The sequence below is a fragment of the Myiozetetes cayanensis genome, unplaced genomic scaffold (genome assembly GCF_022539395.1).
Source record: "Myiozetetes cayanensis isolate MyiCay16 unplaced genomic scaffold, myiCay2020 scf96, whole genome shotgun sequence".
Lineage (NCBI taxonomy): Eukaryota > Metazoa > Chordata > Aves > Passeriformes > Tyrannidae > Myiozetetes > Myiozetetes cayanensis.
In genome coordinates, this window is record NW_026088252.1 from 1,126 (window position 1) to 73,214 (window position 72,089).

Consider the following 72,089-nt stretch of genomic DNA (forward strand, 5'->3'; position numbering starts at 1 on the left):
CGGTCTTAGCCCGGGAGGGGGTAGGTCCAGCCCTGAGGTCGACATAGAAGAGAGAGAGAAAAAGAAACAGTTCCAGCTGCAACAAATCAGAGTTGTTTTCCTAGAGATAATAGAAAAAGAACTTTCGAGTGCTGCAAAATTATTTGAAAGATCTGTAGCTCTGGAAATGGAGAGACTGCTTCTCCTCCTGAACTGATACAAAGGGGGGAGGGGTATTTCTGTAAATACATAGTACTTTTACCTAATTAGAATTGTTGTATAGTTCTTTAGCTTTTGTCTTGCTAGTAATAAATCCTAATATTATGCTCCCCAATCAGATGTCTTTTGTCTGCATAAACCTTCTCTCAACTTATAGCAATTGTGTGGAGGGTGAGAGAAAATTGGTTCAGAGCAAACCCATGACATTTTTGGTGGAGAATGTGGGCAAAGACTGCCTGGAGAGGCAGTGGCCGAATCAGATCACAACACACTTCCTCACGTCTTTTCCAAGGTCATGCAGGTAAAACCACAGGTTACCTTGTGGTGTGTACCTTCTCTCTCAAGCAGAGGGTCACTTGCTCCTAGTAGCAGAGACTCTGGTCCATACTGGTAGGGCATGGGACATTTCTTCTTTAACTTGCTTGAATCTTTTGAGTCTACCCACTTTCTTAGACAGTCTTTCCACAGCACTGTTCTCCTTCTTTCATTGACACCAATGCCAATGAGTTGGCATATGACAATGGCACGCTCTGTACAAACTTCTACCATATGGATTGTGTACACTGGACCTCATCTGGATCTCGTTATTTGAACCCCTATAAATTACCTCCAGTACAGCTAATTCTCTGAGGTACTGGATACCTTTCTCCGTGGTGTTCTACCTGCTTGGGCGCACTATTAGATCATCCATGAGAGAATACCTTTCCCTCACACTGGACAGGAGTCCAACCTCCAGAGGCTGAGAGTTTCTGTCCTCTTCCCAATCCCCTTGGCAATGCCCATATCCTGGGGTAGGGATCCCAGTTGCTTGGCTTCACTACCATCTAGTTTTATATCGTGGGCCATGATATCCCAGCATCGGAGCATCCAGGTCACCAGGGGCTCACCCAACCGGCAGCTGAAATCTTTTTGCATATCTTGCAGCTCGCCTGGGTATAGGGATTGGGTGATTATCTCTGGCCCTGCCTCTTCCTTCTTTTTTGAGGGTCCTGCTTCCTCTTCATCCCTCACTATGTAAATTGATTTGGTCTTGGATTTTTTCTTCTATATAGGGACAACTGCAGGATTACTATGTAAATACTTGCGTGTGGTAACTTTTTTCCTTTTTCTTCTCCACATAGCAGATATAGAGCACCTGGGGTATGATCTCACCTAAGGTTTAAATTGGACCTCAAAGGAAATTGTTGCCCTGAATGTGGAAGTAACTGCACTACACCTGGGAACCTTACCAGATCTGTTGCTGATGAGCTACCTCCTGTCTCATCACCACATTCACTGTTCTGAGTTTGACTGCATGTGCTGCTTCAACACAAGTGCTGAATCAGCTGCATTGAGAAGAACATTTGACATCAACAGGACTTCATACATCAACTAAGGTGACTTATCAGTGATGCCTTACTACCTGAGTGGTTTAATTCCCTGACAGGAGGACTGGGACATTTACCTTAGAGCATTATATGTTTATTCCTTTTTTCCTATATGCTCCATTAAGTGCCTCTGCAAATTACCCTGTCCTACACTTCTGACCCCAGCGGCAGTGGTCTCTTGAGCGATGGGGTAAAACGTTGGGAGGAAAAGACTGAAAGCAGAAGAATGGCAAGGAGGATGGTAGATTCGCTCAAATGACCTTGCAGCTGGGAATGCCAAGGCCTGGAGAATAACAGTATGGGAAACTCCATATATTTATGCCTACTGCTGTTTATCCTGTCTGTTTTGAGAAGTAGAATTTCTTTGTAGAGATAACGTAGGTGTTTGGAGAGACTTGGAGGCATTCTTACAGACATGCTTGAGCTCCCTGTTTTGGGAGAGAGAAGATCAAAACTCAGAGATCATAAAAAACACAGAGATCACATCATGTTGGTAAACTACACGTGCACAGGCCCTTGATAAATCAGTGCAAACAGCAGGCCTGCTGCCCACTAGCATGGCCTGAGCCTAATGGTGCCTGTGTTCCTGTTTGTGTGTCTCTGCCCAGGTGTTGCTTCGGGATCCTGTGGTTAGCAAGGTAATGAAATAAATTTACTCTTTGCATTTCATCTGTGGTCTTGTGGTTGTTCCGGTTGCCTGTCTGTGTCAACTCATACAACAAGCAACAAATCAAGGAGGGCATCTTTCGTAAGTCGGCTTTCTTTGTACCTGTACCATGAAGTTGTCATCCAGGTGTTTTAGGAATCTTCTGAACCTGTTTGTACCAACTGTGTGGCATTGTCAGTTAACATCTGGCAAGTTGAAGTCCCCCATAAGGATGTCACACACATCTTGTGTGACATCAAGCATATTACTGAAGTTCTGTTTTCCTCCACTATTTGAGAAATGAGGATAACAGCCACATATGAGGCTAAACAATTATTAACGATTTGATGCATTTTAGGAGTCAGACATAGAAAACTTAGTTTTCATTTCAATCCACCATGAGATGGACATTTCAAAAAAGACACAGACTTAAGCTAACAGGAGATGGGAGCAGTAAGTGCATAATCATATTGCTCAGTACAGAGCAGTAGTTCAGATATCTGATCTGTCTCAGAAGAAATATTTAGACCTCATTTTCTAAACTTATCGGTCTGGCAAAACTTCTGTCTTGTAACAGAGATAATAGCCTTCAACTCACACTTTTTTTTTCTTTTTTATTGTAATAAGGCATATATAAATAGATACTAGCACTTGCTTTTGCACTATTTATGCTAAACACAATAATCATTATGCTGTTGCCTAAATGGCTGTGGGGAAAAAAGACTCCAAGCCAAATTAGGTAAGAGATAAGGATATAAAAGTTTTAATGAGCCCCCAGGCTTTCTGGAATACCCTCAGCGCGTGCACTCCCGAAATACAGATGTCCACAGTTTTTATAATGATTTTCACCCAATCCCGTCCAGCTACCACCCAGGTTCTGCCCCCGCCACGCCTCTTGGGAATTGGGTCTGGGGGTGTTTTGGGACCCCGTCTTCTTCATCTTCATCTTCCTCAGAGCACGTAATGTCCTTGGAGGCCTTCCAGAATTTTAGACCTGAAGGTTGTTGGGTCTACAGCTGTATCCTGTTCCATAGGGTTAGGGTGTTCTTCTACAATTCTACCTTGAAAAAGAGACTAAACAGGCTATGGAATTTAGGGAATTGATATGGGAATGGGTAACAGGGGTTTGAGCTGGTGTGTTAAGGGTAAAGGGATAATATGCTGCTACTCTAAAATCTACATTTACTACATAACTACTTCTAAGGTCTACAAAAATAAAAAAAATCAAAACATCAAAACTCCAAGGTATCAATGCTGTAAGGCATAGAATGAATTCTCATTTTGTCCCACTACTGTAGAGAGTCACTGCATTAAATGTGATAGGCAGAAGCTGAGGTAATACCCTTGGCACTGCAGCTGATGCAGCTTTATTGCAATTCTTAGGTTTTGATGAGGTTTATCATTCCCCATTTCACAGTGGAGCCAGATACATTAAATACCCCTCTTCCATTGTTTATGAAAAACGGCTGCTGCCCTGAAAGAATTAATAAACCAACTATATTCATTTATAATGGTCAGAACACAAAAAGTCCCTGTTTTACAAATTATCAAAGACTGGAAGAGCATTCTGGTGAGGTATCACTATGTTTGCGCTACTCATTTTCTTCCCCAGTGTGATGGTTCGAACTTGGCTCCCTGCCAAATGCCCAAACTCCAGTAGCAGCCTCCCCCTCCCTTCCCCCTTCCTTCTTCCCCTAGAGTAAATGAAAAAACTATGTAAATTGAAGAACTCGAAAATCCAACTAGTTCTATAAAAAATATATATATTTGATGTATATTACAGTTAAGATGCTATGTACACAGCAAAAAGGAATCCAAACACCGCCCGAACGGATAGGGAAAGGGGAAAAGGAACAAAAGGAGATGAAGGGACACCGAGCAGATATACGTAATCAAACTTGAGAACTAGTAAAATAACTAGTAAAACAAATCTCACCACGTCCCTTAGAAAGAAGTAGGATTTGCACACACGGCCAGCACTCTGCTATCCTCCACGTGGCAGGCCAGCGGTCACTGCAGGCCTCAGCCTTAGATAAGCGAGACCAATGCAAGGACCCACTGTTCCTGTACTCCACTGGAAGAGAAGAGAGAGAAGGCCTCTCCTCCCTTCTTATTTATACCCCGATTTACGTAAAAATCGTATGGAATACTGGGAACACTGCCTCTTCCTTGGTTACAAACTGGTAACCAAGGAAGGCCTAGATTAAAACCACCACACCCAGCCAACTGCTTTTGACCAGTGTTAGAGCAAGAATAAGGGGTAAGATAAGCATTTGGTCTGTGGATTCTTAGGTTATTAACAGTGTGCAATTTGACATCATTGAGCAATGCATTACAAGTTTCTATATATTTATTATTTATCCAACCATGTTTACCTTCACTACAGAATTACCATTTCCTGGTAAAACTGACCTGCTTTTGGGTGTTGTACTGTTGCTTTAGGCCCAGATTTTACATATCCCCTCTTTTCAAGAGCAAAGACTAATCCTCCATCTCCAATCACAATTTCTTCAACATCTAAGCACTCTAGAATACCATGAAGAAAGCAGGAAGAAAGGTTAATAATTACAGTTCTTCAGTTTTGTGGGCTTTCTTTGTTGCCATTTTCCTGTATTTGCAAAACAGATATAATTATTTGTGGACTACCAGAAAAATCTTTGCCATAATAATAAAAAGTGATCTATTTCCTTCTTGAAATTCATCTAACAACATAAGGCTTTAATATATGCATAAATATTACATGAGACTTTTCATTAGTCAGTTTATTGCATTCCAGAGATATAGTCCCCAGAACTAGAAGTCAGTGGTCCAATTCCGTTCCCAAGAAAGTAAAACAGTATCAAATTCTCCTGTAAAATATATGTGAAACTGTTTTAAATTAACACTAATATCACTGACCTCTTTATTAGCTCATTTGCTCTTTAGCTGCAAATGCTGTCTTGACAGAGCCTCAGCACAAGTAGATTGTGACACAAGATGGCATAACAAGCATCAAAAAAGTAAGCATGTAACATTTTCCTAGCAAATAAGACACATCTCAAAACGCCTCCATTTTCTGATAGACTTTTCACTGCCCTGGGTTTCCTTACCTAGATTTACAAAATGAAAGAAAATCCTACTTGTTTTGCGCAACCCAGAAATGTTGTAAGATGCCAAATTACAAACCTTACAGCACCCTGTGATTAACCTTGCTTCTGCCTTGAACTCCATGCTAACACAAGGAAAGTGATAAATATTTTGTTTGTAAAATGAAAAACATGAGTACAAAATATATTGATTGCATCTAAAATATATTTTTATTACTTTCATTGCCTCATAAGATTGTTCAAATTTTTTAAAAAGTACCTTGCTAATACACTAAATAGCACTAAATTCTGCCAGTAGATTGCAACCATAATTCTATTTGACTTTAAAAAGTGGATGAATGCAGACCCATTACATTAACAAAGGTAGTGGGTACAGAAAAGAAAGATTAAAAAAATCAAGGGTAAGACTGAAATTGCTGTCCATATTTTTCTTTTCCTGATGGCATACTAATAATAATAATGGCCAGTCTTCGCGAGCGAAGATCCGGGGAAGGTCTTTACACCTTCCAGCCTGCGCATTGGATTTTTTAGGTGAGACACAGTGTGTGCGGAACTGAGCCCACCCTTTAATCCTAAGGTTCATCTGCCGGGGCCAAGCGAGCTTGGACGGTGGCAGCGAGGTCCTCAGGATGTAGATGGATTGCCTTTACAGGGCTAACGAGCTCCATCTGCCCGGGGAGTGTCCCTGACCGGGAATCGAACCCGGGCCTCGGCGGTGACAGCGCCGCTCCCTTAACCACTAGACCACCAGGGGCTCCCTGTAGTGTTTTAGTATATGAAATTTAAGAGAGTAGGGAAAAAAACCCTTATTGACATAGAATTGAGAGTAATTTTTTGTGTTGAAAGGAAGGGTTTTTTAACAATTAGCCTCCAATCTTTAGTGGATTATCTTTCTTGATAATTTCAATCCAGGAAAGACAGACACTTATGACGTCTCAGCACTTCCCTTTAAGCAGGATGAGAGTATGCCTTTCCAACAAGGAGGACTGTGCCAACTATGCCAGTTCCGGTACTAAGCATAGCAGTGTAAGGCTACTAGGAGGCTACAAAGTCTGGATGAGAGGGTCGGCATCTTTGGCTTTGGCACTGACATGGCAGCAAGTTGATGGGACTTCTTTGCACAGTGCAGATATATGAACTTGGCCAAGTGTTGGCTTGCAGATGTCTGTATCACATTCAATTGCACATCGTAGATTTACCAAATATTGACTTGATTAACTGTCATGGTTTTGCTCTGCGTCAATTTTTCTCACCCCTCCCCACAATTACTATAAATTGAGAGAAGGTTTATGCAGACAAAAGAGACCTGATTTGGGAAAATAATATTAAGATTTATTACTAGCAAGATAAAAAACTAAAGAACTATATCTACAATAATTCTAATTAGGTAAAAGTACTATGTATTTACAGAAATACCCCTCCCCCCTTTTGTATCAGTTCAAGGAGGAGAAGCAGTCTCATTCTCCATTTCCAGAGCTCCAGGTCTTTAAAATAACTTTGTAGCACTCAAAAGTCTTTCTAGGACGACAACTCCAATTTGTTGCAGCTGGAACTCTATCTCTCTCTCTCTATGTCAGCCTCAGGGCTGGGCCTACCCCCTTCCTGGGCTAAGACCAGAGTCTGGGGGGTTACCCAGGCCCTGAAGGTCTTCTCTTCCATGGACTGCAAGGGGACACTTGCCTACCATGGATCTTCACCACAGAGTCACAGGGGATAATGGCTTTTGAGTCCAACCCTATTTCCTGTGGGGTCCCTTCCCACGGGAGAACAGTCCTTGACAGACCTCTCCGACATGGGTTCATCCCTTGGGCAACAGGTCTTCCATTCTCTGCTGTCCCTCAGGGTCACAAATTCAGCTGCACTAGCATGGATCCCTCACTCAGATCCCAAAATCTTACCCGAGTCATTCTGCTCCAACGTAAGTCTCTGTCCACGACATACAAGCCTCCAGCAGGACTCTGTTTCATTTCAAGTTTCTCATGAAGTCTCAGTTTTCTCATGCAGTCTCAGTTTTCTCATGCATCTGAGCTTACTTACTTCAATGTAAGCTCCTCTACAAGCTGCATGGGGTCTCCTCACCCCAATAATCTTCCACAGGTGGCAGGGTTTTGTGGAGGTATACAACAAGGCCGTGGAGCCTAGCAGCAAGGAAAGAATGTAAATAAAAAGTGAACATCCAATCATATGTGAAGGCTGGTAATATATAGATAACAAAGCTAAGAATAGTTTTGGTACGTAAGATTCTACAGTCAGAATGTGAGTGCAGCTGTGTGAGAACAAGATGTAATATACTGGATGAAGCAATAAAAGCTGAATGTAGACCATCATCATAAGGTGCCCAGTTTTTATTTTATGGTCGTCTTCAATATACTACAACAGGGTTTTATTTTTCAGTCTTTTCCCTGCTGAAGGAGAGAGAGAGAGAGAGAGGGGAAGAGAAGGAGTTCCCCTTCAAACTTCTCTCTCCTGACTGCTGCCAGCTTTGGCCTTGAAAGTTGTGCTCTCTCTCTCTCTGGAATTCCTTTTACAGCATGTCTTGTCTAGGTTCTTCTCTAAAGTTTTTTTCCTCTGCTCTCCTATAGGAGAGAAGGGGGGCTTCAGTGCCCCACCTGCCCCCGACCCAGGGCTGGGGGAGGAGGGGGCCCTGGCCCACTTGGGGCCTGCCACCGCTCCTACATGGCTACCTAATTTTCAACATGCATGAAGCTTGTAGTGAGCAGTGTTGGCGGCTCATGAACAGCACAGTCAGGAACTGCAATGACTTCTGGAAGCTCACGGTGAACAAACGCACGCAAACCAATATGGTTTAAGCAAATGTTCCACTTTATTTACATAACCTAGGCTCTTAAATACCCTTGGAGCCCTGCAGTGCGTGAACACCTTCAAACCATTGGTTAAATGTTGTAAATCACAAGGCAAACATGTATCACTGACACCCTTATCATTGGGTACGGGCAGCTGTGCATGTGGCATGAAAGCATTGTCTTTCTCCAAAAACTCCTCCTTATTATCTCAATAGTTTACATTCTTGCAGCCTGATATCAATGCCAGTACTTTTCCCGCAACCTGCAAGCAGGCCTCTTGCTAAGACAGACTGAGGTCTATTAGTATGGTTTGTTCATGGTGCTTTTTATTTAAGCACCCCCCAATTTTCAGTGTCCCACATCACTGATACACAGCCAATGGAACAGGAAAACCCATGATATCAATAACCAGCTTAAGGACTGGTGCCATCAGTGGAGATTTGGGGTTTTTTATCATGGGGCAATTTTTATGGCACCAAGCATGCTAGAAATATATGGACCTCATCTATCTAGTGAGGGCAAAAGAACTCTAGCCTATGAGTTGGCAGGGCTGATTAAGAGGGCTTTAAACTAGGTTTGAAGGGAGAAGGGGATGAAACTAGGCTCTCCAGAGATGAGCTTAAGGGTGGTAAGCCATAGTTAGGGGTGAAATCAGCAGCCCAGTTGAAGTGCATGTACACTAATGCATGCAATATGGGTAACAAACAAGAGGAGCTGGAAACCATGGTGCAGCAGGAAAGCTATGATGTAGTCACTGTAGTGGGCTGACCCTGGTCAGATTCCAGGGACCCACTAATGCTCTATCACCCTCCCTCTGCAACTGGACAGAGGGGAGAGAAAAAAAAAACAGCTAAGGATTTCTGAGTAGAGATAAGCACTAGGAGAGGTCATTTACTGATGGGCAAAACAGACTCAATGTGGGGGCAGAACTTAAATTTATCACTAACAGGATAAGAGCCAAAGAGTGAGAAATGGTCTTAAAAACACCTTTCCCCCCGCCCCTACTTCCTTCCATGTTCTCCCTCCTCCCCCAGCAGTGCAGGGGGACCAGGAAGGGGGGGGGGTCAGTTGTTGTTTCTACCACTGCTAATGTGAGTCCTTCATTCGGGCAGCAGTTCTTCTCAATCTACTGTCCTATGGATTATTCTTCCATGGGGTGCACGGGGTCTCTGCACTCTAATGGTCCTCCATGGTCTGCAGGGGGACACCTGCATCACCATGGTCTTCACCACGGGCTACAGGGGAGGCCATAGCTCTGAGTCCTTCCCCTGCTTCTGTGGGATCCCTCCCATAGGAGACAGTCCTTGATGGACCTCTCCAACATGAGTCTTCCCACCCCTCGGGCAGCAGTTCTTCCCAATCTGCTGTCCCGTGGGTCACTCCTTCATGGGAGTGAAGTCCTTCATGGATAAGCTGTACCAATGTGGATCCCCCACAGGGCCATAAGTCCTACCCAGGAAAAACGGGCCACAGGTCTCCAGCAGGACCCTGCTCCATCCTGGGCCTCTCACAGGGTTAGTCTCCTTTATGCATCTACCTGCTCCAGCATGGGCTTGTCCACGGGCTGCAGGGGGGTCTCTACACCCAGATGGTCCTTCATGGGCTGCAGGGGCCTCAGCTCTAAGTCCTTCCCCTGCTCCCGGGGGAGGGAGGGGGGCCCTCCCCCTCCTGCTGCACTGATCTTGGTGTCAGTCTGCATTGTTATCCCATGCTCTCACTTTGCTCTTCCCAGGCTGGAATTTCTTCTGCGCAACACTCCTCTGTTCTTAAATATGTTATCATAGAGGCGTTACTATATCTGCTAATTGGCTCAGCCTTGACCAGCAGCAGGAAGCCACCCTGGAGCCGGGTATCATTGGCTCCATAGGAGCAGGGGAAGCTTCTAGCAACTTCTAACAGAAACTACCCTTGTAGCCCCCCCCACTACCAAAACCCAGACACATAAATCCATGACAGTTGCCATCACAGAAACATGGTGGGATGACTCACGACTGGAGTGCTGCAATGGATAGCTACATGCTCTTTAGAAGAGAGAGGTGAGGTAGGAGAGGTGGAGGGGTTGCTCTGTATATTGGGGAGTCTCTTCACTCTGTAGAACTTGAGGTTAGTGACAAGGTTGAGTGGCGACATCCTGGTGGGAGTCTGTTATAGACCACACAACCAGGATGAAGAGGTGGATGAATAAATAGCTGGCAGATGTTTCAACTCTTGTTTTTGTGGGAGACTGTAACCTGGCAGATGTTTGCTGGGAACTCAACTCAGCAGAGAAGAGGCAGTCTAGGAGGTTCTTGGAGTGCATGGAGGATAGCTTCTTGTCACAGCGGGTAGGCAAGCCTACTGGGGTAGGGCCCCACTACACCTACTGGTTACAAACAGAGAAGGGTTGATGGGAGATGTGGTGGTCAGAGGCCATCTGGGGTACAGTGACCATGAAATGATGGAGTTTTCAATACTTGGTGAAACAAGGAGGGGTATCAACCAAACCACTACTCTGGACTTCCGGAGGGCAGACTTCAGCCTATTAAGGATGCTAATTGGGAGAGTACCTTGGGAAACAGTCCTTTAAAACAAAGGCATCTAGGCAGGATGTGTGGCAGGAAAGGGCCACCCTGATAAGATCTAAAATCCAATCAGAGAATGCATACTATGCAAGCTATCAATTCATAGCACCAGGGTGTTAGTCTTGGTGTTAAATTATGATTAAAACCATCCTGGTCCACCAAACTTTGAATACATACCCTGCTTTTGAAGCAGGACTTGACAGATAAACTAGCCTGCCGGCTTGTAAATCTGTGACTACCAGTTCATCACTTAATAGCTATAAAAGCCCAGTCCAACTTCCATATGGCAGATTCTTCCACATACTTCCCTGAAGTGTGGAGCTTCTCCTGTGAAGCAGGGATGCTTCTCCATGGTTACTCCCCAAGGGTTAAGAGAGAGATCAGCCCGCTATGTCATATGGTGAGTTTCATCAATCTCTACTTAATAATTATTTCTTTTTCTAGCTTTGATACAATTGTTTTAAAGTAATTGCTTTGTGACAGTGCACTATATTACTTTTTTATGTCTCAATTGAGACAGAAGTGTTTGCTAAGGAGGACGAGTTATGAGGAAGACCAAGCTTCCCCCGAAATTAAGAGGCTCCAGTCGAGGAAATGTGGAGAAAGAAAAAAAAGCAACCCTTTATTAAAGAATATATGTGTATAGGTAGCACACTAAAAGAACAAAAACAAACAACAATCATGCACCCAAATTCCTATCCAAAACCAGTTCTTTTTGCCTTTCGGCGTAATTCTAACCATGACCAGCAGGGGGCGCTGTTGGATCTCTGGAGGACCGAGGCTGCAGTTGCTCTGTGTTGGTTGGCAGGGGGCGCTGTTGGGCTCTGGCAGGTGCCACGTAGGGCCCCGGTGCACGGGAGAAGCCGAATGGGTTTCCCCCCCTCACCGAAAGGGGAAGGAGAAGGGGGAAAGGGGATTCTTCCTATTGACTCACACTGTCAGAGGCTGGCTCTGGCTGGGATCCTCCCCTTCATCGATGGGTACAAGCTGCTGCCAACATGGCACCGGAGGAGGGGAGGGGCAGTCTCTTCCCTCAAAAGTTCCTCCGCAGATGGCACTGGCTTCTCCAATGAAATCCGAGGCAGACTGGGCAGTGGGCAGGGAATTGAAGCGAAACAAGACTTTAGAAGGGTTAATCAAGCATCTTACTGCAAAGACCCACTTTTCTTCCCCCCCCCGGTTTTCTACCTTACTCAAAGGAAATTTTGTTCTGTACAAATTCAACAGACCTAAACCCACAAGAAACATTATACAAAGACCTCAGAGGTAATAAATTATGGTCAAATAGACTAAGGTAGACATTTGAATACGTAAAATCGGCCTGAAGCCAAGGCTTTCTTCAAGCTTCAGTGGATAGAACACAAAAAAATGGAAAGTTCAGGAGTTCACCAGAGTTCATGCAACGAAGAAGAGTAAATTTGAGACCCTCCGATGAAGTAAGACAGGATGTACCACTTGATTATTCCCCAAAATGAAGGCCACGCCTCAAAACCCGCACCTGAGTCCACCTGCTATGAATATTATAGTCTAATAATACAATAACATGAATATGTATGTGAATATGATGTAATCGTAATCAGAGACTGTATAAATTACCTATTCTTGCCTGACCACTTCAGAACTTTTGCCTGGCCCGAGCCAGGGAGTTCTCTGATGTCGCTTAATAATAAATACCTGCTGTTTAAAGGCATAAAACTCTGTCTCTAAGCAGTTTCTCTTTGCCTTTTGGGGCAACAATTTGGCGAGCCAGGCAGGAGGCTGAATCCACTCGGCTGTGGAATCCAATGGAGCTCGGGACCCCTCCCAGGCATGCCAAGTTAAGCTTTTACCTATAAAGGGTGGGCTCCCATCTTCTCTGGTTTCTCACGGGGGTGGATAAGGACCTCATAGCTAAAAGGTATTTATTCTGGTTTAAGTTGCATTGGTGTCTGTGGTCTGTGATAAAGTGTTCCATTGCATGGACAGGACGCTATTGTTATCATGCGGAAGGACACTTCCGTCGGTCTGTACGGTTGTATTTGACCAAATATTTGGACAAATATCTGTTCAGGAAGCTGGGAAATCGGTCTCTTTCTGTTTGGAGATTGACTCACTAGTTTCCTTCTGGTTTCTGGTTTAGATAGGGATTTTGGGCCCATTGTGTATTGTATTGTCTTGTTTGATATATGTGGTTCGTGTGTTGAACTCATTTGGTATTATATTGTCTGTTTGCAATATGCAATTTGTGTATTGGCTATACCGGTGTTTTGTGACTGTGTGTAAGTAACAGAAACTGGATTTTGCATTGCACGGTCTGTGGCGACATCTTGTGACCTTAATCTGTAATGCGCGTTGTTCACTGAAATCACAAAGTGTGATAGATGTGTGTGTGAGACGCAGTCTTCTTACTGCGAAACTGAGTGTGGAGTTCTGATCCACGGTTCCGTTGGCATGGCCAGAGACGAACGAAGCGGTTGGAAATTGTACGGATGAAGTGGGAGAAAAAAAATTGAGAAATAATCTTAGGCGAAGATCGAAAACTAGTAAGACACCAACACGAGTAGGAGGGGTTATCTTGAGTGCAGTCCGGTGGCACTTAGACGATTACTTTGTAATCCAAGAATTTAAGAACTGGGAGCCTACATGAGTTTATGATAACTATACGGGATAGTATTTGACAGACAATAGAGTACTGAGTAACATCACACAACCCCCAGATAGGTATTTAAATGCACTAGATACCCTTTAAACCCAGACAGGATGGGGAGCCAACAAAGTAAAGAAGTAAATCCCAAGACTCCCCTGGGATGTATTTTGAAACATTGGAAAGAATTGGGTGGAATCCCTGGTGGGAACTTAAGCAAAAAGACCTTTCTCAAATATTGTCTTGATTGATGGCCTTTGTATAAATTAGATGATGGAGAAAGGTGACTCCCAGAGGGAAGTTCAAAATACAATACCATCCTACAACTTATGCTGTTCCTCCGTAGAATGTAGAAGTGAGACAAAGTCATGTACGCAGATATGTTTTTCACCTTAAGAAACAAGCCAGAATGGCAAAAAGACTGTGGAATAAATGTAGCACCCCAAGACCCCCTTATTCTAGCATTAGAACAGGATCAGAAAAATCACAAACAGAAAAAGCATTGTTGTGACGCATGCAGCATAGGTCAGAGGTGCCTTAACTTAAGGAGGGACAGTGAACAGGAAAGCGTGATCAGTATCAGCGAAATTCAACCCTTTCCTCCACCAATAAAAGATGATACCGGCGATAGTCAGTTGGAGTCATTCTTCAGGAAAAGAGAAAGCACTCTGAAAGGGAAAGAAAAAGGGGAGGGAAAGGAGAAAGAAATATCAGATCTAGGAGAAGATAAAACAGAAATTAGCCCACCAACACCGGGAAAAGATGACCCAGAGGAGGGAACAAGCCATTCATATCATACTAGAGCTGCAGAACGGAGGGTCAAAGAGGGTAGTAAAGCTAAAGATAAAACAAAGGGGGCGCATACCATAGCTCCCCTCCATCAAATAATGCCAATAGTGGGAGAACAATTGAGGGTTAAGGTACCTTTCATGACCAGTGACTTAAACAACTGGAGAGAGGAAGCCAAATGTTTTAGGAAAAATCCAGGAGTCACTAAAAGATTTGAATTGATTGCAAAAAACTTAGATATAGATTGGGAAGATATAGATCGGGAAGATATAGATCACATGTTGTCAGAACTAACAGAAACAGAGAAAGAACTGGTGTTAAAAACAGGGAGAACACATGCTGCCCTGTTACCAGGGAATGGTGGAGATATATTTCCAGAAGAAAATACGAAATGGGATCCAAATGATTCGGTTCAATATGACTTACTAGTACAGTATAGAAAGTTAATTTCCTTAGGCTTGTGAAATGCAATTCCTAAAGCAATAAATTGGGTCGCTTTGTATGACGTGAGACAGGGACGGGATGAAACACCCTCAGATTTCCTGGAGAGACTCAGAGCTGCCATGAGGCAATACACCCCCTTAGACCCCGCATCAGAGACTGGGAAACAACAATTACTAGCATTACTCATGGGGCAAAGTAATCCAGACATTAGAAAGAAACTGCAAAAATTAGAGCACCCGGCAGATACAGACTTAGAAATGCTGATGAATGAAGCCTGGAAAGTATACAATAACAGAGAGAAAGACGAAAAGAAGAAAGAGGACATAAAGCTTGCCAAAGCTGTAGTTATAGCAATGGCAGCACACAACTCAAAGTACCCAGGTTCAAATTCACACAGTAACAGTAAGGATCGTAGCAAATCTCAGCAAGAAAAAAGTTTCATTCCTCGGCAAAAGAAGATCGAGTCAGATCACTGTGCATATTACTTTCAAAAGGGACACTGGAAATGGGAGTGCCCTAAAAAGAATGAGAAAAATGAGAAAGTGTCTGTCATTGCCCATCAAGGTAGTGACTGAAGTGGACCGGTGGGCCGTCCCCTAGCAGACCCACTGGTTAAATTGGAGCTAGGGGAAGGTAAAAAAGAATTAGACTTCTTAATCGACACTGGAGCTACATTTTCAGTTCTAAATCAAGAATTAGTACCAAAAAGTGATGAATTTATTCAAGTGATGGAAGCTACAGGACAATCAGAAAAAACCTTCTTTTTGAAACCCCTAAAATATAAAATTGGAAAACAAATGGGAATTCACCAATTCTTATATTTACCTAATTCTCCAAAGCCCCTTCTAGGTAGAGACTTACTAGAAAATTTAGGAGCTATAATAAAGTTTGATAAAAACAAACTTGAATTTCAAGTAAATGGAGAACAACTTATAATGGCCCTAAGCCTGACTGTCAGCTATGTAGAACCAAAACCAAACAATCATAGTGTTGAACAAATTATGAGTGAAGCTTACCTGTTAGTGTGGGCCACAGATATCCCTGGGAAATCAAAGCAGGCAGCCCCAGTAGTTATAGAATTAAAATCAGGAGTAAAACCAGTACACAGAAAACAATACCCATTAAGGTTAGAAGACAGGAAGGGAATTGAATCTATAATAGAAAAATTTTTAGAATTGGAATTATTAATAGAATGCGAATCAGAATACAATACACCAATTTTACCAATTAAGAAGCCAAATGGAACCTACAGACTGGTACAGGATTTAAGAGCAGTAAACGAAATCGCAAAAACCCTGCATCCAATGGTAGCCAACCCTTATACACTCCTGACCAGATTGAAGAATAACCTAACTTGGTTTACAGTGTTAGACTTGAAGGATGCATTCTTCTGCCTTGCCTTAGCCCCAGAGAGCCAGAAAATTTTTGCCTTTGAATGGGAGTCTGTCAGCAGAGGTAGAAAAACACAGTTGACTTGGACGGTCTTACCTCAAGGTTACAAAAATAGTCCCACAATATTTGGAAATCAATTATCTAAGGAATTGGAACAATGGGAACGGCCACAGGGAGAGGGCGTTCTTCTACAATATGTTGATGATTTACTCATAACAACTCAAACTGAGGAAAAATGTATAGAATGGACAATTTCATTGTTGAATTTCTTGGGACTAAATGGATATCGAGTCTCTCAGCAGAAAGCCCAGTTGGTACAAGAAAAGGTGGGGTACCTGGGATACGAAATCTCCGGAGGACAGTGATCTCTGGGAATGGAGAGAAAAGAAGCCATCTGCCAGATGCCCAGGCCAGAAACGGTGAGAGACCTGCGAGCCTTTCTGGGAATGACAGACTGGTGTCGTTTATGGATATACCAGTATGGAATACTTGCAAAACCCCTGTACGAACTGATAAAAGAAACCAAAGGTGTCCTAGTCTGGACACCGGAAGCAGAAACAGCCTTTAAGACACTGAAACAGGAATTGATGAATGCCCCAGCATTAGACCTGCCAGATGTAACAAAACCATTCTGGCTATTCTCACATGAACGGGAGGGAATGGCTTTGGGCGTCCTGGCTCAACAACTTGGACCTTACAAAAGAACCGTAGCTTACTTCTATAAACAGTTAGATGAAGTAAGCAGGGGATGGTCTACCTGTCTGAGGTCAGTAGTTGCAGTGATAATGAACATAGAAGAAGCCAGAAAAATTACGATGGGCCAGAAAATGACTGTTCTAGTATCCCATACTGTGTCAGCAGTACTGGAACAGAAGGGTGGCCATTGGTTGTCACCTTCCAGGTTCCTGAAATATCAGGCAATCTTAGCTGAATCAGACGATATAACCATTCAGATAACTAACGTTGTGAACCCAGCTTCATTCCTAGAAGGAAGAATGTCAGCAGAGCCCGTTGAACATGACTGCCTAGAAACCATCGAAGCTGTGTATTCCAGCCATCCGGACCTTAGAGAAGAGCCGCTTGAAGATGCAGAAGACTGGTTCACAGATGGCAGCAGTTTCATGAGACAAGGAGTGAGGATGACAGGTTATGCTGTAACCACAACAAAACAGGTAATCGAATCAAACCCTTTGCCTGCAGGAAGCTCAGCACAAAAATAGAACTGATAGCTCTTACCCGAGCTCTTGAACTAGCAGAAGGACAGCGAATCAACATTTGGACAGATTCTAAATATACCTTCTCCATTGTACATGCACATGGAGCAATCTGGAAGGAGAGAGGACTGCTGACGACCCAAGGGAAAGTTATAAAACATGCTGAGGAAATCCTACAGTTGGTGGAAGCCGTCCAACTCCCAAATCAAGTGGCCATAATACACTGCAAGGGACACCTGAAAGGTAACACCGTTCCAGAAATAGGTAATTGCAGAAGCTAAATTAGCTGCTGCAAGAACTGATGAGGTAATTATATCAGCCTTAGTTCCAGAAGAATTACATACTAATTTTAAACCAGAATACCAGGACTCAGATTGCAAGTGGATACAAAGAAACAGAGGTAAGATGTTAGATAATGGGTGGGGCCAGTTGGAGACAGGACAGTTAGTACTACCAGAGAAATTAATCTGGCAATTTGTAAAAGCAGAACATGATAAGGCCCACTGGGCCTTAGATCCCCTCTATCAGCCAGGATAGCAGGACCAAAGCTTTTCACAGCAATAAAGCAAGTCACATCTCGATGTGAGTGTTGTTTGAAAAATAACCCAAACACAGGGACTAAAATACATCAAGGGGCAATTAACAGAGGAAAATTCCCAGGAGAAGTGTGGCAAATTGATTTCTCTGAACTTCCAAGAAAAGGGGGGGTATAGATACCTCCTTGTTTTGACAGACACATTTTCTGGGTGGCCTGAAGCATTCCCATGCAGAACAAATAAAGAGAGAGAAGTAACCAAAGCTCTGCTAAATGAAATCATACCGAGATTTGGGGTACCTAAAAGTACCTCCTCAGACAGAGACTCACACTTTTGTGCCAAAGTTATAAAAACAATAAGTAAAGCATTGCAAATCAAATGGCAATTGCATACACCGTACAGGCTCCAGGCTAGTGGGCAAGTAGAGAAAATGAACCATCTCATCAAACAACAAATTGCCAAAATATGCCAAGAAACCAATTTACAATGGTACCAGGCTTTGCCTGTTGCCCCGATTAGGCTGAGAGTGAAGCCTCCTTCAAAAGAGAAGCTGAGTCCATTCGAAATCCTGTATGGTAGACCTTATGCGATGCAGGTTGTAAACAGCGAAACTGTAGATCAGATAGGCAATCAATACATATATGATTATGTAATAGCAGTGGGAAAACATTTTGATAAAAATACCACAGTGGTAATACACCACCAACCCAAACAACCTGACTGTAAATTGCATCCTTTCCATCCTGGTGACTGGGCATATGTTCAGAATCTTTTAGGAAAACCTCTGCAAAAAAAGTGGGAAGGACTGTTCCAGGTACTACTGACCACCTTCACTGTGATCAGGATTAAAAAATGACCTGCTTGGATCCATTACTCCCAAGTCAAGAAAGCTCCAGAGAACCACCAAGGGAATTCCTGAAGGAACCCACTACCATGGACTGTCAGACTACAGCATTGTTCCTTGGACTCTTGATAACTTCAGCACAAAACCTTACCATGGAATGGCCATGGTCAAATGCACAAGTTATCAAGTCATTAATTTGGACTGGGGTACATTCCTCAGAAGACCCAGGGCCTAAGCCAGGCTTAGCCATTTACGTCCTACACAATAACAAATCATACACACAACAGGACTGGATTAAAACCCCCAAATCATTAAGCACTGTATTAGGAAAATTGAATGAATACAAATAGGGTGCAGAGGTATTCATACCTTAACACAAAAGACTAAACAGATCAAACTGGTAGTGAAGTCCTTGACCAACCAATCACTCACATTTAGTCAGATAGATAATAATATTTGGCATAAAAGAAAGGGTCCAATTTCATGCCAAAAAGAAAATATAAAAAAACCGAACAACACAAAGACGAGTGTGAAACAAAAATATTACTAGATCAATCAGTGTCAGTTCAGTGCACTTGGGTGAGCAAAAATAGGGGTATTTCTGAGATATTTATTATCAAACTCGAAGCAAAGCCCACTACCAAGCCACCTGAAAGAGTAACCGACAAAACCACAACTCCTGTTCCAAATTGCAAGGGAGTACATAATCTGACTTTTATAGGACCCCATGTAGTAAGACAGTCCAATGAGCTAGTTACTATTAGATCCCACATATTCACTGAAGAAAATCCAAGTAAATGTCCAGATAAACATAACACACATACAGAAAGACTGTCAGTCCTTCATACAACAAAACCTCAAGGGTTGGAAGGCATGGCTAGCTGCCAGATCACACCCACGACGCATGCGGAGAGATGCAACTGGATGGCTCGGCATGGGCTTAGGAGTACTAAACACGATAGACCAGGAAGTACTAGTAAATAAACTAAGTGCTGTCACATCCAACCTGGGAGAACTTAAAGGTCCTTTAAGCTCATCCATGCTTACTCTAGCTGAAACACAGTCACTAGCAGTTCAATTGTTGACCCTAGTAGCCAACCATACCTCTGAGGATTTCCTTAAAATCACTAACTATATTGGTAAAACTAACAAGAAAATTGCATTTGCCTTCCAGTGCATACAAACGCAGCAATGGGTGCAAACAGTAGCTGCAGGAATACTAAGAGAAGGAACATCAGGGATACTACCTCAAGAAATAAAAGAAATAATAGCCAGAAACAGTTCCACCACCCAATTTGAAAAGAATTATCAAACATGGTGGCAACTAGTAAATTTTATCTTATAATCTGCAAACTGAACAAATTGAAGCCTACGTACTTACTATCAGTGCTGCCAAAGAAAGAGTTATTTTTCCTGTCCTAACCTTAGGAACCATACACCAGAATGTCGTAGTTCGGCCCATAAGTCATAACGTATGGGCACACTATGACTACTCCAAGAACAAATGGCAGTCAATCACTACGGAAGCTTGTATCCCTAAGGAACAACTAGAGTACATCTGCGAAAATGCAGTGATAGAAAATGAAGATTTATGCTTAGATGCCGAGAGTAGTGTGTGTACTTTTGAAATGCTTCCCCATAATATAAACCAGTCTCAAGTGTACTATGTAGGAAATGGATGTGCATGTATTAGAACATTCTGTGTGTCCCAGTTTAAATGAGACAAGGGTCTTTTGCTGAGGATGGATTAGGAGGAAAAGACCCAAACTTCTCTTTCTAAGCAATTATAAATCCAAAATTAAGAGGCTCTGATTGAAGGAAAACAAATTATGGAAAAGGGAAATAACAACCCTTTATTAAAAGGTATGCGTGTATTAACAGGAACATGGAAAAAACCAAGTAAAACAACCAAGCAATACTCCTATACCCACCAATAATCCCCTTCAAGAACAACGATAAACTGGCAGAAGGAAAATTAAACAGTTCAATTTTTTGCACCCTTTGATGCAGTTCCAACCACCGTCAGCAGGGGGCGCCGTTGGGTCACTGGAGATGCAAAATTTGTAATGTCCTGTACCATTCACCAGGTGGCGCTGTTGGATCACTGGAGGAGCAGACCTTGTAATGTCCAGTGCCCATCACCAGGCGGCGCTGTGGGATCCCTAGTCGCCGCCCTGTGGGATGGGGGAAAAAAACCCCAACAATACTCTCCAGGTATGTTGGAGGGAAGGAAAAAAAACAGACCAAAAACCAAAAAAAAAAAACTCGGAAAGGAGAGAGGGAATGGGGGGGGGGAAGGGGGAAGGAAAAAACCAGCAATAAAACAGAAAGTTCTCCCAATGGAAGAAAACTCACAATCTCCAACTAGTTAGAATCTACCTCAGGCAAAAAAACCTGCAGCTGGCGATGGCTCAGGGTAAAAAGAGACAACCGCGAGCTTCTCCGACGATGAGGTGTTCTGCCGTCCCAGCCCCAGCCACACTCCATAGCCTCCCCCCAACTCCTCCCCCTTCGTTGTCAAGGAGACTAATCTCGACCATTAGTGGATAGGCTGATTCCTTTGTTCACCTGATGGCCCATATACAGAGCACACACACACGGCAGGGGGAAGGGGAAGAAAAATTCCTTGCTAAAATCAGAACTATGACACTGTGTTTATGTTTTTATTGATCATTGTTATGTAAAAACGAATGGTACTAATTTTTGTGTGTGCAATTTTACTAGAATATTAAGCTGTGACTTTAATTACACTGTTCCTATTACTACTAGGCAACTAATCGAAGCTAAGTATAGTTTGTACCATGATGTACCGAAATTACAGATAGGAATGGAAATTAATCTTCTTAAAGCATTGTTTAAGCACCCTGACATATAGAAGTTAGTCCAAGAAGTTAATAGAAAACCTCAACAAATGATTTGGCAGGTTGAACACGACTCTACCAGTATAACAAATGTCCTGACTAAAATAGAGCAAACAGGAGAACACCATTGGTGGGATATCTTCACAGGACAATCCCCTTCAGCCACAAAAGTGTTCGACTACCTAGTACACCCAGTGTTAGTTATAGTAATAGTTATGCTTTTACTATCCTTTTTGAACATATGGCTGTGGTATAAATTACACTCCATAATCAAAAGGACCCAGATAATGTGGGCAATAATTCATACCTATACTTCACTAGAACTTGATGAAAGGGTTCGTAAGTTCTAAGAAAAGGGGGGAATTAAGCGAAACAAGACTTTAGAAGGGTTAATCAAGCATCTTACTGCAAAGACCCACTTTTCTTCCCCCCCCCTTTTCTACCTTACTCAAAGGAAATTTTGTTCTGTACAAATTCAACAGACCTAAACCCACAAGAAACATTATACAAAGACCTCAGAGGTAATAAATTATGGTCAAATAGACTAAGGTAGACATTTGAATACGTAAAATCGGCCTGAAGCCAAGGCTTTCTTCAAGCTTCAGTGGATAGAACACAAAAAAATGGAAAGTTCAGGAGTTCACCAGAGTTCACGCGACAAAGAAGAGTAAATTTGAGACCCTCCGATGAAGTAAGACAGGATGTACCACCCGATTATTCCCCAAAATGAAGACCACACCTCAAAACCCGCACCTGAGTCCACCTGCTATGAATATTATAGTCTAATAATACAATAACATGAATATGTATGTGAATATGATGTAATCAGAGACTGTATAAATTACCTATTCTTGCCTGACCACTTCAGAACTTTTGCCTGGCCAGAGCCGGGGAGTTCTCTGATGTCGCTTAATAATAAATACCTGCTGTTTAAAGGCATAAAACTCTGTCTCTAAGCAGTTTCTCTCTGCCTTTTGGGGCAACAGAATGAGGGAAACAGAGGCAAGTTGGGGCCAAGACAACCAGGCAACTTGGCCAAAAACAAAGATGAAACTTGGCTCTTTTTTCTCTCCACACACACCCTCCCTGAGTCCCCGACAAAAGTAAGAAGAGGAGCAGTTTCCCCAGGAGCAAAACTCACCTCCCCCCTTCCCCAGTCTTCTGAACCAATTAGCTTGGAATGTGAGGCTAGTTCTTTTGTGTGTGTGAATCACTCTAGCCAGTCCCTCCCCCTCCCTCATTCAACACCTTTTTTTCATAGTGGGACAGGGAAAAAATTCCACCTGGGTTTTTTTCTTTGAAACAAGCAAACTTATGACATTATACAATACCCTACTAATAGATTTTTTTAGCTTTTACACTGTGTAGTAAATAATTATGATTAAGATCTTTTGTCTGTTCACCGTTTTGTTAATTTGTCATAATAAATAATTCATTCATATAAATATATCTTTATATAAATATACCTGTTTTGCCATCATTAAAACCTGCAGGACAAAGTGGTTTAATCATACCTCTGTAATTCCTTTAAATTTACACCATTAACACAGTCCAAGGCTAAGATAGGATTCAGTTGCACCTAAACCCTTCTCTGAGAAGGAGTTTAGAAAGCAAGGGAGTCCTTTCTGCATCTCATGACTCACCAGCAAGGCTTTTTAATAACTTTGTCTAAGTCTTCCACTCTCATGTGATAGGGTGGACATACTTCAAAGAAATCTTGAAGGCGCAGGAGTAGGCTGTCCCTATGTGCCAAAAGATGAACCAGCAGGGAAGATGACTGGCCTGGCTGGACAGAGAGTTTTTGCAGGAACTCAGGGAAAAAAAGAGGGTTTATCACCTTTGGAAAATGGGGCAGGCAACTCATGAAGTGTTTAAGGATGTCATTAGGTCATGCAGAAAGGACATTAGAAAGGCAAAAGATCATTTAGAACTTAATCTGGTCATTTCTGGTAAGGATAATAAAAAGCGTTTTTATAAATACATTAATAGCAAAAGGAGGGGCAAAGAAAACTTCCATTCTTTATTGGAGATGGTGGGGCAGGAGGGGGGGGGGAAATATACTTCCCAAAGATGAGGAAAAGGCTGAACTACTTAACACCTTCTTTACCTCAGTTTTCAACAATAAGACAGGTCATCCCTAGGACAACTAGCCTCCTGAGCTGGTAGACAGGTACAGGGAGCCATTATGACCCTCTGAAACCCAGGATGAAGTATTTAGTGACCTGCTGAGCCACTTAGTTGCTCACAAATCTATGGGACCAGATGGGATTCATCCTAGGGTGATGAGGGAGCTGGCAGAAGAGCTGGCTAAGTTGCTCTCCATCATTTATCAAGAGTCCTGGCTAACTAGGGAGGTCCCAGATGACTGGAAGTTGTCCAGCATAACACCCGTCCATAAGAAGGGCCTGAAGGAGGATCTGTGAAATTACAGGCCTATTGGCCTGACCTCAGTGCCCGGCAAGGTTATGGAGCAGATCATCTTGAGTGCAATCACATAGCACCTATAGGACAGATGGGGGATCAAACCCATCCAACATGGATTTAGGAGGGGCAGGTCCTGCCTGACCAACCTGATCTCCTTTTATGATCAGGTGACCCTCCTGGTGGATGAGGGGAAGGCTATGGATGTGTCTACCTGGACTTCAGCAAAGCCTATGACACCACCTCCCACGACATACTCCTGGAAAAGTTGCCAGCCTATGGCTCGGACAGGTGCACTCTCCACTGGGTTAAGAACTGGCCGGATGGCTGGGCCCAGAGAGTGGTGGGGAACGGTGTTGCATTCAGTTCACAGCCAGTGACTAGTGGTGTCCCCCAGGGATCAGTGATGGGCCCAGTCCCATTCAATATCTTTTTTGATGATCTGGATGAGGGGATCAAGTCTACCCTTAGCGAATTTGCAGATGACACCAAGGTGGAAGGAAGTGTAGATCAGCTGGAAGGCAGGAGGGCTCTGCAGAGGGACCTGGATAGGTTGGATAGATGGGCCAAATCCAATGGTATGAGGTTCAACAAGACCAAGTACCAGATCCTGCACTTGGACCACAACAACCCCATGGATCACTACAGGTTGGGGACAGAGTGGCTGGAGAGCAGCCAGGCAGAAAGGGACCTGGGGGTACTGACTGACTGAACATGAGCCAGCAGTGTGCCCAGGTGGCCAAGAATGCCAATGGCATCCTGGCCTGTATCAGGAATAGTGTGGTCAGCAGGACCAGGGAAGTGATTCTTCCCCTGTACTCAACGCTGGTGAGGCCACACCTGGAGTACTGTGTCCAGTTCTGTGCCCCTCAGTTTAAGAAGGATGTTGAGGTGCTGGAGCATGTCCTAAGAAGGGCAATGAGGCTGGTGAAGGGTCTGGACCACAAGTCCTATGAGGAGAGGTTGAGGGAGATGGGGTTGTTTAGCCTGGAGAAGAGGGAGGCTCAGGGGTGACCTTATCACTCTCTACAACTCCCTGAAAGGAGGTTGTAGCCAGGTGGGTGTTGGTCTTTTCTCCCAGGCAACCAGCAGTAGGACAAGAGGGCATGGTCTTAAGCTGCACCAGGCGAGGTTTAGGTTGGATATTAGGAAGAAGTTCTTTACAGAGGGAGTGATTTGGCATTGGAATGGGCTGTCTGTCCAGGGAGGTGGTGGAGTCACCGGCCCTGGAGGTGTTTAAGAAAAGAATGGATGTGGCACTTGGTGCCATGGTCTAGTAGACAAGGTGGTGTTAGGTCATAGGTTGGACTTGAGGATCTCATAGGTCTTTTCCAACCTAGTTGATTCTGTGAAATACTGTGTTTTGAAATCACTGTAAGGTAACTTAATATTATACAATTTTGGCAGTTATTTGGATTTAGACTTTAAACTTTAGTTGAACTTGAACTGTTTAAACCTAAGGTTTTATTTCTAAAGTAATCCAGTTTATACTGCAGACTTTATTATTGGAAGTGGTTTCACTGGCATGCATAAACCAAAAATGCAAAATTTTGCAGTACTGTATGTATAATTGGGTTTTTTTATATGTGCCATCTTGAAAGAGAGTTGATAAAGAAGAAGCATCAACGTCCAGTTCTCAGAGAATATTACTGTCACAGAGATTGATTCTTATTGGAGACGAGCTGCCCTGCCACCATTGACATTATGCAAAATCTTGGAGGAGAAAAGCTAACTCTACTTTTTGTTTGGGGTTCTTTAAGGCTGAATATTTGTCTATACTCCAAGGAAAAGAACTAAAAAGACATACATGTAATGATGACTGGTGAAGACACCTCCTATAATAATGCTAATTACATGGACATACTGGTGCACAACACATGTTTATGTAATTACATATTTTCTATGTCAATATATGGAGTAGGTAGTGTAATGAAATGAAATAAAGCTTGCCACAATAACAGATGCTTTTTCCATTCATTTCCAGCTGTGTGTAGCAATAAAAAAAGAGTAAAAACCCAAGTTTGCTGTCTCTAGAACTATTAATACAATAGAGCATTTATGCAATACTTACACAAACTATAGTATCTGAGTGCCTTTCTGGAACAAAATGAGAACGTGTCTACGTTTGAGACAATTTGGAGGGGCAAAGACCAGAGAGCCTCCTCCCTCAGATTCAATACTGCTGGTTTCTCTAATACAGAGAAAGAGACCAAATATGCCCAGATGTAAGTGAAAAAATAACTCTTTACCAAGAAGAAATGCTAATAACAATACTGATAAAACCGGTTTAAACCAACTGACAAGGAGAAGCTTCCCTAGCCCCACCCACTGGACCAAATTGAGATGGCAGACAGTCTCCCCCACTCAGAAAAATACACATGGCCAGAGGACAGAGACAAGATGGTAGCCTTTCCAAGTGGTTCTCCTCCCCCAAGCCCAGAAAACCTGGCAGGAGTGGTTGGAGAGTCACACAGGAAATGGTAGATAGATGGGATTTGATACTGGCAGACATCTGTGTGGTGCTGGAGTGAGGCTGCAGTGCTGGTACAAGATAATAATGGCCAGTCTTCGCGAGCGAAGATCCGGGGAAGGTCTTTACACCTTCCAGCCTGCACATTGGATTTTTTAGATGAGATACAGTGTGCGCGGAACTGAGCCCACCCTTTAATCCTAAGGTTCATCTGCCTGGGCCAAGCGAGCTTGGACGGTGGCAACGAGGTCCTTAGGACGTAGATGGGTTGCCTTTTAAGGGCTAACGAGCTCCATCTGCCTGGGAGTGGCCCTGACCAGGAATCGAACCCGGGCCTCCGCGGTGACAGCACCGCGCCCTAACCACTAGACCACCAACTGGTACAAGAAGTCAGAGCAGGACTGCAGACCCCCCAGGGAACTGGAAGGACTCACAAGACACCTGTTGGATCCAGTAATGAGACTTGGTTGTTGCAGTTTTGATGTTTGTTAGTCAAAGTGGTGGTTGCAGTCTGGATCCATTCAGGTAAAACGGAATATAGCCTAAAGAGACCATGCAAAAAAAGACTCCAGGCCAATTTAGTGTGTAAAATAAGATAAAAAGAGCGGATCCTTTAATCAGGCCTCAGGTCCAGGGGAATACACATGATGCATGCCTTCACCCAGACACTGGTTCTACGATTTTATAATAAGGTCCATCCAATCCCAGATCTATCCACCCCCTGGTTCTGCCCAGTTCTGCCCTTGACATGCCCCTTCTGGAATTGGGTTTGGAGTCTCTGGTACCCCTTCTTCCTCATCTTCATCTTCTTCACAGCACTTTGGAGCTCCTCCAAAGTTCTGGGCTTGAAGGTTGCTGTGTCTGCATGATATCTCCCGGTCCAGGGTTAGGGTGCTGAATTTCTAAAACAGAAGTGTTTTTCTACAATTCTACCTTGAAAAGAAGACTAAACACACTAATGGAAATTTAGAAGCATTGATATGAAATGGGGTAATAGGGCTGGGTATGTGTAAACTGCTATGTTAAGAGTAAGGGATATAATGCAGCTACATTAAAATTTACATTTACTACACAACTACTTCTAAAATCTACAAAAGTTAAAAAAATCCAAAAAGCTCTGAGGCATCAGAAACCCCAGGAGGTAAGGAAAGTCCCATGTGGTGAGGAAAGAAAACCAAGTGTTGGGTGAAGTCCAAGTGTGGTCTTTTATTTGGCTCAGGCTAACTGGGAATGCCCCCAGTACCTCCCCTGGGGTGGGGAGTTCTACACTAGATGATGTAATACTGGATCATGGGACATTTCAGGGGTCTGACACCTTCTAAGATGTCACATCTGCCTGTTAGGTCAGCACAGGTGGATCCATTATGGCCAATCAGCAGAGATCATAGAATCATAGAATCATAGAATTAACTGGGTTGGAAGAGACCTCTGAGATCAAGTCCAACCCTTGATCCAACCTCACTATGATTACTAGATCATGGCACTCAGTGCCACATCCAACCTCATCTTAAAAACCTCCAGGGACGGTGAATCCACCACCTCTCTGGGCAGGCCATTCCAGTGCCTGATCACTCTCTCTGTAAAGAACTTCTTTCTAATATCCAACCTAAACCTCCCATGACAGAGCTTAAACCCATGCCCTCCTGTCCTAAAGATGAATATCTTCAGGCTATGTGTGAATTATCCCAAATCTTTCCCTGAGGGGAGTTATCACATCTGAGTCAGTTGTGTAAGGACAAAGAAACCTACCCCGCCTATCAGGGTTTGCCTCCTTGTCTTGTTCAACACTCAGCTTGTAGTCTGAGGTGTCAAATGTGTAAGCCCTCAGCACCTGGGTGGCCACTCTACACATTGTTAACAAAGTACACTGCTGATTGAGCCATTAGCACCAATAGTCCAGTCTCTTACAGCACCTGGGAGGTCACTGCAGGTGGTCAAATGTTTGAGTCATTAATCATAAACAGTTCAGTCTCTTTAAAGAAGGCAAAACACCGAAACGGCATATTTGGAGAAAAAAGAAAATAAAAGGTGAATACCAGAATTTTTGTGTAACCCAGGACATTATGATAACTCAAATAGATTATATTTGATTTGTATTCTCATAATTTTCCCAGGAGAGGAAAGACTGAAGTTTTAAATACTTCATCTTAGTGCAAATGTTTTGTGTGTTTGAAGCCTTATGAGAGAGCAATAGTAAAAATTTAAATTAAAAAAAAATCATTGCCTGAAATGTGTTAGTAGGTTTATACTTCATTTTGATTTTCAACAAGCAAAACCAAAGAAAACACATTGTATGGAGTGTATTGGAAACAAAATTCAGTAATTACGACTCTTTTAGACAGAATCATATCACAGTTGATGCAGTTCAGAGAACAGAAACACCATGTAGTGTCAGATTGTGCATCTTGTATATTGAATAATAACTATGAAATGTTCAAAGAAATACTTTGACTTAAGCATATGAGACACAGAGTTAATTCTATTTCCCCAATGCATATACAGAACAACATGTGTGTAAAACCCCACAAAAACAAACCTTCATTGAATAAGAAACCAAAATCATGAATGAGGGGTTATTAGTAAATATTTCCTTGGATTTTGCTCAAGATTATTGCTCATAATAATGTAAAAGCAACCACTCCTTCAGTATTTTTCCCCCTGCTTCTTAGTGAATGCAGTGATGGAGCATTGAATGAGGAACTGAGCTTAGCTTAGTTGGTCAGAGCATGGTGCTAATAACACCAAGGTTGTGGGTTTTATCCCCCTATGGACCAATCACTTAAGAGTTGGGCTCAATGATCCTTATGGGTCCCTTCCAACTCAGAATATTCTCTGATTTGAAACTCTGTTGTAAAGGTAGGGAAGAATCTACAGTGCAGCAAGAATGATGCCTACAGTGAGTTACTGAGAGGGCTGTTTTATAGAACCTGCTGCAACCCAATGTGATGTGATTAAAACATCAAGACACCTAGTTATGGCACAGTGTCCTGTTTTCAACTGAGTGTCTCAGTTTACCAAGACAGAAGTGCCTGCTAAGGAGGGTGAGATACAAGTGAAACAAAAGAATTCAACCCAACTGTTAAAAATAATTGGATTTGGACATTCTTTTAATCTGCCAACTGGAGATTGATAGGGATATTCTATCATGCATGAATCAAAGAATCAGTACAAATTTCAAGTATAAATATAGTATTCATCGAAACCCCTTCCCACAAGTCCAACCTCAAATTATCTCAAATTTAGGGGTCAAATATCATCCTGAAGTTCATTCATGGAGCAAGATTACCATCTCGCATTTGTTTCTTCTGGGGGGGACAGTAATTATCACAGAGTTTTTCTAGCTTGGCAGGCCTCCTAACACCTATGATTGATCCAGTTGACCTTTAACCCCTAAAATAATTTTTCTAGAACCAACTAAGACATATATATTCATCATTGGTTAAAGATAACTAGAATTTCCCATTAACTTAAACAATCTTCAATTGAATTTACTTCTTAACAGAAAAATCTCTTATTGATCAAGCTTTCTGAGGCATGTAAGACAATTTCTTGCAGGTGGGCCTACGGCACACTCTCTATTTGTTCTTACGTTTCATCTACATTCTACATCCTGAAACTAATTGTAGTCCTAAAAGAAAAGATAACTACTATGCCAAGAAAGCAAATCTCTTAGTTGATTAGGACACAATTTTATCTAAGCTAAAACTTCTGATTTCCCAATTCACTTAGAGAGGAGACCTTCTCTCATTTCACGAGGAAAACCAAGCTCCTCCATCCCAACAACTGCAACTCCAAAATTAAGAGGCTCCAGTCAAAGAAATGTGGAGAAAGAAAAAAACCCAACTTGTTATTAAAGAATATATGTGTATAGACAAACACAACAAAAGAAAAACAAGAAACAATACTGCACCCAAATTCCCACCAAAAACAGCCAAGTACCTTTTGCTTTTTGGCGCAGTTCTAACCATCACCAGCAGGGGGTGCTGCTGGGCTCTGGTGGAGCAGAGGCTGCAATTGCTCTCTGATGGTCAGCAGGGGGCACTGTTGGATCTCTGGAAGGGCAGAGGCTGCAGTTGCTCTCTAGTGGTTGGCAGAGGGCACTGTTGGGCTCTGGTGGCCGCCATGTGGGCCCCTGCTGGAGGCAGATGGACAGGGACCCCCCCACTGAAGGGGGAAAGGACAAGGAAGGAGGGTAATCCTCCTGTGGTCTCATGCTGTCAAAGACTGTGGCTGGAACTCCCCTTCCTCATCAATGGACACAAACTTCCCCCGGCATGGAAAGAGGAGGAGGAGGAGGGAAGAAAAGCAGCCTTTTCCCTCAGAAATTCCTCCACAGTTTGGCACTTGCTTCTCCAATGAAATCCCAGGCAGTTTGGGCAGTGGGTAGAACAGGGTGTGAGGGAACAGAGGCAAACCAGGGCCAAAAGCAGCCAGGTGACCTCGCCGAGAGCAAAAAAAACCCAACCCTGGAGCTTTTCTCTTCCCCCTAACACACACCCCGAGTTCCGCCCTGAAACCCAGTCCCTCCCACCAAGGGGAAAAAAACCCCAAACCTCCCTACCCACCACCCCCATCCCTGGCCTCGGGTAGAGGGAAGCAAAAGAGTCCTGCTTCTAACCGAGAGGAGTCGTTTAGCGTATCAATAAGACAGTCATTAAGGTCTAAGCCCATCAAACATCAAAACCTGAAAAACTCATCCCCACCCCAGCCAAGTGGTTGGTGTGAAAAAAATTCACCAGAAGATAATGAAAAAGGAAAAGAAACTGTAACACTGGGATAGAGTTAATTTTCTTCCTAGTTGCTGGTACAGTGCTGTGTTTTGGATTTAGTATGAAAATAATGTTGATAACACACTGATGTTTAGTTGTTGCTAAATAGTGCTTAGTAGTCAAGTTTAATAAACACAGCTAATATTGTAAAGTGTATATGTATATGATGTAATGAATATGTATGAGATAGCTAAAATAAATGCCAGAACACACTCTGTATCAGTGTGCAGGATTGTGGAGCTAGACTCCTCCTGACACCCAGCATGCTACTTGCTTTTTCCATATAATAAACTCCTATTTGAAAACCTATCATAATTGGAGACTTTGTTTCTCACATCAAGGATGTTTGATTTTCCCATGCTCTGCCAGCAAGGAGGTGCACAAGAAGCCAAGAGGGAACATAGCCAGGACAGATGACCCAAACTAGCTAAAAAGATATACCACACCATAGAACATCATGTTCAGTATATAAACTGGAGGGAGCTGGTCAGGAGCCACCAATCGCTGCTCAGGGGTGGATATCACTCAGTGGGTGAGGAACAATTGTATTGTGCGTCACTTGTTTCTCTTGGGTTTTATTCCCCTCTCTTTTCATTACAACAACAACATTAATAACAATAATACAATAACAATAATAACAATATTGCTATATTTTATTCTGTTTCAATTATTAAGCTGTTCTTATCTCAACCTAGGAAGTTTACCTTTTCTTTCCAATTCTCCTCACCAGCGGGGGACGATGGCATGGGGGGAGTGGTTGTGTGGTACTTAGTTGCCAGCTGGGGTTAAACCACAACACAGTATAAAAATGGAGAACTGTATACTGTTTCTTTTAATTCAATTCTATTAGAGTGCTGTGTCTGAAGATGAAAAAGTTGGTAAGTCTGTTTCAGATAATAAGATCAAAACTGAATGTGAGTTCTTTGTTATACTAGGTACTTTTCATTTATCAGTGGTTTTCTCACAGTGATACAATACTAGATGCAGTTGAAAATTACATATATAGTTAGCACATGAAATGGCACATAGTATGTTGTCTGCAACCATGAATGTTGAAAGTCTGGTTCAGATGTTGCTGTACTATACAAGATTTTCCCTCTCACAGTCCAGTAAGTCCTGCCAGAGCTCAGGATCATGTTTCATATAAATCATATTCTTGCTACTGTTGCTGCCAAAACTTTCTTCCACTTTTCAAGCCCGAGATAAATTTGTTTGATTTTTATTTTATTTAAATGAAAGCAGAAAGCATGCACTTTTTTGTATTAACAGTAATGAGAAGATATAAATAAAAGAGCAAGTACTGCTAATTTTTATACCTATCTAACCCTGACAAAGTAGTGGTTGTTAGTTGTGTGTAAATTAGGTCAATATTTAGGCTTTAAGAACTCTTGAAGTTGTACTATTCTGCAGGTGATTACATTTGCAACCTCACTGAAGCCCAAGGGACTGAACAAGGTATATATAACTCAGCAGTTTTTGTGCAGTTTTTTTAAAAAGGTGTTTTCTAAGAAAATGTGTAACATATATTCTACTATATGATACTTTTTCTTGCAACACTGCATGGATTTTGCTGCTGATAGTTAATAAAGCACATCACAAGACAAAAACTTTTTATGACTTGGTCAAACTTGGAAGAAGTGAAAATGTAGGTGATAAACTTGTTAATGCCATTTCCCTCCAGAATGCTGATTTAATAATCAAAGTAGTATAAAATCTGAAACAGATTGTAATAGAACAAAACTAATACATGAACATTTCAACAAATGAAAATGTCAACTATAAAAATGCTTTAAAATCTGTTTGTCAATTCTCAGCATAGTGGCCATTCTTAAGAAAATTACTTTCCCAAATCATGTTCACAAAAATCTGTCTTATAAAAACATAACAAAACCTGAAGCAAATTTCCTTCAAATATAAGAATGGTTCCCCTTGAAACTCAAGAAAACAAGTAGACATATTGGTAGGCCAGCTAGGCATGCCAGAGCCCTCATGACTGAGTTTCAAAATAAAACAACAGTATACAGGAGGTAGAAGTAGGAAAATGCTACAAAGGGATAATTTAGAAAAATTCCCTAGGCATGTATGTCATGGTTTAGCTGGTTCTTGGAAACTAAGTAGGAATTTTTTCCTTCCCCCTGCCCCCTGCATGCAGAGCTATCAGGTTCTTGAGGTCTATTGCCCAGGATGTGGGCATTGAGGAGGCATTTGAGAGATGATCAAAACCCCTGTCTCTCTGGGCACGGCTGTTGGACGGTGTGAGGGAGAGGTTCCTTTAAAGGGAGGCCTTGCAGACAGACCATTATGCAAAGAACTGGAATACCATGGAGGAGGGAATCCTACACCTGAGGGAAATGGCACTGTTGGAGGTACTGTTTGGAAGGGATGGGCAATCCACTGACGATCCTGACAAGGTTAAATGTACACTACACATGTGGTGGGTCTTCACAAGTATGAGGCCTTTGGCACATGTCAGTTACCTGACATCATTGGAGGCTGGGGAAAAGACACAGTCAGTGATGTCTATAGCAAATAAACTTTGGGTGTACGACAGTATGGTCCAAGGACCATTACAAGCCCACATTTCCTCTGTAGAGACATTGAGCAATGACCTCACTACCCTAACTACAAAAATACAAGATCAACAGGAGAAACTGCAAAAGAAGATTGAGAGAAACAGTTCCCATGTGGTACCAGTGAGAACCAGGCACCCCCCCAGCTAGAGAGGGTAGACAGACCTCACGAACCGAGCTGTGGTATTTCCTATCTGACCATGGAGAAGACATGAGACAGTGGGACAGGAAACCTACCCATGTCTTGGTAGCCCGAGTACAAGAGTTGAAGGACCAGAGAAAAACAAAGTCCGTGAAAGTGAGTGCAGTACCGGTATCCCGTGGGCAGGGATCTGACCTACTAGAAGGTACCTCCCACCGGTATTTGCAGACGGAAAACTCTGACAAGCAGGACAGAGACCAGTATTAGAGGGGCCCTGCCTCTAGCCAGGTAGAGGCACGGGACAACTGTGTCTATTGGACTGTGTGGATCCGATGACCTGGTACATCAGACCCACAAGAATACAAGGCTTTGGTTGACACTGGCCCTCAATGCACGTTAATGCCCTCAGGACATGTGGGACCAGAGGCTATTTCCATTTCTGGGGTGACAGGAGGGTCGCAGCAGTTGACCGTGCTGGAAGTTGAAGTGAGCTTGACCGGGAAGGAGTGGCAGAAACACCCCATTGTGACTGGTCCAGATGCCCCATGTATCCTGGGCATTGACTACCTTAGGAATGGGTATTTCAAAGACCCCAAAAGACATAGATGGGCTTTTCAGAAGAGTTGATGTGGAGACAGAGGTGGTTAAGCAGTTGAATTCACTACCTGACCTCTCAGAGAACTCTTCTGCTGTGGGATTGTTGAAGGTTGAAGAACAGAGAATGGAGATTGACTGTGGACTATCATGGCCTGAATGAAGCCACCCTACCACTGAGTGCCGCTGTTCCAGACATGTTGGAGCTCCAGTATGAGCTGGAGTCTAAGGCAGAGAGGTGGTACCCCACTATTGACATCGCAAATGCGTTCTTCTCCATTCCCTTGGCAGCAGACTGCAGGACGCAGTTTGCTTTCAGGTGGAGGAGTGTGCAGTACACCTGGAACCGACTGCCCCAGAGGTGGAAACACAGTCCCACCATCTACCATGGATTGATCCAGGCTACGCTAGAGAAAGGGAAGCCCCAGAACACCTGCAGTACATTGATGACATCATTGTATGGGGGGACACAGCAGAAGAGGTCTCTGAGAAAGGAAAAAAGATCATACAGATTCTCCTGGAAGCTGGGTTTGCCATTAAAAAGAGTAAAGTCAAGGGACCTACCCTGGAGATCCAGTTCCTGGGAGTAAAGTGGCAAGATGGACGTCATCAGATCCCGACTGAAGTCATCGATAAAATCACAGAAATGGCCCCACCAACTAACAAGAAGGAAACAAAAGCTTTCCTGGGTGCCATAGGTTTTTGGAGAATGCACATCCCTGAGTACAGCCAGATTGTAAGCCCTCTCTATCTGGTAACCTGCAAGAAGAATGATTTCCAGTGGGGTCCTGAACAACAGCAAGCATTTGAACAGATTAAACAGGAGATTGCCCATGCTGTAGCCCTTGGGCCAGTCAGGACAGGACCAGATGTGAAGAATGTATTCTACTCTGCCTCTGGGGATAAGGGTCTCTCCTGGAACCACTGGCAGAAGGTGCCTGGAGAGACCCGAGGCCGCCCACTTGGATTCTGGAGCCGAAGCTACAGAGGATCAGAAGCCAATTACACTCCAACAGAAAAGGAAATCCTAGCAGCTTATGAGGGAGTACAAGCTGCCTCAGAGGTGATTGGCACAGAAGAACAGTTCCTCCTGGTACCTCGGCTACCGGTGTTGAGTTGGATGTTCAAAGGGAAGACGCCCTCTACGCATCATGCCTGATACCTTGGAGTTTTGATTTTTTAATTTTTGTAGATCTTAGAAGTAGTTATGTAGTAAATGTAGATTTCAAAGTAGCAATACATTATCCCTTTACCCTTTAACACACCAACCACACATAGCAAACCCTGTTACCCATTCCCATATCAATTCCCCTAAATTCCATTAATTTATTTAATCTCTTTTTCAAGGTAGAATTGTAGAGAACACCCTAACCCTGCGTAAGAAGATATAGCCATAGACGCAGCAACCTTCAGACCTAGGACTCTGGAAGGCCTCCAAGAACATTACGTGCTCTGAGGAAGATGAAGATGAAGAAGAGGGGGTCCCAAAACGTCCCCAGACCCAATTCCCAAGAGGCGTGGCAGAGGCAGAACCTGGGTGGTGGCTGGATGGGGATTGGGTGAAAATCATTATAAAAACTGTGAACATCTGTATTCGGAAGTGCGCATTGGGGGTATTCTGGAAAGCCTGGGGGCTCATTAAAGCCTTTGTATCCTTATCTTATCTCCTGCCTAATTTGGCTTGGAGTCTTTTTTTCCCCACAACCATTTAGGTAACATGCCACTGACGCTACATGGAGCAAATGGATCGCCCTGATCATGCACCGCGCCCGCATTGGAAACCCAAATCGCCCGGTGATCCTAGAAATCATCAGGAACTGACCGGAAGGTGAGAACTTTAGTCTAGCAGAGGAAGAAGAAGGGGAGCAGGTGGTACGGGCGGAGGAAGCCCCAACATACAACCAACTACCAGAAGAAGAAATACGCTACGCACTCTTTACTGATGGTTCCTACCGCATTGCAGGGATGAAACGTAAATGGAAAGCAGTTGTATGGAGTCCCACATGACAAGTTTCAGAAGCTATGGAAGGAGAGGGTGAATCGAGCCAATTCGCAGAGCTCAAAGCTGTCCAGTTAGCATTGGACATTGCTGAACGAGAGAAGTGGCCAAAACTTTACACGGATTTGTGGATGGTGGCCAATGCCCTGTGTGGGTGGTTGGACAGATGGAAGAAGGCCAATTGGAAACAGGGGAATGTGATGGTTTGGACTTGACTCCCTGCCAAATGGCCAAACCCCCAGTAGCATCTGGGCTACAGATATATGGCAAGACATTGCTACACGGGGAGAGAAGCTGATTGTGAGAGTCTGCCACGTAGACGCCCATGTGCCCAAAAATCGAACCAATGAAGAGCATCGCAACAATGAACAGGCAGACTGAGCTGCACAAGTTGAGGTGTCACAGGTGGACCTAGACTAACAGCACAAAGGGGAATTGTTCTTAGCACGATGGACCCATGATGCCTCCGACCATCAGGGCAGAGATTCCACCTACAGATGGGCACAAGACCAAGGGGTGGATCTAACCATGGATGCTATTTTTCAGGTTATCCATGACTGTGAGACATGCGCTGCCATTAAACAGGCTAAGAGACTGAAGCCCCTGTGGTATGGTGGACGATGGAGTAAATACAGGTACCGGGAGGCTTGGCAGTTTGATTATATCACACTGCCACAGACCCGTCAAGGTAAGTGCTATGTGCTCACCATGGTGGAAGCTACCACTGGATGGCTGGAGACGCATTGGGTGCCCCATGTCACTGCCAGAAATACCATCCTGGACCTCGAAAAGCAAGTCCTGTGGCGACATGGCACTTCAGAGCAAATTGAGTCAGATAACGGAACACACTTCAAGAATAGTTTAGTTACCACCTGGGCGAAAGAGCATGGCATTGAGTTGGTCTATCACATACCGTACTATGCAGCAACTGCGGGGAAGGTTGAATGGTGCAATGGTCTGTTGAAGACTACAATGAAAGCATTAGGTGGAGGGACTTTCAAACACTGGGATCAGCACCCAGCAAAGGCTACATGTATTTAGTCAACACTAGAGGCTCCGTCAATCGAGCCGACCCTGCCCAATCAGAGTCCCTTCACACTGTAGATGGGGACAAGGTCCCAGTGATTCACATGAGAGGTATGTTAGGTAAAACAGTTTGGGTTAACCCTACCTCGAGCAAAGGCAAATCCATTAGTGGAATTGTTTTTGCCCAAGGACCTGGTTGCACATGGTGAGTGATGCAAGAAGATGGAGAAACCTAGCACATACCTCAAGGAGATATTATCTTAGGGTGAACAGACCATCACTCTGTATCCATATTTGTACCTATATATTTGTGAATGTGTACATAGTTTAGAATAATGTATGTATGTATGGAGTTCAATTTGATAGATGTATGGTGGCATGGGAAAGGAAAAAAATTAGGGGTGGATAATGTCATGGTTTAACTGGTTCTTGGAAACTAAGTAGGAATTTTTCCCTTCCCCCTGCCCCCTGCATGCAGAGCTATCAGGTGAGCACTTAAGAGATACAAAAGAACTAGCCTGGCTGGCTAATTGCCCAGAAATTAGTCTCCTAGGAAAAGGGGGGGGATGAGGGGCTGCACTTTACTTTTTTTTTCTCATCTCCTGGGAAATGGGGGGAGGAGTTTAGGTGTGTACTGGATGGTGGCTGGAACACAAATCAAAGTGGGAGGCTGGTCGTTCCTGTTGCTCCAGACCTGCTTGCCAGTTGCGGATGCTGCCTGGTTTGGTTTTTTTTTTGTCAGAGAGGAGTTGTTTTTCTGGGGGTTTTCCCCTTTTCCCCGTTCCCATTTTTTTTTTCTTTTCCCTGTCTGTGGTCCTTGTGCACATCAGGGGAGAGAGAGAGGACTGTGCTGAGCAGTTTGACCAGTTGGTGTAAGTGAGGGTTGTCTGTTTTTTTTTCATGGGGAGGATTTTCTTTTTTTGTTGTTGTTTCCCCTCCCCCTCTCTCTCTCCCCTTTCCCGGTGTGTGTAAAGGGAAGGGGGGCCTAGTTTTTTGGGTTTCTCCAACACACCCCAGAGGGTGTTCTCCCCGCCACGTGACAGTGACCAGTGATCCCACAGCGCCACCTGGTGACTGGCACAGGGCATTACAGGTTCTGCATCTGCAGTGATCCAACAGTGCCACCTGGTGACTGGTACAGGACATTACAAGTTCTGCATCTCCAGTGACCCAACGGCTCCCCATGTTGACTGTGGTTGGAATTGCACCAAAGGGCGCAAACTGAACTATTTACTTTTTTTTTTCCTTTCTTTGCTTGTTCATTGGTTTGCTGAGGGTTTTTTCCATGTTTCTGCCAATACACAAATACCTTTTAATAAAAGGTTGTTATTTTTTTCCTTTTCCATAATTTGTTTTCCTTCAGTCGGAACCTCCTAATTTCAGATTTATAATTGCTTAGAGGGAGGAGTTTGTGTCTTTTTCTCATAACTCATCCTCAGCAAAAGACCCGTGTCTCATTTAAACTGGGACAATGTAAAAGGGATGATAGGAAAGCCAAAGTTCAAATGGAGTTAAGACTTGCAAGGAACATTAAAGGCAACAAGAAGAGCTTCTACTGCTGCAGTAGTAGTAAAAGACTGAACAAGGAAAATATATGACCATTACTGAATAAAGTGGGCAATTTATTCACAGTGTACCGGCTGTGATAAGGTTGAAGTAGTCAATGCCTTCTTTACCTGAGTTTTCACTGACAGAGTTTCTCAGGCCTCTGCACTTAGAAGCAGGGTTCAAGGAGTAGAGGAACTGCCAGAAGTAGATAAGGATCATACCAGTGATTATTGGGAGAATTTGACTCATGCACATACATTGGACCAGATGGGTTGCATCCAAGAATGCTTCTGATTGCATTGCAAGACCACTGTTGTATCACCTTTGAAAAAGTATGGAGATTGAGGGAGGTGCTCAACCTCTATATAGAGAAGGGCAAATGTATTCATCTTTTAAAAAAACCAAAGGGACAAGCATGGGAGATCAAGGCCAGCTATCCTTACTTTGGTTCTTGGGAAAATCATGGAGTGAGTCTCAGATAATACTTCTGGGTCCATAAAGGAGAAAAAAGGTGATTTGGAACAGTCAACTTAGACTTGCCAAGTGTAAATCACGTCTGCCCAGACCTGATTGCCTTCTATGATAAAATGACTGAATGGGTAGACAAGGGGAGAGGGGTTGATGTCACTTACTTGGACTTTAGCAAGACTTTAGACACCGTCTCCCATAAGACTCATGTATTCAACTCAAGATGTTGTGATCTCTATGACTGGACAACTATATAGTTTGGATGGTTGGGCTCAGAGGGTAGTGGTTAATGGGTCATACTCCTGTCAGAGACCAGATTCGCATCTCACGGAATTGTTTGATTGATGGGTCAAATAAGTAATGTTGTCTGGGGGAATGGGGGGAGAGGAAGGGCTAGGCCTAGGCCTGCAACCAATATGGCTGCACCCATGAAGAGCACATGGCAGGCAAAGCCATGTGGTTGAGCTGTCAGTCAGTAAGGCCACCTGGTGGCCCACACACACCATGCCCCCTGTAGCCTCTAAGAGGCTGTGGTGAAACAGGAAGGGTTAATCAAAAACACTTTTACTGTAAACCCATAAGAACCCCCCCTTACCCCCGTACTTCGTTTACTGTAAGCTGTAAGGCTATGTCCTGTACTAAGAGCATTAGACCTTAAAGGAACCACAACAAACACTAGACAAAAAACTCAACACACATAAATCTCATCCAGAGGAGCCAAGGTAGACATTTGAATAGGTAAAGTAGGCCTACAGTCAAGGGTTTCTTGAAGCTTAAATGATCAGAACACAGAACAATGGAAAGAACAAAAGGTCACGGATGTCACCCGAGGAAAATGAGTAAAATGCAGACCCCAGGATGAAGGCAGGCAGGAACTCCCACCATAATATTCCTCAAAATAGAGACCACGCCTCAAACTCCGCCCCGACTCCACCTGCTATGAATATTGTAATCTAATGATGCAATACTATGATTGTGCATATGATTATGTTGTAATCATGATTAGAAACTGTATAAATTGCTTGTTTTTACTGAACCACTTCGGAGCTTTTTTGTCCAGCCTGAGCTGGAAGCTACCCCGGCGTCGTTAATCATTCAATAAATACCTGCTGTTTATAAGCTCAAAATTCTGCCTGTAAGCAGTTTTTTTTCAAAGCTGCCTTTTTTTTGGGCATCATTGGCACCTCTCACTTTGGTTAGGGGGACAATGAGTGGCAGTGAACCAAAGGTCCTGCCTAGGGGGAGTGGCCAGAGTCACATGTGGTCTCCATCTTCCCTTGACCTCTGCCCTCCTGACCTGTCAACATGTGACCTCCAGAGTGATAAATATGTCTCTCTCCTCTCTTTCTCTCTTTATTCTTTCTTCTCTTAATCTCTCTTCCTTTACTCCTGTGGGCAACCCAAACACCTAAGTTATGGGTATTTCACTTAAGTTGTATGGAGTTTGTGTTTACTGGGTGTAACAAAGGTTCCCTTACTATAGCAATGCCTGCTAATCTCAGTAATCTGTTTTAATGCTTTTGTGAAGTTGTATGTTATTTCTGTAAAACTCTTTTTGCCAAAATGTCTATTTTCTTACCAAATTAAAAGAAATCTCTGTATTCATGCTTAATTAGACACTGCTACTTTTGGTCTGTGTTTGGCCCAGCCACCTGTGAGAGTCTGTTCTTTTCCTGCCAAGTTATGAGAAAACAAGCACTGATAAACTAGAACTTTGTCCTTGACCTCCTGTATAAACTGAAATTAATTGGTGACTGGCTATTGGCTGATGGCCCTCCAAGGGAGTCAAAGGTCTGTGGCTAGGTGGTGCTGGCCACACCTGCCCAGATAGACATCACCTGCTAATTGTATGAAAAGCAGATATCTCATTCTGGGAGAGAACTCAAGCTTCACATGGAGGACAATGTTGCCTTTTGCAGGGATGCCCGTTATCTTGAGAGCCTGCCGACACTCCAAGGATGCAGCTTCTGCTATGGGGAATTCTAGTCATTCTATGGTCAGTAAGGCAACCTCTTAAGTAACACCTGCGTGAGTGTGGGGTGTAACAAGGAAAGCAGTACAACACAATCCTTCCAATTCTAAATAATATGTCCATTACCTTCATCATTAACAGCATTGTTGCCACACAATTCAGGTAATAATTAGAGGCAATGGTCAGCTTGGGAATCTCCATTATCCAACGTTTAATGTCAAGGCTAAGGAAGGAGGAATACCTGTACCAAATGTCTCTCCAATCAAACACCTTTGGGTCTGGATGTTTCTGTTGGGGTAGGCGGTGGGTCCACAGACCCCCTGATGAAGGACATAGAGGTGGAGGATTTTGACTTAGACACTTTGAAGCCATTTCCCTGAGGAATTCACAGGAACAGTGAAAGATTTGAGAAGGTGCCAAAACTGACCAGTGAGAGAAGAATGTAAATAAGGTGTGAATATCCAATCGTGTGTAAGGGTTAATAATAGACCATAGATAGAGAGTTATTAATAGAAAGGCATATAAGGTTCTGTTCGCAGAGTGTATAAGACTGAACTGAGCAATAAAGCAGACTTTTGGAGCATCATCATACTGTGCCTGGCTTTTATTCTTTTGACCGTCCTGACTACAACATGTTTCCACATAAGGTAGCCCAGAACAGGTGCGAGGGCTGCTAAAATTACATTAAGAATTAAGAAAATGGCCATTATTTATATGTTCATTCTCACCGTTCCTAAACAAAAGGTGTATTTATATAAGCAAACCTCTCTTGGCAGCTCTTCTGGCACTGTTCCCAAACAAAGTCCATGTTTGCAAGAACTTGACAATCTGCCAAGGAATTGTTTCTAAAACAACCCACTCTTATCTTGGTGGAACCTCCAAAAAATGTCCCAGGTTGGACTAGGCTCCCAGCCAAGTGCCCGTACCACAGCAAAAAAACCCTCCCCCTCCCTCTCTTTCTCTTCGGACAGACCAAAAAGACTATACAAAACCAAAAGAACCCAAACCAATCGAATTCCAAGTAACACACATTTATGTATATATTTAGAATTATATACAGTTATCACCCACAGGGAACCCCCCAAAAGGGAAAAAAAAAGGGAAAGGAAAAGGGAAAAAGGGACAAAAAACAAATACTTTCCTCGAGATAGCAGAGAACCGCACCAACAACCGCCGGCACTATCTGCTTCTCAAGGCCAACAAGGTGCACTAGGCCTCACTCCTTCACCTGGGCAGAATGATAGCAGAGAACCTTCGCTTTCAGCCAGAAGAAAAAGAGCGAGAGCTTCCTCTCCCTTCCTGTTTAGACCCTTGCTTACATAAAAATTGTATGGCCTTGGTTCCTTGGTTACAACCTGGTTACCAAGGAAGGCCTAGACTAAAAACCACTACAATTGTTTAAGTAGAGAGAAGTAAATCAATCAAGGATTGTTTAGGTAGAAGAAGTTTAGGTTATCTTTTTAACTAAAGATTAATGTTGATGTCTTGTAACAGTAAGATATGAAACTATTAAATCAGCACTTGCGAACTGCGCAGCATAAGAGTCTGCCAATGTGGAGGTTCACCCAGAGGACAACCCGATGAAGGCTTACCTGTTGATTAACAAGTTGGGGAGGGGCTTGGGATGTTAAAGTGTATAAAAGCCCATGAAATCTTTGTTTCAGCAGACATGCTTATGGAGGACTTATCCCCAGCACAGCCCTGACATCAAATAAAAAAGAATACTGGCTTAACAGTGTTATACTGTTTAGTTGACTTCTTTGAATCAGTAGCAAAGTTACCAGAAACCTGAGTGGTAGCCCTTATTTGACTCACTGTAGAAAATCTACCTGAATCCTTCCTGAAGCAGAAAAACACTTAATCCTGTATACTTTCCCTTTCTTTTCATTCTGTTTTACCACCAGAATTGAATTAACACTACAACTAACCTTTCTTGAATCTTGAATCTTTCATTCAACTACTTTTACATCCATATCACCATATTCAGTATTATAATATTATTTAAAATAATCATACTTAATTATGAGACATATTGTAATAATACATTATGATAAGGTAGAGAAGCATTATTAATTTCATTCACAAGCAGGGACCTTGTGGCACAGAAATTATTTATTTTTTCAGTAATGTCTTTCATTGAGTAGCTCAGTTGGTTAGAACATGGTGCTAATAACACCAAGGTCATGGGTTCAATCCCATTCACTTAAGAGTTGGACTCGATGATACTTGTGGGTCCCTTTGAACTCAGAATATTCTGTGATTTGTTGCCCAAACAAAGTCAGATGCCTTATTTATGAGGCAAACTCTCAACTCTAAACAAACTTGGTTCAGTCACCTTCTTGATAATTTGGTTTAGGTAGACAAACAAGGGTTTCATTAGCACAATCACACAATCCACTTCAAATTTACACATACTGGTCTTTGCATAATGCTAATTTTTACAGGTTTTCAAAAACAGTCATTTGGGGACAAACTAGTTCAAACCAATGACAACAGCAACCTCACTGATTTAATGAGAACAAAGACAACACAGAGATAGTACTTTTAAAAATCACATGCACTGTTTTTATGTGTTAGTATTAATATCAAATATTCTTGCAAACCATCCAGTGAAGGAGTAGAAATAATATAAGGTGGCATATTCAACTAGCCACCCAGTCACAACAAATCATAGGTAAACAAAAAGCTGAAATGCCTTCCTGAAGGACCTGTCTCTCTTCATTGCTAAGTAAGGCCTTCAATGCCTACATTTTGTGAGATGGACACAGGCATTTCTGAAGTGCAGGCAAAATCTAAAGAGATGACTTGACTATAGCCAACATAATAATGGCCAGTCTTCGTAAGCGAAGATCCGGGGAAGGTCTTTACACCTTCCAGCCTGCGCATTGGATTTTTTAGGTGAGACACAGTATGCGCGGAACTGAGCCCACCCTTTAATCCTAAGGTTCATCTGCCGGGGCCAAGCGAGCTTGGACGGTGGCAGCGAGGTCCTTAGGACGTAGGTGGGTTGCCTTTAAGGCTAACGAGCTCCACCTGCCCAGGAGTGGCCCTGACGGGGAATCGAACCTGGGTCTCGGCGGTGATAGCGCCGCGCCTTTACCACTAGACCACCAGGGGCTCATAGCCAACATATAATTAAAAAAAAAAAAAAAAAATAGCATAAGAATTCATCAGCTTTCTGATTAATAGATTAAAAGGAATTGCATGTTGTTAGGAAAAAGTCTATTTGGAAAAGAAAAGTTAAATTCACACAATCTATAACTATATACCTTTGATTATCTGAATTTCAAGATGAAATTAGGCTTAGTGGGATATTCAAAGGTCCAAACCCACAGGCTGCTTAAGATGACAGGTTACAAAGTTAAAAAACCCTACAACAACAGATTAGGAAACTTTCAGTGCTACCCTGTGTCATAGGTTTACTTGTTCTAAAAAACCCAGCTTGGAAAATTCTCCCCGCACCACTGTGAAAGAAAAGGTGTTGAACGAGGGAGGGGAAGGGGGATTCACACACACAAAAGAACATTCCAAGCTAATGGCCCTCAGAAGACTGGGGGAGTGGTGATGAGTCTTTTTCTTTCTCCTCGGGGAAACATCAGCACTTTTACTTTTGCCCTGACTCAGGGAAGATGTGTGTGTGTGGAGGGGCTCCAAAATTCATTTTGTTTTCGGCCAGGTCATCTGGCTGCCTTTGACCCCAGTCTACCTCTGTTCTCCTGCACCCTGTTCTGCCCATGGCCCAGACCTGCTCGGATTTCATCAGAGAAAACCAGGGCCATCTGCGGAGGAACCTTTGAGGGATGAGGCTTCCCCTTCCCTCCTTCGTTCCCATGTTGGCAGCAGCTTGTACTGATTGACGAGGGGAGGGAATCCCAGCCAGAGCCAGCCGCTGACAGTGTGAGTCCATAGGAAGAACTCCCTTTTACCCTTTTCCCTTTCCCTTCTCGGTGGAGGCAGGGGAACCTCCATTCGGCTTCTCCCACACACCCGGGGCCCCCATGCAGCCACTACCAGAGCCCAACAGCGCCCCCTCCTGATCGTGGTTAGAATTGCACCAAAAGGCAAAAAGGACTGAACTGTTTTTGGAAGGAAACCTTGGGTGTAGGATTGTTGTTTAGGCTTTTTTTGTGTTCTTTTCTTGTTCTGCCTATATACCTATATCCTTTAATAAAGGGCTGTTATCTTTTCTTTCTTCATATTTCCTCAATTGGAGCCTTTTAATTTTGGATTTACAATTGCTTGGTCTTCTTCATAACTCATCCTCCTTAGCAAAACACTTAAGTCTCATTAAACTGAGACACCCTGGAAAATCTAAAAAACTGGTCATGAAATTATTCACTGCCTTTTAAAGATTATTATACCATACAACTTCAACTTACAATGAATACAATTTTCTTTTCACAGTGCTGAAAATCCAATATTTTAGACCTTTTTTCTACTCTTTACAAGGTTTACTGGCATTAGTTTCACAGATTTTCACACTATTGGTCAAGTGCCTTTATGCTGCCATAAACGCTTCCCTCACAGGCTTTTATTCATATAGAAATATTGTAAAGTAGAAGATTCACAATAATATTTTGAGTTAAATGGTCCACTGTTTCCCTGAGGAAAAATTTGCAGGACTGGTCCCTGTTAATGGTCCAGAAATTAAGTGAATCACTACCTGTAAACAAACAGTATCCCCATCAGGTATCTTACAACAGTGAAAGCTTTTGTTGCAGAGTGACTTAGTAATAAAGTTGTATTTTTTTCTTCTCATGCATCATTACTTGAAATAAGATCTGAATAGGTAATCTACTGAAACATGGATAAATCTAATGTATTTGGAGGATCCCCTCAGAGGTGTTAATGGTAGGTTTAGAGAAGTGCAATTGGTAAATAAAACAAATAGGCATCCATCTCAGTTAACTGCAGCGTCTTAAGTGTATTAATACTGCAAATGAGAAAATAGTCAATACATTTGATTTACAGAACAAGCTAAGTTGTTGACTAAGGTGGTGCCATTCTTATCCAGGCAAAGTTCAAATTTGAATTGTTCCAGGGAAAATCCTACTTACAAGCAGGCCAAGGCAGACTTGAGCTGTTCAGATGCACTCAAAACTCTCAAGATCTGAGGCAACACGGGCATGGAAGCTACACAGTAATGATAATGGAGTGCAACCCCTGAATTAACCCACTCCCTGAGAAAAGACAGACATTATTAACACAAAACCAGAGCAAATGGGCTATCTGGCTTTCAGATCAGAGCTGTCTTCTGCTTGGCTAACCCAAATGGTAGTCAAAGAAGGTCCTGTCTGTCTACTCAAGTCCATGTACAAAACGCCCTTTGATAACATCCATCCCCTAAACCACTTGTGATGGTTTTGATCTAGGCCTTCCTGGTGACCAGTTTGTAACCAAGGAAGTGGCCAAGTACCCAGTATTCCATACGATTTTTACGTAAACCAGAGTTTAAATAAGTTGGAGATTAGAGACCTCACTCTCTTCTCTTCCGGTGGGGTTCGGGAACAGTGGGTCCTTGCACTGGTCTTGCTTATCTAAAGCTGAGGCTTGCAGTGACCACTGACCTGCCACGTGGGAGTTTGGAGAGTGCTGGCTGTGTCTGCCAATCCTGCTTTTCTAAGGGAAGTGGTGAGATCTGTTTTGTTAGTTATTAGTATAGTTCTTGAGTTAGATTGGGTATACCTGTTCTGTGTCCCTTTTGTTCCCTTTTGTCTCTTTTTTTCCCCTTTCCCTATCCCTTCGGGGGATGGATTCCCTTTTTACTGTGTACATAGCATCTTAACTGTATATAACTGTAATTTACGTAAATATATATTTTTATATAAGCAGCTTGAGTTTGGGTTCTTTAATTTTTTTTTATAGTTTTTTTTCCTTTGCCCTAAGGGAAGAAGGGAGGGGGGAAGGGGGCTGCTGTTGTGACTTTCGGGCATTTGGCAAGGAGCCAGGTCCAAACTATCACAGATTTTTGGTGGCCCGTACGGGGAGATTGTTTTGGTTATCCCGGTTTGTTTTGGAACAGTTACCGGGAAAACTGCCAAGAGAGGCTTGTTTATATAAACAAACCTATTGTTTAAGAACAGAGAGAAAGAATAATATAACAATGGCTATTCTAACTACTTGTTTCATTGTATTAGCTATATTTGTGCCTGTCTTGGGCTATCCTGTAGGGAAACGCCCAACTGGGGATGAATGGGAGGAGTATGTCCCTTTCTTTGATTGGAATGAATGGAAGGAGTATTTCACTTTCCTTGATTGGAATGAATGGAAGGAGTATTTCACTTTCCTCAAAGACCTGCTAAAGGAGATCCCTATCATTACAATTGGCTCCAATTTTTACTTAAATTGTTTAGTAACAATCTTAGTACTAGTGAATACGATGAAAGAGTTATTTAAAACTGGAAGAATGGTGTTGTGTTGCTTTTCGTTTTGTAGAAAAGGCCAGACTTCTAGAGGATTCATTGGAACTTTGGGAAGGGTCTTGGAAAGACCAGTTTCTGGATGGCAAGGAGCATGGGTAAATTTTTGCAAACTGGTAGGGCGTGTGGCACCTCCCATTGTTTGGGACTTCACGCCAGAACAAGTGTCTAATCCTGATGAGATGGCACGTTCTTTAGTTGAAGGGTGTCTTTCATACGATGACCCAAATACGCAGCTCCTTGCTTTATGCTGAGGTCTAGTGACAGCTTATAGAGCTGCCATAGATCACTATCAAAAACCTAGGACAGAGGCAGAAAGTCAAACTATGTCGCCTAAAACAAATGATGCCCCTATTGAGTCCACAGACATCGGGATCCAGACTCAACCTGAAGTCAGCACCATCTCTATTGAGTCAACTGAGTGTGGAACACAAACTCAACCTGAAGTCAGCGCTGTCTCCGTTAATTCAACTGAACATGGAACACAGACCCAACCTGAAGTCAGCGCCATCTCTGTTAAGTCAGTTGATCGTGGGACTCAGACTCAACTTGAAGTCACCATAGCTTCTGCTAAATCTGTTGAAACTGGAGTCCAGACCGTAGATCTCATGGACACTGGAACTCAAACTATGACATCTAATGTTAAGGCTACGACAGAGATGAAGACCCAGAAGAAGAAGAAGAAGAAGAAGAAGAAGAAGCAGTAGCAGCAGCAGCAGCAGCAGCAGCAGCAGCAGCAGCAAAGGGGTTTGCCATCCCCATGGAACCTATCCCATTCAGCTATGTAGTAGTGGACAAATGGACGGCTGCAAAAGAGGAAGAAACAGCAGCGAGAGAAGGAGTGTGCCCAAAAGAATTAGGAGCGCGCCCAAAGGAAAAGGGAGTACACCTAAAGGAAGAAGAGATGGCAACACAGATGACCAATAAACCACCAAAGACAAGGCTGACACCCAAATATTCTCTTCTCAACTTTGCAGCGGAGGATACAGAAGAACGGTTGAGACCTTCATCCCGAGGTCTGAAGGACTACTTGCTACCTCCACCTCGTCGGCTTAGACAACGGAGTAGAAGTCTATCCCCTCTACATAGTCTCTGCCTCCATGTGAGAGAGGCAGAGAGAGAGAGAAAGTGGTTCCACATAGAAGCGTCAGAAGGGAAGTCAAAATGGTTCCACGGAGGAGAGACCCTTATTCTGGAGCAGCAGTTGTGCGAACGAGTGAGGTACTGCGAACAATGACCCCAGCAGAGCTCCGGGATCTATGACGGGATTAAAGCCGCCGACCTGGTAAACAAATTCTCACCTGGCTGGTACGATGTTGGGATAATGGAACCAGAAGCCACTTGCTAGAGGGTCATGAAGCACAGCAACTAGGATCCCTCGCTCAAGACCGTGAAATAGAACAAGAAATCGCAAGAGAGACATACAATCTCAGTCTCTGGCTCCAAATCCTCCATGCTGTGAGGGAAAAATATCCATTTAAAGAATACTTAATGAGTTCTCTGAAAAAGTGGACGAGTGCAGAAGAAGGCGTCCAATACTTACAAGAATTAGCTATGCTGGAACTCATTTATTGCAACCCTGATTATTATGACTGTTTAGAACCAGAGAAGATTTCATGTACAGAGCCAATGTGGAGGCAAGTGATTAGAGGTGCCCCTGCATCATACCTCAATTGCTTAATATCAGTATATAATCCAAAAATGGATGAACCAACTGTGGACACCATGTGTTCATGGATACGGACCATAGCAGAAAATTTGGAAAGGTCCTCCAATGCCCGACACCGACCTACCCATCCTAGGGAAGCAATGGAGAGGTCCTATGAATATTTCAGATATGAAGACGACTATAGGGATAGAGATGATAGAGTCTATATAGACTATAGAGACTTTAGAGACAGACCAATAAAATGTTTTCGACCACGATTTCAACCTCGATCTTGGTCCCGACCTCGTTCACGGTCTCCTTTCTTAGTACGCAGAAGGAGAGGAAACCCCAGACGGAGATCACGTAATCAACTGTGGTCCTATCTGCGAAGCAAAGGAGAAAACATGAAGAAGTGGGATGGTGAACCCACTTCCAAACTTGAGGCCAGAGTGAGAGAGTTACAACAAAAGGGAAACAACAAAAAGGTTGTCTACGTGGTTGATGTAGATGCTCTGCAACCTCTGAAACACAAAAAGATGGAGGTCCGCTTTGACAATAACAAGAAGACTTCCAAGAAGGCAAAGTCAAAGTCGGATGATGAATACTCCGATCAAGACCAATAGAGGGGCCCTGCCTTCTGCCAGGAGAAGGATAGGGACCAGGAAGATAATAGGGTTTACTGGACTGTGTGGGTTCGATGGTCTGGCACATCGGATCCTCAGAGATACCGGGCTTTAGTGGATACTGGTGCCCAGTGTACTTTAATGCCATCGGAGCATAAGAGCATAGAGGCTGTTTCTATTTCTGGAGTGACCGGAGGGTCTCAAGAGTTGTTAGTGGTAGAGGTTGATATGAGCTTGACAGGAGACCAATGGCAAAAGCATTCCATTGTGACGGGGTCAGAAGCCCCTTGCATTCTTGGTATGGACTACCAAAAAAGAGGATACTTCAAAGACCCGAAGAGGTACTGATGGGCTTTCGGTGTAGCCACGGTGATTGAAGAGAAGTCCAAGCAATTGTCTACCCTATCTGGCCTCTCAGAAGACCCTTCTGTTGTGGGACTACTCCGAGTCAAAGATCAGCAAGTGCCAATAGCCACTGCAACTGTACACAGGTGACAGTACAGGACAAACCGAGATGCTGTGATCCCCATTCACAAGATGATCAGGAAGTTAGAGAGTCAAGGGGTGGTTAACAGAACACACTCACCCTTCAGCAACCCTATCTGGCCTGTACGTAAATCCGATGGAGAATGGAGACTGACAGTGGACTATTGTGGCTTGAATGAAGTCACGCCACCATTGAGTGCTGCTGTACCAGACATGTTGAAGCTCCAGTATGAGCTGGAGTCCAAGACAGTGAAGTGGTATGCCACTATTGATATTGCTAATGCATTTTTCTCCATTCCCTTGGCAGTAGAGTGCAGACCACAGTTTACTTTCACCTGGAGGGGTGTGCAATACACCTGGAATCGACTGCCCCAGGGGTGGAAACACAGTCCAACCATTTGTCATAGACTGATCCAGGCCACCCTAGAGAAGAGTAAGGCCCCAGAGCACCTGCAGTACATCGATGACATCATCGTATGGGGGGACACAGCAAAAGAAGTTTACGGAAATGGACAAAAGATCATCCAGATTCTCCTCGAGGTCAGTTTTGCCATCAAGAGAAATAAAGTCAAGGGAACTGCCAGAGAAATTCAGTTCCTAGGGGTGAAATGGCAAGATGGACGTCGTCAGATTCCAACTGACATCATCAATAAGATCGTAGCAATGGTTCCACTGACAAACAAGAAAGAAACCCAAGCTTTTCTGGGAACCATAGGCTTCTGGAGGATGCACATCCCCGAGTACAGTCAAATTGTAAGCCCTCTTTACTTTGTGACCCGTAAAAAGAACAACTTCCAGTGGGGTCCTGAACAGCAACAAGCTTTCAGGCAAATCAAGCAAGAGATTGCACATACTGTGGCTCTTGGCCCAGTCAGGACGGGACCAGATGTAAAAAATGTACTTTACTCTACAGTTGGAGATAAAGGTCCCTCCTGGAGCCTCTGGCAAAAAGTACCTGGCGAGATGCAAGGGTAACCACTTGGTTTCTGGAGCCGAAGCTACAGAGGATCTGAGGCCAATTACACCCCTATGGAAAAAGAAATCTTAGCGGCATATGAAGGCATTCGAGCAGCCTCAGAAGTGATTGGTACCGAAACACAGTTCTTTCTGGCACCCCGATTACCAGTGCTGAGCTGGATGTTCAAGGGTAAGGTGCCCTCTACGCATCATGCCACCGATGCCACGTAGAGCAAGTGGATGGCTTTGATTACGCAACGTGTCCAAATGGGAAACTCAAATCGCCCTGGAATTTTGGAAATTATAACCAATTGACCTGAAGGTGGGAACTTCAGTCTGGCGGATGAAGAAGAAGAAAAGCCAGTGAGTCAAGCTGAAGAAACTCCACCATATAATCAACTGCCAAATGAAGAGACATGTTATGCCCTCTTCACTGACGGTTCTTGCCTCATTGTAGGAAGGAGTCGGAAGTGGAAAGCAGTTGTGTGGAGTCCCACCCGACGGGTGGCAGAAGCCACTGAAGGTAAAGGTGAATCGAGTCAGTTTACAGAACTCAAAGCTGTCCAATTGGTCCTAGACATTGCAGAAAGAGAAGGATGACCAAAACTCTACCTATACCCCGATTTGTGGATGATAGCCAATGCCCTGTGGGGATGACTAAACAGGTGGAAGAAAATGAATTGGAGACGTAGAGGAAAACCCATCTGGGCTGCCGATTTGTGGCAAGACATCGCTACCAGAGTGAAAAAACTGAATGTGAGAGTCCACCATGTAAATGCCCATGTGCCCAAGGATCGAGCTAATGAGGAACATGCTCATAACAGACAGGCAGACCGCGCTGCACAAGTAGAGGTGTCACAAGTACACCTAGACTGGCAACAAAAGGGAGAGTTGTTCCTAAGTCGATGGGCCCATGATACTTCATGCCATAAGGGCCAATATGCCACCTATAGATGGGCACGAGACCGAGGGGTGGATTTGACCATGGACTCTATTTCCCAGGTTATCCATGACTGTGAAACCTGTACTACCATTAAACAAGCCAAAAGGTTGAAGCCCCTATGGTATGGTGGATGCTAGGAAGCATGGCAGGTCGATTAGATCATATTACCACAAACACACCAAGGTAATCACTATGTGCTTACCATGGTGGAAGCAACTACTGGATGGTTAGAGACATATTCGATACCACATGCAACAGCCCGGAATACCATTCTAGGTCTCAAGAAGCAAGTCCTGTGGAAACATGGTACTCCAGAACGCATTGAGTCAGACAATGGGACTCATTTTAAGAATAATCTGGTGGCCACTTGGGCACAGGAGCATGTACTGAATGAGTATATCACATTCCATATCATGCACCCACTGCTGGAAAAGTTGAAAGGTGTAATGGACTGTTAAAAACAACTCTGAAGGCACTAGGTGACGGAACTTTCAAGAACTGGGACAAACACTTAGCCAAGGCCACCTGACTAGTTAACACTAGAGGCTCTGTCAATCGAGCTGGTCCTGCCCAAGCAGAATCCCTCCACACTGTAGATGGAGACAAAGTTCCAGTGATCCATCTGAGAGATATATTAGGGAAGGCTGTTTGGATTACTCCTCCCTCGGGCCAAGACAAACCCATTCGTGGGATTGTTTTCGCTCAAGGGCCTGGAAATACCTGGTAGGTAATGAGAAAGGATGGAGAGATCCACTGTGTGCCTCAAGGAAATTTAACCTTGGGGAAAGACTAATCATGTGCTTTGAGTTGTGTTTTACAGGAAACCAGTCACCAGATGGGAAAGACCTGAACAAACTAATGCCGGTATCCAATGATAAACTTGCCCAGACCAAAGAACCAGCCCTAAAACCAGAACTGTAATTGTCACCAAAGGGCCAAGAATCTGAACCAAACTAATCCTGATGCTGATTCTTCTACAACAAGATGAATGCTGTAAAGAATGAACAAGGACTATAGACATTTCTGCATATGTGTATATATGCGAGAAATATAAGCGAACGCAGAATATAGGTGTTACGTAAAAATAGCATGGAATAAGGGGTGGAGAATGTGATGGTTTTGATCTAGGCCTTCCTGGTGACCAGTTTGTAACCAAGGAAGTGGCCAAGTACCCAGTATTCCATACGATTTTTACGTAAACCAGAGTATAAATAAGTTGGAGATTAGAGACCTCACTCTCTTCTCTTCCGGTGAGGTTCGGGAACAGTGGGTCCTTGCACTGGTCTTGCTTATCTAAAGCTGAGGCTTGCAGTGACCACTGACCTGCCACGTGGGAGTTTGGAGAGTGCTGGCTGTGTCTGCCAATCCTGCTTTTCTAAGGGAAGTGGTGAGATCTGTTTTGTTAGTTATTAGTATAGTTCTTGAGTTAGATTGGGTATACCTGTTCTGTGTCCCTTTTGTTCCCTTTTGTCCCTTTTTTTCCCCTTTCCCTATCCCTTCGGGGATGGATTCCCTTTTTACTGTGTACATAGCATCTTAACTGTATATAACTGTAATTTACGTAAATATATATTTTTATATAAGCAGCTTGAGTTTGGGTTCTTTAATTTTTTTTTATAGTTTTTTTTCCTTTGCCCTAAGGGAAGAAGGGAGGGGGGAAGGGGGCTGCTGTTGTGACTTTCGGGCATTTGGCAAGGAGCCAGGTCCAAACTATCATACCACTGAATGTAATAAAAATTAATTTGTATAGACAATGGAACCATTCAGCTCAATTACAGGCATGGAAAACCAAGTACTCCATGCTCTGCAAAGCAAGCCAAATCTATCTGAATTGAATAGAAAGCAGAATCTAGACCAAAATGCAACAGATACTATATAGGATATACTTATGCACATGTATGATAGAGGATCCAGAGGAAAAGAGGGTAAGTGAAAATGCATTAAAAACTCAGAGAAACACTGGAAACAGGAAATGGCTCTTTCTGTTCCATCATGGCTTCTCCTGCCACACAGGTATTAAGTAGCAAGGCAATCTTTTTCCTGTTCCAATACATCTTACTGAATAAGGACCCTGACTTTTTGTACCCTCAGTACAACAGTGAAGCAATACTGGGTACAGCTTGCACCAACTTCTTGTCATGAAACCTCAGCTACACTTTTATAAACCCCTCCTTTCAAAGTTTTCCAAACCTCCAAAATTTACTTTAGTCTACTCTTTATTTACATTGCTCTAAATACAGAAAAATTAGTCCCTTACATGAAATAATTTTAGATTCTCCTAGGCATATCACAGTTTATTAAAAAACATCAAGTCAGTGAGAACACAGGTACACAAATAATGTATCATTTCAATTTCCCTTCTACCTTTAAAATGTGCGCTGAGTGGCACACAACCCTTGGGCTGAACTATTTCTGTAGACACAACTTTCATTCTTCAGGCACAATTTATTTGACTCTATTGATTAGTTTTACTGAAGATTCAACCAAAAGCGTTCTAGTACAGCACTCTCCATATCCACAGCTGAAGGTGATGCCATGGAGGAGAGAATAAAGACAGTAATTGCTCCAAAACCACAAAAGGTGACTGTGATACTAGTAAAAAAAATGTGGGTTAGCACCTGTAAGAAGATTTTTTTTTTAGGTACTGTACAGGTTGAAACATACTTTGTGAAAGTGTTATAATTTTTAAATGGAAAGGAGGTCATATAAAGAATAAAATAACCATGAAGATGGCAAACCAGCAAATACTGGGTGGATTTTTTCAGGGAATCTGTTAACTTGGAAACTTTTCAACAGTTCGGTAAGGTTTGTTTTCCTGCATGGATTGGCATAAATTGGAATGCAATAAAAGAGGAAAAGAAAGTTCACTTCAATTATATATATATGATCATGGCTGAGCACCAGCTGTGCAAAACAGTCCTAAAACTGTGTGTGTGCATGCATGCAGGCACATGGAAAAGCTGGTTTTGTCATCAGTTATCAAGTCTTCAGAAAGAATTCTCCATGTTGACAGAGAACTGAACAGAGCTGAAGTTCAGTCTGTGTCAGGAAGTCCATACAAGTGCTGTGCAACTTTTCATAACATAACAACAGTACTTTTCCTCTGTTGTGACACAACCAGGTTGATTAAAGGAAGTTATTTGATGTCTACTTCACAACCCCTGGAAGATATGTTAAAAGAAAAATGAGCCTTTGGGTAGAAAAAGTTTGCCAGAGAAGTATCTGGTGAACATTTTCTCTTGTTTAGGGAAAAGAGACATATAAAACAGCACGTGTAAAGTCACAGGGGATGAATGACAAGAAACTCTTGGTCTTTTTTTTTCTTGGTCAATTAAAGGACTTTGGTCAAATAGATTATTTTGTTTTGAATACAGGTACTGACAAGGTAGCAAACGCATTGGATTTATGGCCTATTCAATGTGAAGTTGCCAAGAGTATGGACAGAGAAGGTCTGGAGCTCTCAGATCTAACTTTTTCTCTGTTATAGTATTGCTCTGAGGAATATGGTGCAACTAATACCTGCTCTTTAACAAATAGTACCTTAGAGGCAACGTGTAATTCTGACTCCGGGCTGGTCATTTATGACCACTGAAATTACCATTTAATAAAAAAACCCTGCAGGCCAGAATTTCCAAATCACATTGCCACTTTCTACCCCTTCCTGAGTGTTTGTTTTTGCTATTTTGTTATCTTAACTATATTTGATTGTACTAGACTTTATCCAATTGAGTAAAATCATGCAAGTTCTCCTTGGGCAGAAGTTCTGTTGAAGGCAACAGGATACTATTTTTCCACATCTCAGGTTGGCAGAGGTTTCCAAAAAGGACCATTCATTCTATATGACTGATACAGTCATTTATTCCACCTATAGTGCTTTATATATAATAACATGCTTGCATAATAGTTTGATTTGATATTCTTCTTTTCTGGTCTTCAATTCTCAGTGTTCTGAAAAATATATATGTTTCTGGTATTAAGGGCCTCAAAAATGGCCAAGAGACAGAGTAGATAACTAAAACTTTTATGTGAATAAAAGGGAGAGTTCACTGGACAACCCCCAATGAGGTCTCTCCACTTGATAAAGGTTTGCAACCTCTTTTATCCCCTTACCCGAAATGCAGGTCCCTCCCCTCTTCCCCATTGGATGAGGTACTCCGGGGTCACATCCTTCCCCACACGTCTACAATGTGTCCCCCATTACAGGGTCATTAAGGGAAGGGTCCTCAGCATTTTCAAAATTTACTGATCCTTTGCTGCTGATAGATCCCCTTGTTTCTGGGCAAACCGCACCTTTCCATAACTGACAACTGAACAACCAGTAACTTGTCACTTCCCATTATGAAATGCAATCACATTACAAATTTTGCAAGAACACCTATTTATTCCTAATATTAGGAAGTATTACTGTATAAATTTTCCCTTACTTTGGTCCCAGAAGTTGGTGCTCTCACTGAAAACATTCACACATTCACTCTGTGCTTGACAATTTATTTACCTAATATTTCTGAAAGACATTTATGGATGAAAGTTGGTGAGTGTTCCACGGGGAAGAGGTCAGGCCAAACCACTGAGCCACCGCAGTGGTCTGAGGCAGCCAGGCTCTGTGGGCACCTGAGCAGAGATCAGCTGCCGAGAACAGGACCACCATCTTTCTTTCCGTGCTTGTCACAGCACTGCCCAACAGGTGCAGTAGGCTGGGAGAGGTGTGACAAGTTGAAGCAGCCCGACTAACCCTTGCTGGAGCATGGCACTTTTAAGGAGTTTTTCCTTGTTCTCTCTCAGCCCTGGGGGTTGGCCAAAGAGAAAGGCGGGGAGGTGGTTTCCACCCTCCTAGTGCTCAAAGAAGTCCGGGGAGGTGGCAGCATCCGGTAATATTGAGGCGGTCCTAGTTGTATCCCTTTCTAATTTCTGAGCTGGTTTATTAGTTTTTATCACCCTCATTTTCTTTCATTAGAAGGGTGCCAGGTGTACAGGCTGGGAGGGTGCTGCTACTTCTCTCTCTCCTCCTTTTGCAGGTATTGGGAGCCCACCTGGTCAGTGTAGGTCACAGATTTGAATGTTCCTGTACCTTTTGCCCAGAAATGTGCAGTGAATTCAAGTGTCAGATTTGGGGTTAAATCCTGATTATCAGTGTTTATAGGGATAGGAGATAAAAGCATTATTTCCAATGAGATTTGACAAAGGCTATGCATATGTGTGAGTATATGTATTATTACAGTGCTGCACTGCACTGACCTGAATCAGATGAGCACTTTCTCAGGGAAATCAATCTGTTAGAAATACTATAGGGTGTTTGTTTTGTTTGAATTTATTCTCCCCCCCTCCCCCCCTTAGCAAACCTGCCCCATTATTTTAAATCACTGCAATTGCAGTTCTGGTAATATGTTTCATCTGTTTTGAGTCTCCTTTTATTCTAGTGAATCAGTGATAAGCAGATGCTTGTACATCTTTGCATTTCTTGATAATTAATGCTATTGGAACTCTTTCCTTTTTTTTTTATTATTTTGTTCTTGCAATCTTTCATTGTATTAGTATTATTGTTTACTGAAATGGACATTCTACTTACCAATGTCAGCTTCAATAAGTGTTTTTATTTCTCTTTGTTTTTAGAATATTTATTTATTTATTTCTGAGTTTGAGCATGTAATGGTTCATTACAATAAGAATTTGAACATCTTTAAGTGAAAGAGATGCCCTGCAGAAGAGGAAGGTTCTTAAAAATACTTATTTAGGCCAAGGGATGAACCAAACAATAATAAAGCTGTGCCACTTACCTAAACTTGACTCTAAGTATTAACTTTTACAGGCTGAAAGTTTCATGTCCAGGTGTATTATATTGTTGTAGACCTGGCAAAAAGTACTAATGCAGTAATATCTAGGACACTGGGCCTTAAGTTTCTTGTAAGGGATGCGCTCTTGTAGTTGAGCAAAAGGATGGAAAGTTTGAAATAAAAATACACTACAAGAAAGACATTGAGGTGCTGGAATGTATCCAAAGAAGGGCAATGGAGCTAGGGAAGGGTCTGGAACACGTCTAAAGAAGGAGGAGCACAAGTCTAAAGAAGGAGCACAAGTCTGAGGAGGATCAGCTGAGGGAGCTGGGGTTGTTTAGTCTGGAGAAAAGGAGGCTCAGGAAAGACCTTTTCACTCCCTACAACTACCTTTCAGGAGGTTGTAACCATGTCAGGGTCAGTCACTTCTCCCGAGTAATAAGTGACGGGACAAGAGGAAATGGCCTCAAGTTGTGCCAGAGGAGGTTTAGGTTGGGCACTGGGAAAAATTTCATCACTGAAAGGGTTGTTAAGCACTGGAACGGGCTACCCAGGGCAGCGGTGGAGTCCCCATTCCTGGAGGGATTTAAAAGATGTGTAGATGTGGCATTTGGGGACATGGTTTGGTGATGGGCTTGGCAGTGCTGGGTTAGTGGTTGGACTCAATTATCTTGGAGGTCTTTTCCAACCCAAACAATTCTATGATTCTATGTTCATGTTGTTGGTGTTGGCTTGCCATGAGACTTAGCAGTAAAAACTTTGAAGTTGTTTATGGAGGTTTGTCTCTTTACCCCCTTGAGTGTGATGACTTCTTTTGAGGAATAATACTGTAGAGCTTTGGGTCCCACAGTCTGTCTTACCCCTTAAACATAGTTCTAGATTTCCCTTTACCTTACCCCCCACCCCAGTACTTCTTGACTCTGCTCTTCTTTCATTCTGCTTCTCTGCTCTCCTTCACCATGACTTAGTCATTCTTTTCCATCTCAAACCCAAGTTGCTCCAGCTCCACCACAATGTAATAGTAATGTATATAATAATAATGGCCAGTCTTCGCAAGCAAAGATCCGGGGAAGGTCTTTACACCTTCCAGCCTGCGCATTGGATTTTTTTAGGTGAGACACAGTGTGCGCGGAACTGAGCCCACCCTTTAATCCTAAGGTTCATCTGCCGGGGCCAAGCGAGCTTGGACGGTGACAGCGAGGTCCTTAGGATGTAGATGGGTTGCCTTTAAGGGCTAACGAGCTCCACCTGCCCGGGAGTGGCCCTGACCGGGAATCGAACCCGGGTCTCGGCGGTGATAGCGCCGCGCCTTTACCACTAGACCACCAGGGGCTACAGTAATGTATTAATGACTTCTGGAAACACCAAGCAACTTATTATTTATTATTTATTATAAACCCATAAAACTAGCATTTTACATCCATGTCTTATATAATGATTGCTCCATGTATCTGTTCTCATTCTACTTCTGTATGAGCAGGATATAATTACCCCAACTGAAGAGTAAGCCTCCATTGTTTTTACACACAAATCAAGGTTTTTACACCTTCAGTACTGTAGACATCCTCTGCCTTTAATGAGAAGCTTAACAAACATTTCATTAATTGTCCACACAGTTGTTGGTGGTGAGTGGGGCAGAAATAACCACTCGAGAATTCTCAGTGGGTCAGATTCCATTTGATCCCACTGGAATAAAACTGCAAAGGGCTGAAACCTGCTAGCGGCAATTGCTAGACAAATGTGAAGGTCAGGATTTCGTCGTCTGCCTTGTCTGTTCTCAATTGCCTGAGAACATGTTTTCAAGGCTTGCTTTGCTTCTGTAGTCAGGGTCTGAATAGAGGTTAGGTCTGGATCACCTTTAAGTAGTTCAAAAAGAGGATGAAACTCCTCTGTGGTGATACCTAAGACAGGTTGTAGCCAGTTGAGAGCTTCTAAAAGCTTCTGCAAGTCATTTAAAGTGAGAGTGTCTTTTACCTTGATTGTCAGTGGCTGTGGTGCGATTTCCTGCTGTGTGATCCTCCAACCGAGGTAGGCCCAGGGTTAAGTTCACTGGATTTTCTCTGGAGCAACCTGCAACCCTGCTTCTTGAACAGCATTAGTTAGAGCAACCATGACAGATTGTAATTTAGATTCCTTGGCCACTGCAACCAAGATGTCATCCATGTAGAGGTAGATTATAGCTGAGGGGTGAAGCTTCCTGACAGGGTGGATTGCCTTAGCCACTACGGTTTGGCAGATAGTTGGACTATTGCACATACCTTGGGGTAAGATGACCCAGTGGTACCTCTGCACAGGCTCTGCATGGTTTAAGGCAGGGACTGAAAAGGCAAAATGTGAGGCATCAGCAGGGTGTAGAAAAATAGTGAAGAAACAGTCCTTTAAATCAATTACCACTAGCGGCCAACCTACTGGAAGCATAGCAGGTGAGGGGAGTCCTGGTTGCAGTGCACCCATAGGTACTATGACAGAATTAACTGCTCTGAGGTCCTGCAGCATATGCCATTTGCCACTCCTTTTTGGAAGGAACACAGGAGTGTTCCACAGACTGGAAGTTGGCACTATGTACCCTGTTCTTAATTGTTCTTGGACTAGGTCTCTGAGGTGAACGAGTTGTTCCCTTTTTAAGGACCACTGATCGACCCATATAGGGTCATCTGTCTTCCACGTTAGTTTGATATGTCCTTGGAATGGCTGGTCAATGGCCCTCACTGAAAATCCTGCATATCCCATCTGTGTGACAGTGTCGAATTGGCCTAGGACATCTCTCCCCCAAAAGGGTACACGAGATAGGAGCAACAAAAGGTGCTATTCTAGCAGTCTGCCCCTCTGGTCCCACCACTGTACACAATTGTGCACTCTGCCTAGGCCTCTGCATACCTCCAACTCTTTGGATAGTCGAAGCAAAAAAGACAGTGGACCAGTCTGATGGCCATTTAGTGTCCTTTATTATAGAAACATCTGCCCCTGTGTCCACTAAGCCTTCAAATCTACATCCATCTATGTGACAAGTCATCATGGGCTGTGACGCTGAGATAGTCCTAGCCCAAAATATTTGCGGTTTACCTGTACTCCTGAAAGCCCCATAGCCTCTCTACCCCTCCCCAGGTGGTGACGCACTGTGGAAGGGGATTAATTGAGCAAGCCGTTGCCCTTCAGGTATGTGACAGGGAGGCATTGGTGTCCATGTCATGATTTGTATTTCTCTCTGTGAGTCTGAATCAACCACTCCAGGTAGGACAAACAAACCCATCCTTGTAGTTGATGAGAGCCCAATTAAAAGCACATGGATCCCCTGGCCTAGGGGTCCCCAGACTCCTGTGGGAATTAAGACTACGGCAGTTGAAGTAATGTCTACCTGTGGCAGCAAATAAGTCACTAATTGATTGTCTTGGACCATATTTATTTGATGGACTGGGGCGCGCATTCTCGCCCCTCACTTCCAGTTTCCCTGATAGGCAGGGTTTTTTCCCTGGTCACCTCGGGACCAATTTTTATTACACCACCGCTTTCCTTTATTACACTTTTGACATGTTACCAAGGAAGGTTTCTTAGGACAGTCCTTATAGAAATAATTGGCAGCCCCACATCGGAAGCAACCGCCTTTCCATTTCATTCTGTCCTGCATCCACAACTGGGCAGATAAAGCCCTTGACAAAGAAGCAGTGTGGTGCTCAATCGATCCTACATTTTGACATGCTTGGACCATTTCGGCAATAGTACAATTCTCCCATTTAGGGATAGTCTGTAAGACTCGCCAACAGTCATTGTTAGCATTCTCGTAAGCGAGCTGCCTGAAGAGCAGTTCTCTTGCGTCCTCATTTTCTATCTGCCTGCTTAAAGAAACCTGCAGCCGATCTAGAATCTGTGAAAATGACTCTGTAGGTCCTTGTAGGACCTTTGCAAAAGATAGATTACTGTCTCTGTCCGTACTGGGAAGTCTCCTTATTGCCTTTAAAACCAATTTTGCAATCACCTCATATATCTCCCGAGGATAGCCAACCTGGGTTCTGGGCGCTGTGAAAGCTCCTTCCCCCACCAACTGATTACAAGTTATGCCAGCCTGCAAACCACTAGGATCATTTACATAAACCCCACAATTCTCCCTAAAGTCAGTAAGCCACAGGCTGTATTGAGTTGTTGTTAAGACCATTTTTAACAGAGTCTTCCAGTCATGAGGTGTAAAGACATATGTAGTACTAAGTGTCTCTAGATACAAAAATGTATGAGAAGAGGAAACACCACTTTCTTTAACAATTTGCCTCAATTCCTTAGTTAGGTCATAGGGTAAGCTTTGGAATTGAGGGTTTTGCCTTGGACAGTAAATACCTGGACATGCATTAATGACTCCAATCTCCCACTGGCCTGCTGACATACACATGTGTCCCAGTTTAAATGAGACACACGTGTTTTGGTGAGGATGAGCCACGGGAAAAGACCCAAAGTCCTCCTTCCAAACAATTATAAATCTGAAATCAAGAGACTCCGATTGAAGGAAAAAAAATTATGGAAAAGGAAAAAGAATAACAGCCCTTTATTAAAAGGTATGTGTGTATTGGCAGAAACAATGAAAAGAACCAAGTAAAACAACCAAACAATACTCCTATACCCACAGACAACCCCCTTCAAAACAAACCAATAAACAAACGAAGAAAAAAAAAGGTAAACAATTCAGTTTGCACCCTGTGGTGTAAGCCTAACCACAGTCAACAGGGGGTGCCGTTGGGACACCAGAGATGCAGAATTTGTATTGTCCCGTTCCAGTCACCAGGTGGCACTGTTGGATCACTGGAGATGCAGAGCCTGCAGTTCTCCACACCGACCAGCAGGGGACGCTGGGGGATCCCTGGTCGTTGTCACGTGGAGGGGGGTAAGGGGGAAGGGTAACACCCTCCGGGGTGTGTCAGAGAAACAAAAAAACCCTGGGTTTTCCTTCCCTTCCCACACACTGGGAAAGGGGAGAGGGAGAGGGGGAAGGGAAACAACAACAAAAGGAAAGTCCTCCAAATGAAAAAAGAAAAATCCCAAACTCACTCCATTCGGCTGGTTGAACTGTTCTTCACAGTCCTCTTTCTCCCCCTGATGTGCAAAAGGACCACCGCCAGGAAAAAAAAACAAACAGGAACAGGGAAGGGGAAAAAGAAACCTCCAGGGAATCAACTCCTCTCTGATGAAAAATCCAGGCAGGGTACGTAACTCTCAAGCAGGTCAAGAACCACAGGAACCACCAAGCTCCCACTCTGACCTGTGTTCCAACCACAGTCAGCCCAAAAAACTCCTCCCCCTATTTCCCAGGAGACGCGAGAAAAAAGTAAAGAGGAACCCTTCATCTCCCCCCTTTCCTAGGAGACTAAGTTCTGGGCAATTAAGCAGAGACCCAGTTCTTTTGTGTCTTTTAAGTACTCACTTAATAGCTCTGCATGCAGTGGGCAGGGAGAAGGGAAAAATTCCTACTTAGTTTCTAGGAACCAGTAAAACCATGACACCGTGCCTGTACATTCATCCTCTCCCGGAGGAAATACAACCGATTCCTCTGCTGCATCCTCTAATACCTCACTACCCACGGTACTGACACATTTGGTTCTCAGTAAAGGTACACAAGAAGATGGTTGCTTTGCCGGAAGAGGCAAGTCTTCCCCTCCCATTAGACAAAATGGCTGTAAGGGCGGAAGAGATGGTCCCAGTTCCGATTGCCTGTGCACGCAAGATAGCGGTGTCCATACCACAATCCGCTTGTTATGCAGCCGCAATTCAGCACCAACTAGGGGGTGGGAACCATCTTGGAGACCCTCCCCCACATTTTGGCGGGAATTCAAAAACCGCTCTCCTGTAACGGTTTTGCGGTTTGAATTTGACACCCCATCTCCGCAACCACGTGAAAACCTGAAATGTGGCAGTGACTTACACTACCCCAGTCCCGGTCCTACCCATGGTATTCTAAGCCCAAATCTAATATTAATTCCTCTCGTCTCCTTTCTTCTCAGACTCCCCCCCACTCCCATCTCTAATCCTGATTTCTGGGGGACCTCTACGCCTACTAACATTAGTGGGGGGTGCAGGAAAATTAATATTTGGTTCTAAGGGGGAATTAACCTTCTTTGAGCGATTTACATAGCATTCATTACTTGAATCCAGGTGGGTAAACTTTTAAAGGCTTTCCAAACATTGACCTTTCTCTCATTTTTCGCCCAATTCTTTGCCAGGAGGCTATGTTCAAGACTCCAACAAATGGAAGCCCTGACGCTATTACTTTTATCAATTGTAATAGTTCAATTATGTTTGCCTATGTTATTTTGGTGGAATACTATCTTAATAACAGACCCACAGCTTCTACATCTTTATCTATTTCCCTTGAGCTTGCTTTTCCCATGCCGACCTTTACCTAAACTCTCCATAGATTTGTCTTCTTTTTTAGTCCTTTTGTGCACACAACTTCATTTCTTTTTTGGAGCTAGTCTCCGCAGTTCTGCTGCATGTCGTCTCCAACCTCTTCCCGCACTGGTCTCCCGATGTCCTACTTTTTTCTTCAGAGGGTGTTTCCTCAGCTTTAAACCAAGCTAAGTACGAATGTCACTGCATTTATCCCTGATACAGGGTAATAATTGTTCACCCCTGATACAAGGGGGGGTCCCTGTTCATGATGCCCAAAAAGGCAGTAAAAAGAAACTGCTTAGAGGCAAAGTTTTATGCCTTAAACAGCAGGTATTTATTGAACGACCAGGAAGCCTACCAGTTATTGCTGGGAAAACAGACTCCCAGCTGGTCAGGTCAGAATGAGTATTTTATACAGGTTTGGCAATTATTACAACATAATCACATACATATTCATATTATTACATCATTAGATTTCAATATTCATAGCAGGTGGAGTCAGGGTGGAGTTTGAGGTGTGGTCTCTATTTTGTGGAATATTATGGTGGTACATCCTGCCTTTACTTCATCATGGAGTCTCGAATTTACTCCTCATCGTCGGGTGACCTTGGTGACCTTCTGTACTTTCCATTGTTCTATGTTCTGATCGTCCAGGCTTGAAGAAAACCTTGGCTTCAGGCCTATTTCACCTATTCAAATGTCTGCCTTAGCCTATTTGGTTATAGTTTATTACCTCTGGGCTCTTTGTGCAATGTACCTGTGGGTATTTTAGGTCTGCAGAATTTGTACAGAACAAAATCTCTTTTGAGCAAGGTAGAGAAAGTGGGGGGGAGAGAACAGTGGGTTTTTGCAGTAAGATGCTTCGATTAACCCTTCTTCCTTCATTCCCCCCCTTTTCTTAGGACTTACAAATTCTTTCATCAAGTTCTAGTGGAGGATAGGTGTGAATTATTGCCCACATTATTTGGGTTCTTTTGATTATAGAGTGTAACCTATACCACAAACATATATTTAAAAGGGACAGCAAAAGCATGGTTATTACTATAACTAATATTGGATGTATTAAGTAGTTGAACACTTTTGTTGCCGAAGGGGATTGTCCTGTATAGATATCCCACCAATGATGCTGTCCCGTTTGTTCTATTTTAGTCAAGACATTTGTTATACTGGTGGAGTCGTGTTCAACTTGCCAAATCATTCGTTGAGACTTTCTATTTACTTCTTGGACTAGTATCTCTATGTCAGGGTGCTTAAGCATTGTTTTAAAAAGATCAGTTTCCATTCCTATCTGTAATTTTGGTATATCATGGTACAAACTATATTTAGCTTCGATTAGTTGCTTAGCAGTAATAGGAACAGTATAATTAAAGTCACAACTTATTATCGTAGTAAAATTACATACACAAAAGTTAGTACCATTTGATCCTACATAGCAATGATCAATAAAAACATAAATACAAAATGTTCTAATACATGCACATCCGTTTCCTACATAGTACACTTGCGATTGGTTTATATTATGGGGAAGTATCTCAAAAGTACACACACTATTCTCAGCATCTAAGCACAAATCTTCATTTTCTATGACTGCATTTTCACAGATGCATCCTAGTTGTTCTTTAGGGATACAGGCTTCTGTACTGATTGACTGCCATTTGTTCTTGGAGGAATCATAGTGTGCTCACACGTTATGACTTATGGGTCGAACTATGACATTCTGATGTATGGTTCCTTAGGTCAGGACAGGAAAAATAACTCTCTCTTTGGTAGCACTAATAGTAAGTACGTAGGTCTCAATTTGTTCATTTTGTGGATTATAAGTAAAATTCACTAGTTACCACCATGCCTGATAATTCTTTTCAAATTGGGTGGTGGAACTGTTTCTGGCTATTATTTCTTTTATTTCCTGAGGTAGTATTCCTGCTGTTCCTTCTCTTAGTATTCCTGCAGCCACCATTTGCACCCATTGTTGTGTTTGTATGCACTGGAAGGCGAGTGCAATTTTCTTGTTAGCTTTTCCAATATGATCAGTGATTCTGAGAAAATCCTGGGATGTATGATTGGCTAGTAAGGTAAATAATTGAACTGCTAGTGACTGTGTTTCAGCTAGTGTAAACATGGATGAGCTTAGAGGCACTTTAAGTTTTCCCAGGTTGGATGTGATAGCACTTAGCTTATTTACTAGTACTTCCTGGTCTATTGTGTTTAGAACTCCTAAACCTGTGCCAAACCATCCAGTTGCATCTCTTCGTGCACGTCGCGAGTGTGATCTGACAGCCAGCCATGCCTTCCAACCTTTAAGGCTCTCTTGTATAAAGGGTTGGCAATCCTTCTGTATGTGTGTGACATTTATCTGAACATTTACTTGGATTCTTTTCAGTGAATATGTGGGATCTATTTTAGTTCATTTTAGTTCATTAGATTGTCGCACTACATGGGGTCCTATAAAGGTCAAATTATGTATTCCCTTGCAGTTTGGAGTAGGAACTGTGGTTTTGTTTGTTCCTTTTTCAGGTGGTTTGGTAGTGGACCTTGCTTCAAGGTTGATGAAAAACATCTCAGAAATACCTCTATTTTCACTTTCCCAAGTGCACTGTACCGACACTGATTGATCTAGTAGTATTTTGGTTTCGCACTTGGCTTTGTGTTGTTCATTCTCTTTTATATTGTCTTTTCGGCATGAAATTGGACCCTTTCTTTTAATCCAAGCATTATTATTTATTTGGTTATATGTGAGTGATTGGTTTGTTAAGGATTTTACTACCAATTCGATCAGTTTAGTCTTTTGTGTGAAAGTATGAATACCTATGCACCCTATTTGTATTTCTTTGTTCTATTTTCCTATTACAGTGGGTAATGATTTTGGAGGTTTAATCCAGTCCTGTTTTGTGTATGGTTTGTTATTGTGTAAGACGTAAATGGCTATGCCTGGCTTAGACCCTGGATCTTCCCCAGTCAAAAATATTGATTCGATAATTTGTGCAATCGACCACGGCCATTCCATGGTAATGTTTTGTGCTGAACTTATACTTATCAAGAGTCCAAGGAATAATGCTGGAGTCTGCCAGTCCATGTTAGTGAGTTCCTTCAGGAATTCTCTTTTGGTTTCTCTGGAGCTTTCTTGACCCGGGAGTAGTGGATCCAAGCAGGTCGTTCCTTAATCTGGATCGTCGTGAAGGTGGTCAGTAGTACCTGGAATGGACCTTCCCACTTTTCCTGTAGAGGTTTTCCTGAAAGATTCTGAACATATACCCAATCACCGGGGTGGAAAGGATGCAATTTACAGTCAGGTTGTTTGGGTTGGTTGTCTATTACCACTGTGGCATTTTTATCAAAATGTTTTCCCACTGTTATTACATAGTCATATATGTATTGATTGACTATTTGATCCACAGTTTCACTGTTAATAACTTGCATTGCATAAGGTCTACCATACAGAATTTCAAATGGACTCAGTTTCTCTTTTGAACGAGGTTTCACTCTCAGCCTTATCAGAGCAATCGACAAAGCCTGATACCATTGTAAATTGGTTTCTTGGCAGATTTTGGCAATTTGTTGTTTGATGAGATGGTTCATTTTCTCTACTTGCCCACTAGCCTGGGGCCTGTAAGGTGTATGCAATTGCCAATTGATTTGTAATGTTTTACTTATTGCTTTTACAATTTTGGCACAAAAGTGTGAGCCTCTATCTGAGGAGATACTTTTAGGTACCCCAAATCTCGGTATGATTTCATTTAGCAGGATTTTGTTTACCTCTCTCTCTTTATTTGTCCTGCATGGGAATGCTTCAGGCCACCCAGAAAATGTGTCTCTCAAAACAAGGAGGTATCTATACCCCCCTTTTCTTGGGAGTTCAGAGAAGTCAATTTGCTACATTTTTTTGGAAAATTTTCCCCTGTTAATTGCCCCTTTCTGTATTCTAGTCCCTGTGTTAGGGTTATTTTTCAAACAATGTTCACATCGAGATGTGACTTGCTTTATTGCTGTGAAGAGCTTTGGTCCTGCTATCCTAACTTTTAAGTACTGATAGAGGGGGTCTAAGGCCCAGTGGGCCTTTTTGTGTTCTGTTTTTACAAATTGCCAGATTAATTTTTCTGGAAGTACTACTTGTCCTGTCTCTAGCTGGCCCCACCCATTATCCAGCATTTTACCTTTGTTTCTCTGTATCCACCTGTGATCTGAGTCTTGGTACTCTGGTTTAAAATTAGTATTAATTCCTCTGGAAGTAGGGTTGATATAATTACCTCATCAGTTTTTGCAACAGCTAATTTAGCTTCTGCATCAGCTTTTCGGTTACCGATTTCTGAAACGGTGTTACCTCTTAGGTGTCCCTTGCAATGCATTATGGTCACCTGTTTTGGGAGTTGGACGGTTTCTAACAACCGTAGGATTTCTTCAGTATGTTTTACAGCTTTCCCTTGGGTTGTCAGTAGTCCTTTTTCCTTCCAAATTGCTCCATGTGCATGTACAACGGAGAAAGCATATTTAGAATCTGTCCAAATGTTAATTCGTTGTCCTTCTGCTAGTTCAAGAGTTCGAGTAAGATCTATCAGCTCTGTTTTTTGTGCTGCGGTCCCTGTGGGCAAAGGGTTTGATTCGATTACTTGTTCTGTCGTGGTTATTGCGTAACCTGCCATTCTTACCCCATGTCTCATAAAGCTACTGCCATCTGTGAACCAGTTTTCTGCCTCTTCAAATGGTTCCTCTGTGAGGTCCAAATGGTTGGAATACACAGCTTTGATGGTTTCCAGGCAGTCATGCTCGACGGGCTCTGCTGACATTCTTCCTGGGTTGACGTTAGTCACCTGAATGGTTATATCATCTGATTCAGCTAGGATTACCTGATACTTCAGGAATCTGGAAGGTGACAGCCAATGACCACCCTTTTGTTCCAGTACTGCTGACACAGTATGGGATACTAGAACAGTCATTTTCTGGCCCATAGTAAGCTTTCTGGTTTCTTCTATGTTCATTATCACAGTAGCAACTGACCTCAAACAGGTAGACCATCCCTTGCTTACTTCATCTAATTGTTTAGAGAAGTAGGTTACGACCCTTTTGTGGGGTCCGAGTTTTTGAGCCAGGACACCCAAGGCCATTCCCTGTCATTCATGTGAGAATAGCCAGATTGGTTTTGTTACATCTGGCAGGTCCAGTGCTGGGGCCTTCATCAATTCCTGTTTCAGTCTCTTAAAGGCTGCTTCTGCCTCCGGTGTCCAGACTAGAAGACCTTTGACCTCTTTTAGCAGTTCATACAGGGGCCTTGCAAGTCTTCCATACTGGTATATCCATAAACGACACCAGCCTGTCATACCCAGAAAGGCCCGCAGATCTCTCACCGTTTCCGGTCTGGGCATCTGGCAGATGGCTTCTTTCCTTTCCGTTCCCAGAGATCGTTGTCCTGCAGAGATCTCGTATCCCATGTATATCACTTTTTCTTGCACCAATTGGGTTTTCTGTTGAGAAACTCGATATCCGTTTAATCCCAGGAAATTCAACAATTGAATTGTCCATACTATACATTTTTCCTCAGTTTCAGTTGCTATGAGTAAATCATCTACATATTGTAGAAGAACGCCCTCTCCCTGTGGCCGTTCCCATTGCTCCAATTCTTTAGATAGTTGGTTTCCAAAGATTGTGGGACTATTTTTGTAACCCTGAGGTAAGACGTTCCAAGTTAGCTGTGTTTTCCTACCCTTGCTAACAGACTCCCATTCAAAGGCAAAAATGTTCTGGCTCTCTGGGGCTAAGGCAAGGCAGAAGAAGAATGCATCTTTCAAATCTAATACTGTAAACCAAATTAGGTTATTTTTTAATCTGGTCAGGAGTGTATAAGGGTTTGCTACCACTGGATGCAGGGGTTTTGTGATTTCTTTTACTGCCCTTAAATCTTGTACCAACCTATATGTTCCATTCGGTTTCTTAACTGGTAAAATTGGTGTATTGTATTCTGACTCGCATACTCTTAATAATCCCAATTCTAAAAATTTCTCTATTATGGGTTCAACTCCCTTCCTGTCTTCTAACCTTAAAGGGTATTGTTTTCTGTGTACCGGTTTTGTTCCTGGTTTCAATTCTATGACTACTGGGGTTGCTTGCTTTGATTTTCCAGGGATGTCTGTCGCCCATACTAACTGGTAAGTTTCACTCATAATTTGTTCTGACAGTCAGGCTTAGTGTTTATTTGAAATTCAAGTTTGCTTTTATCAAATTTTATTACAACTCCCAGATTTTCTAGCAAGTCTCTGCCTAGAAGGGGCTTTGGAGAATTAGGCAAATATAAGAATTGGTGAATTCCCATTTGTTTTCCAATTTTATATTTTAGGGGTTTTAGAAAGAAAGCTTTTTCTGATTGTCCTGTAGCTTCCATCACTTGAATAAATTCATCACTTTTTGGCACTAATTCCTGATTTAAAACTGAAAATGTAGCTCCAGTGTCAATTAAGAAGTCTACTTCCTTTTCATCTTCCCCTAGCTCCAATTTAACCAGTGGGTCTGCTAGGGACCGGCCCACCAGTCCACTTCAGTCACTACCTTGAAGGGCAATGACAGACAATTTTTCAAATTTTCAATTTTTCAAAACCTGTTTTTTGTTACAGGTACCACACACCTTTCCGAGTAAGGTCACAAGATTTTGCCACAGACCGTGAAATGCCAAAACCTGTTTTTTTGTTACAGCTAACACACACACCGGTACAAACAAACTACATATAGCAAACAGATAATATAATACCAAATAAATTCATCACAATAACTACATATGAGACAAGACAATACTATACTTTCCAGGCCCAGAATCCTTATCTAAACCAGAAACCAGAAGGAAACTATTGGGGTAGTCTCCAGACAGAAAGAGACCGACTTATCAGTTCTCCCAAACAGATATTCAGCCAAGTGTTTAGCTAAATACAGCTGTACAGACCAAAGAAGCGTCCTTCTTATGGCGTGTTCTACAAGATAACAGCAGTGTCCTACCCATGTGATAGAACACCTTATTACAGACACCAGTGCATGCAAGTTAAAACCAGAATAAATACCTTTTGATTATGGGAACTTTATCCACCCCTGCGAGAAGCCAGCAAAGACAGGAGACCCCCTTTTTAGGTAAAAGTTTACCTTTGACGCACCTGGGAAAGGGGTCCTGACCTTCGATGGATTTCACAGTTGAGGGATAGAAGTCCCATCTGGGTCGCCAGATTGATGCCCAAAAAGGCAGTAAAAAGAAACTGCTTAGAGGCAAAGTTTTATGCCTTAAACAGCAGGTATTTATTGAACGACCAGGAAGCCTACCAGTTATTGCTGGGAAAACAGACTCCCAGCTGGTCAGGTCAGAATGAGTATTTTATACAGGTTTGGCAATGATTACAACATAATCACATACATATTCATATTATTGCATCATTAGATTTCAATATTCATAGTAAGTGGAGTCAGGGTGGAGTTTGAGGCGTGGTCTCTATTTTGTGGAATATTATGGTGGTACATCCTGCCTTTACTTCATCATGGAGTCTCGAATTTACTCCTCATCG

The 72,089-nt window shown here is 43.0% G+C and overlaps 1 protein-coding gene across 1 annotated transcript; it reads left to right on the forward strand.

Moving 5' to 3' along the window:
- The first annotated feature begins 15,453 nt into the window (after positions 1-15,453).
- Positions 15,454-36,711, forward strand: LOC126653203 (uncharacterized). Its single transcript, XM_050340722.1, is given in 5 exon segments — positions 15,454-17,125; positions 17,128-17,388; positions 23,978-24,434; positions 34,444-34,650; positions 36,573-36,711. Coding segments are annotated over 5 exon segments (2,736 nt in total).
- The last annotated feature ends 35,378 nt before the right edge of the window (positions 36,712-72,089 follow it).